Source organism: Centruroides sculpturatus, unplaced genomic scaffold (assembly GCF_000671375.1).
Source record: "Centruroides sculpturatus isolate CEXI.00-Female unplaced genomic scaffold, Cexi_2.0 scaffold266, whole genome shotgun sequence".
NCBI classification, from domain to species: domain Eukaryota; kingdom Metazoa; phylum Arthropoda; class Arachnida; order Scorpiones; family Buthidae; genus Centruroides; species Centruroides sculpturatus.
In genome coordinates this window covers 147,453-219,541 of record NW_019384421.1, presented here as the reverse complement: position 1 = coordinate 219,541, position 72,089 = coordinate 147,453, and the positions used below count along the sequence as shown (strand labels likewise).

The window sequence follows — 72,089 nt, the reverse complement described above, 5'->3', positions numbered from 1 at the left end:
TTTAGAACATTGCATATTTAGACTATATAATTCTTTAATATTTTCAACACACGTTGAAAATATTAAAAGGAATACACACGATGTAGATTCAAGACTAACATGATATAGAATAATCAAAATAATTGCCTCCTTTTTATTTACAAACAAAGTAATCGAGATCATTACATCAAAAATCATTCAGTTAAATTTACAGTCCTTAAATAAAATACAATAACGTTAAGTCTGTAGGCGAAATTCTTATCCTTTTTCTAACCGACGGTTTATGACCTTTAAAGTGTAGAGGTGCTGCCATTCGTGCATATCTAAAGACAATTAATCTTAAAGAACTCGTGTTAGAATTTCTTCTCTTTTAATGTTCCATGTTCCTTCAAATTAGGGGACATTAGGAGTTATTTGGTACAAGGCATGGCGCCCAATCTCCCTGCCTTAATAACATAGGGGTAGAGAAACGATCAAAATCATTGGTCGATGGCCATTTGCATCAGTCACGGTGTGCCAACAGCCACTAGACATTTTGACGGAAACGTTGCCAGCTGGAGTATAACTATTGGACACTTTAATCAATCAAGAGAATTTATCGAAAGAGCTAGAGTGAAAACAATGAATCTGTGTTATATCTCTGTGCTGTTATCAAATTCGTTAACTGAAGATTGTTACCAGAGGAACAAAAGAATGGTTAAATGAATTCGATTCAAAAATATAACTTTATTCTATTAATGTATAAACTAAATAATTTACTAATTCTTAATGAATTTTCGACAGCTTATAAAGATTATCATTTGCATTTAATTTAATAAATTTGTATTGCATTTTAATATGATTTAATTTATTAAGTTTAGTCTTACATGTTTACAGGCGATTATTGACTTTAATAGCTTAATACTTCGTTTATATAAATATATGAGATATATATCTGTAATTTATATTGAAGTTCGTAATACGTGAGTTTATTAAAATGTGTAATAAGTTATCTTTTATTGTTACGATTAGTATAATTGATGAATTCTTATCATGCTATAAATTTGAATATAAAATTAAACAAATTAATAAGGGATTTTATTAATTATAGTTTTAGAATGAGAACTAATGTTTAATTAGTTTTCATTCATTAATATAAATAATTTATAATGGCTGAAATTTAATTGAATTTTTATGTGCTAAATAATAATTTATTTTGTATGTTTGGATCTTTTTATTGTTATGATTATTACAAATTATACATTACTATTATTACAATAAACTGTAATTTAATAGAAATATTCTGTATAAATAAAGTATTCTTGTAGTTATGATTATAAAAAAGCTTATATTACTGACTAAATGACCAAAAGAAGAATAAAAATAAGCAAAGTAATAATACTAATACTAATAAAGAGGAAATCGAACTTGAAATCTTATGTACAAAAGCAGATTAAAGTTAACAAAAATATGCAAAGCATCTATTTAATATAATTTAATATTTTTATTTTCAAATTTTATTTAGGTATATTTCTTAAAATAATAATTAATAATAAGATGCATTAAATACAAAAATAAATATTTTATCTTAAGATTTATAGTAATATGTTTTAGAGTAATGAAGATTAAAGATGAATAGGCTGTATAACATTGTTTAATTTTAAATGATCAGCAGAAATTATCATTTTATTAATGAGCAGTTCGATATATCCAGGAGGCAGAAGTTAATATTTTATCTGTTAATGCTTGTTAGACAAATCTAAATTGTTGATAGGTTTCGAGAAGTAAATGTATTACTATCCAGATACTTAGAATAACTCTATTAGTAAGCCATCATGTTTTTTTTTTCTCTCTCACAAAGAAAAATCAGATTGATGAAGAAATAGTAAAAATGTTAGAGTGAAATAATTTGCAGTATAAAAGAAGCGAGAGAGTAGGAGAGAATAACCATATTTTATCTGCAGGAAGAATAATTACAGTTGCAGGATTTCCCACAACACAAACCTAAGTAATGGATACAGATACGAGAATAGGTAGTCTCTAATAAAATTTCTTTCATCATCCCATTATACATCCCACCGGATTAATCTTTAGCTTTTTTTAAATAATTTTCCCAGTACCGTTATGATGAGAGATTGTTTATCTTCTCACAGTTACGCATCTGGCTGTTCACTCGCCTCCAATCATTAATTCAAGAGTGTAAAATCCCTGGATAGTTACCTCGTGAGAACCCGTCTCCCTAGACGATGTCTAAAGCAATCTGGGACAACGACTTAACGACAAAGCGGCCACCAGTTCCTGCAGGAAAATTGATAACTCAATAACAGACGATTTGCTGTGATGGGAGCCCAGTCGTTACTGTCAATATGGCCGATGACGGATAGGGCTGTGGTGGCCAGCGGTAGCACACTCAGTGACGTTGATAAAGATGTATTGGGTAGCCTCTCGTTTGCCCCATGCAATGGCTAGTAACTGGGACTTATTCATACCCACCTGCCGAATATCATATGTGATTGGGCGGAAGAGAATGTCTCTCTTCTATCCATATCTGTTGATATCGGGTTTATGGGTTTTTATAAGATGATCTTCGGTCTTTAATGGGTTTACGAATTTAAACCTATTTTTAAGAGTTTTTACTGCTATAGGTAAATAATAAAAAGCAATATTTTCGATCTTTAAAGGAAATATTATTTTGCGTTTAATTCTTCCTGTTTCTCTTATCGTTTCTCTTTCCTTTAAGGATAAGGATAACCAAGAGGAATTAAATACTAAATTAAATTTTTCCTATAACTCTATAAACTTAATAAAACAATCGATATTTTAATTTTAACATTAAATTGTAATTGATTTTATTTTAAAATTTATAAATAATTAATATTCAGAAATAGAAAAATATATAAACCTTATAGAACTTATTTTTATAAAAAGAACTTTTAGAAAATGTAAAAGAATATTCGTATTTAAATATGAATTTAAAATTACACAGTATTATCATATTTCTTTAAAATACTTTAAATTTAAATTTAAAGTATTTTAATGCATTTAGAAATGTGTTAAATTTAAATTGACAGTCAATTTAAATTTAACACATTTCTAGATTCTTTATACATTTCCATAAAACCAGTTTAAGTAATTATTTATAAAAAATATAATTTTTCTTTACAATTTTTAAAAATTTTCTAGGAAGAAAGCAGAATAGCTTGCATTTTATACAAGTTGTAGAAAAATATTAACGTTATAACTTAATGAGAAATGTCGAATATTTTTGAAAAATCGAATGATAAAAGAATATAAGCGTTAAAATATTTATCATTTTCTATAGTTTAGATATATTCTCTAATATCCCTCATTATTAAAAATTTCGAACGACTATATTAATGGATTTTGATATAAACTCTTACAATAGGTTCCATTAATGTAATTGTCTGCTAATTTAACGATAATTATAAAAGGAAGTAACCTATTAATGCTGTTGGGAAAGGGTAGCAAATATTAATGTAGAAGAAGTAGATCGTTCTAAACAAAATTAGTGATTATTTTTCTTTACTCTTCCATTATATTCTCTTACACAAAAGAACAATCACCGAAACAAGATTTATCATTCACTTTATCTCTCTCACAACACGGACATATTGTAGAAACGACGAATTTAGCATCATTAACTCGTGATTACTGAAATAGAAGATAAGAAAAAAATTTATCTTAATAAATGGACTATGTATTTTCGGTTTTGGATATATATTAACCTTGGTTATATAATTTGTTCTGGTTTCGTTAATTCGTAATCGAATCGATACACGTTTCTCGTATCTATACTATTTAAATTCGCGTAAAATTTTTAATTTTATTCAGTTTATTTAATTATTTTTGAATTAAAAAGCTATACAATTATTTATATAAAAGTTTTAAATTTTGATTTTGTTAATTTAAATNCTGGTCTTTTATAATTTGAAACATAATTATTGGTATGGACTATGATGAATCGACAGAGATGCATTCTTAAGAGCAATCTAGTTTTTTAATTTGAATTGCTTAATGATAAGAACTTGAAACGTTCTTTAAAATACCTATTAGAAGAAAAAAAGACAAAAACTTAGATTGCTCCTATTTCATTTCACTACAAGACCTTGTAAAAATTAGAATTTATAAGTCAAAATTTTGGAATGCTCTTTCTTTTAATGACTTACTTTTAAAAACAGAATTTATTCTAAAACAAGAGATCAAAACTTCGATTTTAAAGTTGTATTTTTTTTTTTTTTAATCGGGAAATTTTAAACGGATCTTAATAGAAAGCTAATCGACAGTTCTCACGAATATTTTTATTCTAGAGAATGTATTAAGTTAATGGAATTGAACATAAAAAAGAGAACAATTTTTGATGTCTCCATTACGAGAATGCGAAGAACTGAATGACGCCCTTCGTGATCTGGCAAACGTATAGACCAACATTAAATAACTTAGACCATTCTGTATTGCCACTCTCAACACGATCATTAAGGATACACTCAACACAAAACGGATGTTTTTCATAGAAAAGCACACTTAAAGGGTTTTTAGTATTATTAGATGCTAAGAATAGAAATGGTTGAAACCGTTTATTTTTTTATATCATTGTTAACAATTCTTAATTTTTTCTATCGTTAATCAATATCATATCTGGGTACGTTCTCTTTTAGCTTCACTTTATAAGGATTTTTATATAATTTTACTGATATAATAAGTGAAAAATCATTCTATATCAGTATAATATAATTAGATTCCTAATTCAGATTAAAAAAAAAATACATAAATTGAGAATTAACTTAGAGATATTCAATGGATGTCTTTATACAGATCGATAAGCGTTTAAATTGAAATTAAAGAGAGAATCTATACTTCTAATCAAAATAAACTAAAATTATAGAAGAGAAATATACTTTAGTCTTCTCAAAATTTAATTGTAATTATGATTTATGTTTCTTTGTTAACTTTAACTACTTATAACTTATTATCAAACTTAGTTATCTTTTACTAATAAAAGTACAAAAGAACTAACAAAAAAAAAAAATAATAATTTACAATTAAATCTTAGTTTTGAGAACAAGTCGTCAACGCTAAAGATATCAATTACGTTTTTTTTTCTTTCTGAGAAATAAGAATAGAAAAAACTAAGCAAACCTTTGTTGTACCTATATTAACTTAAGCAAACAATCCATTTGTCGGTTGTGTACAATGCCTAATTATTCTAAAACACTTAGTTCTAATGATATGCCTACTGATCGTACTGTGTAGCCATGTTGTTTGATAGAAGAAAATGATAGGTTAGCTACAATAACGTCTTACTCAAGACATACCTCTGTTTTTCAGCAAAGCTACAACTTGCTATTACTTCATACGACTGTATACAAGACATTTAACTTGCGTGATTTAGAAAGGATGAAATGTCTTGTCAAATTAATTTGGCATTCTAATAGGTAAAATATATGTTTCTCCTTTCTAAATCATATCATTATAGATCTATATAAAGAAGGAAAAAATACATAATATTAGCTTGAATTTTCTAGACAATAACATAATTTATTATTAAAATGATAACTCTTTATTTATGGTTGTGTGTATATAAGTCACTTTAACGTTTCATGAATGTCGTTTTTGAATTTATCTGATTAATTACAGTGTTGTATGTTAAGTCTTAATTTTATGTATTGCCTAATCTAGTTTCGATTATTGTATTTAGGTATAACTATTTAAATTATTTTGAAGTTAAACTGGTCTTTTATAGTTTGAAACATAATTATTGGTATGGACTATGATGAATCGACAAAGATGCATTCTTAAGAGCAATCTAGTTTTTTAATTTGAATTGCTTAATGATAAGAACTTGAAACGTTCTTTAAAATACCTATTAGAAGAAAAAAAGACAAAAACTTAGATTGCTCCTATTTCATTTCACTACAAGACCTTGTAAAAATTAGAATTTATAAGTCAAAATTTTGGAATGCTCTTTCTTTTAATGACTTACTTTTAAAAACAGAATCAAATTTTGATATTGTATTATTATAAATTTCAGTTTTTATGGATATTTTTGTAAAGAATAGAAAAAGCTTCGACTATTTCTTACAAGAAGCTAATTTAACTTAATTGTAATATAAATGAAAATTTTTTTTGTTGTAAATGTCTTGGTAACAACTTGAATATCTCAAGTTTGATGTTTGTTTTTAAATTAAAATATTTTACGATTTAAAAATAAAAAAAATAATTAAGTTAATTCTACTTAGTCTCAATAATTTAATTTGTTATATATAAATGCCTGAATTTATTTATCGTGCACAAAGCTGGAAAGACAAAATAACGAATCCAATAAATTATTTAATTAATGCTATTACAAATCAGCAAAAATCGATTTTTATCTAACATAGCTAAAATAAAAATGATTAATTAAAGAGAAGGGAAACTAAAGTAATCTTCGAATAGATTTAATTTCCATTCTCTTAAGAGTTGTTTTGATCGAGTAAAGCTTTTGAAAACGGATGTATCTTAGCTTAAACTGCGAGACTTTTTTGTCTTTGAGAATAGGCGAACCACTTAAAAGCAATGTTTAAAAAATGCGACAGTATCAACGAGTTGCGACGTAGTCGAGAGACTATTATCCTTCTATCTTTATACCGTCCCGAATATATCCAGTTATAAACAACTCACTGTTCTGTGCGAAGTGGAATGAACATCAGCGATCTTCTCATCTCTGACTTACAGTGGGGCAATATCCATTAGCAGAAGTTAGTTCTCGAACACTTACACCGTGAGAGTACCATGTAATGGATGTTGATGGCTCCAAATCAGATTACAGCTCTCCTGGTCCTACATCATCATTCAATTACGCCCATCTTGCTGTAGGCCACGTCTTGCTCGCCAAAACTCTTCTTTGTCGGCCGTCATGGTACCCAGCAGTCTAGAGATTAAGGCAAATTAAGACCAACAGCTCTTCGACTGCAAACCGATTCCTTCTATCAAATATTTACGCCTGAATTAATGTGGTTGCCAGGCAGTCCAGGTCGTCAGGCTTAGAAGTACTCTTTCTCTTCGCCTCATTTAATTATCACAGACTGTAGGAATGCGGGGGTAGCGTATCTACTGTTTATTTTCTATCGGAGTATCCAATCGGTATTCTCGACGAGTTACGATTCCTTCTCCCCCTTTTTTCCTCGTTTTACATAAATGTTAACATATTTCACAATAAAGGTGACAGAATATCGTTTCTCCTTAAAATATGACTAGGTTGGGAAAAATTATCTGTGGCGATGCTTTTGACACAACATTGTAATCTGGCAATGGTTTTTTCCCCCTTCCTGCTCTTTTAACGAATGTTCTCCGTCCAGAAACGAAGCGGAGAGAGAAAGAACCGCAAGGAAATTACCTCCGAGACAACTGCACAAGATAAATGTTAGTTGTAGGTGGTACAAGTGGATTTGTTTTACAATGGACTACTTATATGCTCCATCGAGCGTGGTTGGTTGTTTTCTCAGCAGTTTTCACGATTAATGACTTTCTTTTCGGAACTTTTCTCTTCTTTGTACAGTAATGCAAATAGGCGTTTGAGAATTATAAATTTTTAAATGTCTTTTTTTAGCTTTACAAATTAGTCTGGCAAGAAATGATTATTTCCAAGTTTGTAAGATGTTAAATGATTTACAAGTTGAGGTATGAATGGATTCAAAATAATTTACATCCCTTCAAATTGTTTTGGAACAAGAGTAAATAAAGATATAATCTGAAAGTCTAATTTAGATAATTTCTTTTTTTTCCCCTTCTTTTTTCTGTTTGAATAAAACTTTTCTAGGGCGTTGTCGTGACTTGCTAGTTAAGTCTATACAAATCTTTATCAGAATTTTTCTTGTAGATTGAAATCAACAAACATAAATAATGAATTATATTTTAACTAAGATGTTGATAATCTCAAATTTTTTTAAATTAAGATAATATAAGATAAAGTTTTTGTTGTATAAATAAATAGGTATATAAGCTACTTTTTAATCGTAAATTAGCAAATACTTATTTTATTTTTATATTAAATATCATTTAAGTTTAGCTTTCTTGATTGTAATAAAATCTAAAAATGTGTACAGTACTTGAAGTACAGGTTCGAACCCTTGACTAGGATTCGAATCGACGATGTGAAAAACAAAGGAAAGAATTACGTTTTAGTTTAGAGAATTTATTAATAAGACTTTTTGAATTTTATAGATATATAATTTAGAAAATAGTTTTTAAAGTGATTTTTTAAATAAGATATTTGCTTATTTAAATTAATTTAACGAAAATGTTTTTCTGGAAACATTAAGATTTTTTTGTTGTTGTTTTCTGGTTATTTTCATATTTTTTAAGGTAAGAAATAGCTAAATAAATATTTTAGTTTTTAAAATCTGTTTACCAATAATATATTTTTAATCAAGTCACACAATTTTCTAATTATTAAAAGTTCCAGATTTAGATTTTAGATTTTAATTTTCGTTTAAAAAATAGTAAAAAAACAAAAAAAATCTTTTTATTTCAGTACAAACAGTGAATAATCTGAAATTTAAACGAATAAATTAATTTAAAATTATTATAAAAACTTTCGAAAGCTGAATTTATAACTTTAAAATTAACCGAAAAATTATTCTACGAAGCAATAAATAATGAAACATATAATTATAAGCGATTAATAAATTGCCTGGAGCATCAACGGAAATCATATATGTCAATTAAACTTTAAAAAAAGTATATTTCATAATATATTTAAAGAAAAAAATTAGAAAGGTATCAAATCATAGAGTTAAAGAGTTTTGGCATTAGAGGTAGTGAATTGGAAAAACGATTCTTTTAACGATAACATTATTTTTTCCATTAATGACAGCAGTTATCTGATGCATCCGTAAACTTGTCATGTCCTTCGATGCTCATACTAGTTGGAATCATCAAGAGAGATGTATGAAGACGAAACAATCATTAATTTGATTCAGACACAAACAAATGGCCAAGGGGCTCGCTCCCTAGATAAATGCGCTAAAATAGAGTGATGAGAACTAATTGAGGACATGTTGTAACTGTTACATCAGGATGAGAATAATAAGAAGAAACAAATCTTCATTCTATAAAGTCTCATAGATTTATGATATGTTACGAAATTTAAATGGAGTGTTTTATAAATTCTATCGAATTTACAACAATTATAATTTTATAATTATAATATATTAATATTTATTTTAAAAAATTGCAAGAGGAAAAAAAAATTAATAATAATAAAATAAGAGAAATTGGAAGAAAAAGCCAATTTATAACTTGCCTAGATCTAAACTGCTCAACCAAAGTGTTAAGTGAACGACTTTCAACCAGAGGGCGGGACTGTTCCAGTCTTGATCACGCTACTCCCTAGTGACATTGCAACAAAATTAATTCACGCCCTTTAATCTGTCCCCAAATCCTGTGCACTTCTCAGTCACTTAGATAATATTAATGGAAAATAATCGAAATATTCAGTTTTGATCGAGTATTAAAAGAACTTTCTTTTTATCGATATATATAAATAATTGGTCTATCACCTTTGTAATTTTTTAAAGTTAAGTTACTGACTTGTGATATTTTTATATAATCGATTAATAGAACGATTTGGAAATGATCATTTTTTATCTCGTATAAGCGATCAAATGCCATTATGTTATAGGAAACTCAATTAAAAAAAAGAACTTTTTTTATCTTAAAAATTAAGAAAATTGATTTACTTTTTATTGTATGAATTCCTGAAAGATTTTTAAAGGTCAATTTTCTTTTTAATTTTATATAATAATTTGTACATTTTGAATAAATTAAATAAAACAGACAAGCTTAAACGAAAGAACATCATCTTACATTATTAGATAACAACGAGTCGAAGTGAATGAATACTCTTTGACTCCTTTATTATCTCATAATGTATAGAAAATAACAGATAAATGCAACTTTTGCATTAAAGTATCTAAATATTAATTGTAAATTTTTGTAATGTTGTACTTGATTAAAATAATAATAATAATAAAATAAAATAAAAATTGCATGTTCATTTTTCTCTTTAGGTGAAGCCGCACCTAAAAAAATTCATGATCCATTTTAGGCACTCCTCTTCAAAGCAATAGCCTAAAATTCATCTTTTACTTTAAAAAAAATGAAAAAACAGAATATATAGTCTAATCTTTTTAAAATGGATCTACATTAAAATTGATTCGATAATGGATTCAAAAAAGTTAATTACCCAATTTTTCCATTATTTTCGTATAGGGCCTATAATGGAGAGAACAGTTAACAAATCTTACGCGTAACTTTCCCAATTTAAACGCTTGCTAAAAACTTATTTCATTTAAGCAAGCCTTTTTAAAGATAAAAAACTAAATAAATTAATATATAAATAATAAAAATTATCATTTCGTTCGAATCGATGATTTATGTACAAACACACAACATATACTTGCTTAAATATAAACATTAGACATTTACACAACAAACAATAAAAAGTAAATAACATAAATAATAAAAAAATAACACTAAAAACCATTAAATCTCGTAGAAGCTCATAAATCCTAAAAATCTCCGAAGCAAATACAAAAATCATCAAAGCACGACACAATATTAACTGCTGTTTTCACGAGAGGTAGATAATGTTTGTACACCGAGTTGTCGCCACATGAAACGTCGAAAAGTCCTATCGTGCCCCATTATAAGCCACGTGCAGCACGTGTCGTGATGGAGAAGCACCATCTGGATCCTCCCGCCTCCACCTGGTTGTTGGATTAGGGATGAAACAAAGCATGACAGTTTTGGGTGAACGGCGTACTCTACCAATAACGATGACACTAATTGCTTCTTTGAGTACCTGATCAACATTTAAACAGTAACTTCGTCATTATTAACCCTTAAAGTGCATTCTATAAATTATCTAAGCAATTGCAATTCACGTTTTAAATTTTAAAATAAAGCTATTTATTTTTATTCTCCTTACAATCTATAAATTTTTCTTTACTGGAACATATCTAGTACCGAACCAATTAATTTTTTAAAAACTTTACATGAACAATATTTTACTCCTGCACTTATCTAATTTTAAAAAATTAATAACTAAAGCTATTTACAAAATTCTAAATATATGTAAGCCCTATTAAAACATTGTATAATATGTTTTTTGCTCTTACTAAAACAATAGTTAGGATAAAGTACTATCTTATAATTCGTTCCGCTCATCTTTTAATAATTTATGATAGTTGAAATGTAAATTTACGTCAGCAAAGCAGGACGACAGTTTGAAATCTTTCAACAATTTTTAGTCGTACATTCTCAAATATTTATAAGAAATGGAAGTTGATGGATGAGAAGAGTTGACTAGAAAAAGGATATTTTTCTTGATTCATCTCTCGAATCTAAATTTCTAATTTTTTTATAATAATTCACTTATTAATTATGATTATTATATAATAAAAATCAATATTAATTAATGTAGAGTTTTTAGTAAGAGTAATTATTAATAAATAAAAATAGTTAATTTTTTTATTTTTAAAACTCGCTAGAATTTTTCTTAAAATTAAAATTTCTTAAAGTATGATATTAGTGACATTAATACGGCTTATTTTATATTTTAGCTAAAAAAGTAAGTTATTTCTATAAATAATAAATAAACGTCGATTATATTTTTTGCTTTTAACCAATTAAGATAAATAGAAAAGTTGAGATGTTCCCTTCATCAACAATAAAAAATGTCTTATAAAAATAAATTTAGAAATATAAATTGATTTATAAAATTATTAATTAAAGTTAAACTACATTCTTACATTCTACAAACATTATAAAAAATTATTTATTTACAAGAAAAATGAAATAAACAAACAAATTAAGTTTAAAACGCTGATGATTAATTTTCATTTTATTTTCCTGACAAATTCCGACCTACCTACCTAGATTAAGAGGAACCGATTATCTTTTCCCTTAACCTAAGTGTGAGTAGCCGCAGGAAAAAAGTAAAAAAAAGAAAAAGGAGACAAACAAATTTGTCGTAGTCACTTCATGACCAGTTTCGATGCCACGTTATACAAGTAAAGACGGTTCTTTCCTTATTGTAATAATCAATTGAGTAAAGCCAACGAATTCCCGGTATTCCCGCTGTACAATCACAATTTTGGGCGGAGTCAACTACTTCCTCCGTAATTGCTTACCGGATCCAGTTCAGTCGGTGTCATCCAATAGCAGCAAAGATCCGTCAGATCTATCCCAAAGCAACGGAGAGGTTCGGCAAGTCAGGTTGTTCGGCCTGTAGACGGGATTATATTACGCCACTTTGTTTTTGTCGCAAGTGTAGGAAGTTCTGGTGTGTCCTTTCGGAGATGTTGGACCACTGACGATGGACGAAACTGTTGAACAGAGACCCGTGTCGGCGTCGAGTCTCGATCTGACTGGTAGTAAGTCGCCCGACGGCACTTCTTCACCTTCTTCGCCTCAACAATGTTCGAAACCTAAGCTTTCTTTTAGCATTAGTAGATTATTAGGTAAAGACAGAGACGATAAGAAGGATGATTCTTCGTCTTCTTCGTTTGACGATTCGTGTACTCAATGTGAAACGTATAGGGGTGGTTGTTACGGGGGTCTTTCGCCTCCTATCACTACTAGCACCTCTTCTCCAGTTACTAGATTGGGACAAACGTACTTGGGGGACAAGTTTGTATTAAATGCGACCACCTACGATCCTCTTCAAGGTGGTGGAAATGGGACTGTCATTCGCGTGCCGGCCCACAGGCCTACTCCATTATCGTACGCTTCGGCTTTTCCATGGATGGGCCACGCTACTCAAGGTCTGGTAAAGGATAGAGTTCCAGGTAAGTCTAATTTTTCAAGATAATTTAAGTCAAATTTATTCTAAATATATAAGATTTTCGTAAATTTTCTCATATTAATTTTCAACAGAGTAATATTTTCATTTTCTGTATATCTTAACTAACCGGATCTAATTTAGACTTAGCCTATAGGTGTAACTTGATAAGGTCCCTGATAGAATTTTGACTTATAGAATTTTTCCCGAAATGTTGATGCAATAAAATTATCAATTAGCATTTAAAAACGATTACAGTGATGAATATTAGAGTCGCATTTTTTGCTGTTTAATTAAAGCTAAATCAACTCATCCTTACGCAAAACACGATGTATATTAATCCTAATAGCAAATTAAGAGAGAGAAATGAAGTGTAGGCGTTTAATTTCCCGAACTTAGGTCCTATTAAAAAAAGCACCATTCACTTAAAGGTGCTAAATATATTTTAATTACCAGCTTGAATACAATTAACATATCTTTGCCAGCAATTAAAAAAATAATATGAATTAATTTTCTCTTTAGTATGAAAAATATCCTCATTTTCAACAACAAAATACTTAAATCTTTATCAGCTAATTAACTTATAATAATTATTATCGATAATAATTTTGTTAAGAAGAAACTTTCGCTTAAATTTCAATTCTAATTTATTAAAGATACATAAAATTAGAAATTAAATACTTATGTAACTCATAATTCCCGTTGATGTAAAATCTTTTAGTTTATTTTTTATAAGCTTAATTCATAATTATAGACAAAATATATGATTAAAGACTTATAAAGTAACTTTATATAGAATAAATCAAGTGTAAAATATATATTTTAAACAACATTTTAAATAGTTTATATTTCGTTTTAAAATATTTATATTTAATTTATAAAAGTATTAAATAGTAGAAGAGATTAATATTAATTAATCTTATAAAAATAGAGAAATAATATTGAGTTTTAAATTATTTATAAACATTTTTACAAAATATTTACATTTTTTTTAAAGGTTTTATATCTTAAAGAGTTGAGAAAGAACCATTAAAAGATAATGTATATATAATATTTTTTTCTTAAAAAGTCAAAATTTTGAAGATATAAATAAAGAAAAACTTTAAAAAAATTGCTTTAATTATTAGCCAAATTGCACATCAATTATAAAAATAATATTCTAAGACGTTTTTATTAATTAATTTATAATAAATCGCATTTTTTTAAATATAAAAAAATTAATAATGAATAAACATATTTATGTTAATTGTTATTAATTTGTTAAGGATTTAATCCATAATTTTATCATTTCGGCATTAAAATTATTTAAGAAACTATTAAGAATATTTTTGTTCAAATATTGACTGCAGACAAGTTGGCCTTAGCTTTAGAAGATGCCTATTTAGCTGGGAGGGAGAATGTTTGAATAATCGATTCACTAACGGATAAAATAAAATATAACAGATACCTGTGGTGACACTAACAACACCATTTGCTAAAGTAAATCTTCTTGGATAAGATATGCTTCTACACCCCTCCGAGTATTTGCTTGTAAAAGCATCTCTTGTAAATTTTAGATAAGAAATTATACAAAAACACAAATCTGTAAATGCGAATGCATTTTTTATAAATGCTTATACGATTATTCTAGGGATGCCTACGAGTTTTGTGACGAATTTGTATGTTTTAAACGTGTTATTTATATACATTTTTCCTCCGTAATAATATTTTCTTTTCAGATTTCATTAAAATTTTCCAATATTTATCTTTAAAAAATAGTCATTGCACAGCCTAAAATATTTAAATTTTCAAATATTAATGCCTGAAAATCTCAGATTTAAATCTATAATTTTTGAAATAAATCTTTTTTTTTTTTTTTTTTTTTAAATCACGAAATTAAAATTTATTCAAGTATAAAATGCTACATTAATCATTGACTGTTAATAAATCCAATTTATATAATTTTTCTTTTCCTAAAGTAGATATTCAGTCTTTCNAGTAAGCTTCTTACTGATTAAATATTACTCTACAAATATATAAAAGCTTTTATAAATAAACCTTATATATTATTAATTATTAATTAAATATCAAATTTCATATATTTTTACATTTATTAAAACTAAAATTAAAGAATTAATTTCTAAATAAATTTCTAGATAATAATAGATGTTCAAATTGGATTTAAAAAATTGTCTTAGAATTATCTAAGATTCCATATTTTTACACTACATTTTAGCTGATTTTTTACCACTTTTTTTATTTAGATATCGATCAAAAAAATTAATGTCGAACAATCTCGTGAAACTTCACCTAAAACACTAAAAAAATACGTGATTAATGTCTTCCCATCATCACTCTTAATCCACTTTCTCAACACGTAATGATTTCTTGTGCTCTCTTGCTGTCTCGGTGGCAAAATATTTTTCTAAATAAAGAAGAAATTAGTTTATATTTTATACCAATAAATTTTATAAAATCAATTTTTATATTAAAATCAATATAATTATAAATCATGTTTCAAATTCTTTATATCGATTAGCGTGTTTAGTATTGAATTCGATTCAGAAGTCATGACAATTATTTAAATATGAATTATTATTTTTTATTATTTAAATTAATAAAATATGTATTACAATAAACAAGAAAAAAACTTTTAATTTATGCAATATACAATTCAATTAGTGTACTACTGTTCTAATTCTAATAAATTTCAACCACACCTAGTCGACCTGCTAAAAAACTCTTACAAATTATGAAAATTATATTATTTTAAAACATGTTTTTATAATTAATAATAACTTATCAGAATATAATAAAAGTTTTAAAAAATAATTTAAAAAAATTTATATAGATTTGTTATTATGGACCGGATACAAAATTTAGAATTTCTTAATAAAACAAGTAGAATTTAACCTATATTTTTATAAAATTATATATGATTTTTTTTTAAATTAATATAAATAATTATAAAAACAGCTTATTTACCTATTATCTATATTTTAATTTATATTAATAATTATATAAAATACTCGTAATTAAGCTGAAACAGGTCTTCTTAATTACATGTTTTAATCTAGTTTCAGATCGTGAATTATATTTAAAAAAACTTGAAAATTATTTTTTAAAATGTGTAAATTCTACATTTTAAATCAGATATTTTGAAGATTATCATTAAAATTAAAGTTTAAAAAATGAAGAATGCTTAATAAGTTAATAAAATGTTTTTGATCTATTCGTATAGTCTTTATAATATCCTATTTTATGTTGTAATTATAGTTTTTTTTACAATTAATTTACAAGATTTACATTATTGTATTGAGCAGTAGAGAAAATTGAAGTAAGTGGCGAATCGCTGCATAATACAGACCCCATAATCGATTGGCCATACCATATACAATTTTGATGTTTACGAGAGTTTGGATGCATCAGAAGTTTATTACTCTACTACACCATTATATATTACAGTCTTTTTATATCGGCAACGATCAGCGAAAGAAGCTCTGAGTTATTTTGCATTGACTGCAACCATCCACTTTCTTTGCATTTAAGTGGTTCATCTAACAGAATGGTAGCACGTAAAATATTACCGAATTGCTGAATGTGATAAAATATTGGCGTTGGAAATGCAGAGTAACCGTTATTTTTCTTAAACACATCGTTTATTTCACACCAGATGAAGAATCATGAGACATATATGGGAAGTTGATTTCCTTTTGAAGAACCATGTTATACGATCTGATGAGAAACAGATTCGCAATACTGCGCTCCTACGTCGCTTCTTTCTACTTCACATATCCCATTCAACGAATGATGGATGTGCTGTTCGTTTTTCTTTTTGCCTCCTTACAAAATTTCTAAGATATTCTATACATATTTTTTTTATTCTTAGCGTTGCCTGGATGTTTCTTTTACTGATTGATCTTTAGATGAGATATTTTAAATGGCTTCCAATTGGAAATCTGTATAAAGTCAATCTATATAAAATCTATATTGAATTCGGCTTTTGATGCAAAATTCGAAAAATTATGTAAGCTTGAAAATATTTTTCTCCATTTTTTTTAATATATACATAAAAATGAAAATTGTTTAATGGGTAGATCTATATCTTAATAACATAACCTGATAATCTGTTTTACTTTATACTATCTGCTTTTTGATGCCTGTTTCTAGACATAATGGTTATTTCTAAGATTTTTTTTCAAAGTTTATCCTTTTATTTAAACCTTTATGATAGAGAAATTTATTTTATTTTATACCCAGATTTAAATTATTCATCTGTCTCTTGCTACTAATAGTTCTGTAGATTATTTCCTAAGTTAATTGCAGTTAAACTAAAGCTATAACAACGAAAGTGAAGCAGATGTTTTTGTGTTTTTTATTTTATCGTTATTGTCATTTTACGCATGAGCTTCCGAGAGGAACAAAATTTTATTGATAATAATTAAAAATTATACTATTTGAAATTCAAGAATTTTTCACCTGTCGTTGACTGTTTACATTTCATTATTGCTTCATTTTCTGGCTGTTCTCGTTGATTAAGTTACATTTAATTTATTTTCTTTCGTGTTAAAAATTCCTAAAGATAATATTCTAATAAAGAAATAATAAAAGTAAAAAAAGTGATTTCGATAATTAAAAGGTTACAGACTACGATATTTAATTGAGTTCTTCGAGGATAATTAGTTTCATTATGATTCTTATAAGCGCAAGACTAAATCTTTAAACATAATTAAAGATATTCATAAAAGGATTTTTTCATATAAACACGATTTGTAAAATTTTTATTATTTTTTTTTAAATATTTTAATAAATTTGATTACACTTTACTTAAATACCATTAAAGTTTAAAATATAATTTTAATTTCGGATGTTTTTAAGAAATTAAACGTAAACGGAACGTTAAAATATCAGTAAAAAAATTAGAATAATAATTTAAAAACTGAATAATTAATAACTTTAAAACTAATTAAATAAATATTTAAAATTTAACTGCAACTCATTAATTTAAATATTGAATATTTAAATTTTGATTTAAATATTTAATATTGGAATAGAGAATTTAATTTTTTAATTTCGTAATTTTTCATTAAAAAATAAAGTATTATTTATTTTGTCTTTTAATTATTTGGTGAAAAATTATTAAAAATCATAAATTATTCAAAGAAAATTATTAAGAACATCTTCATAGGCCCATAAAATACATTTCAATCTAAAATATTTTGAAATTCAATATATTCAGTCGAATCCTATATATAATTTTATTATCTTTGATGTAAACAAAAAGGAATTTTAAAGATTATTTAAATAAAAATATTTATTAGTTAATTTTTTTCATATATATCGTATATTTTACGATTTACAAGAGACATTTTAACAAAGACAATCGACGCCATTTAATTGAGAGTTAGAAAATAGAAAATGCAGTTTTTGGACTTCCACATGGTCAATAACCCACAATAAGTATCTTTAAGCTCAATCTTTAGACGATTTGATTCGCTCTATTGGACAACGAAATTGTTTTAGATTTATTGTTTTACAAACAGTCAATTATTCAAGGACTGATATTCTAGTAATTCTTTTTTTTTCCTTTGAGCCTATTATTATAGTAATATTTGATGAAAAATAGTTATTTACAATAGCTTTTTATTAAGGTCTTAATATGTAAAAATTTTTCAAGGCAATTTCAGCGGAATCTCGTTTATTGTTGTGTATATACACTGAATAGGCATACGAGTTTGGTTTTCTCAGATAACCTTATAATAGGGACTTATCTAAGAAAAGGCTAAAGTTGAGATTTTACAACATCTCATAACTGTGACCTTGTGGGACAATGAGTACATTGTCTCGTGACAAACACGAGAAGGGGATTTATATGCCTCTGGGTCCATCGGATGGTTTTGTAGAGGCCCTACTATTGCTAAGGTATTAATTTACCACCAAACCTCTGTAAATGGGTCTTTTACTTTCTCATTGATCATAAATTAATTGTTGAATTATTTCCTGGTATGGACATAATTAATTTTCTTGCATGGTTGTGGAGATTTATTATGAACGAATCTATATTAATTCTATCTAGTACCTGTAAAATTGATACAGAAATAATCGAAATGTTTTTGCAAATGTTTGAGTTGGTTTATCTTAAAGACAACGAATTAATAAAGGTTAAAAGATTAACAATGAATATAATCTATGCTTATTTAGAATAATGTTTTTACGATGTATACCAAGATAAAAAGTTTAAAAAAAACTTTAATTTTGCTGTCAAATGCTTGAAATTATATAGAAATAATAATCCTCTTATATAAAAAAAGAATTAAAGAAGCGTAAAATATATTTTAGTAATTCTTAAACAAGAAAAATATTCCTTATAAATGAATCAGAGATAAAGTTTATATAACTATTTATCTATATATTATTGATAATATTATCTTCCACGATAAAAATTAGTTTTATACTTAATAATTTCTGAAATAAAATAATATTTTTTAATATTTTATTTGTTGCTTTCTTTTAATGGCGAATTTAATTAATTAATTATTATATTTAAAATAAAAATCTTATTAAATTACATTTAAAATTCTTAAAACGCTAATTTTATTTCTCGATAAACAGTTAAAAGTTCAAAATTAACAATAATCAAATGTAAGATAATTTGTTTTTGTTTAATATTTAAAAAAATCTATACAAGATTTAATATCTATAAAATTCTTCATCGTCTATCAGTTATTTAAATTAAATAAATGTTTTTTTTTTATAAATTAATTTTTTTAGTTAATTTATTCATAATTTTATCAGTTTTATCTATTTTATGTAAGCTTAAAGGTTTATAACTGAATACATTCGGAAGATAAATTAAACAACGTTATCTTTAAATAATCTAATAATTAAAATTCAATTGAATTCAGTTATTGATTAATCGCTAAATAATATAATTTTTTTTAAAATTAAATTAATATGTATAAAAAAAATAATTTAAAATCAAAATCAATCGTGAGAATTTAAAAAAGAAAAAAAAAACCTAAACAGATCCTTCATTTATGAAAATGAAAATCGGGGTGAAAATATTTAACATATTCAATAAGTGGTCCTTTTAGAAACCGGACATGTTTTTCTACTTGAAAGAGCATTGAATTATTCACCTGACATTCTATTTAAACGGTTACATAGATACTTTACTTTGGGGGTTGAGCAAAAACGAGATTGACCATGACATTATTGTTCATACAGTCAAAATCAATAGGGCCTATAAGTCTCTCAAGAATTCATTCAGCTTCAGGCTATGTGATATTTTTTTTTTCATTTATTTATTTTTTTAAAACAGAACTGTCCTATTTCTCACCTTATTTATCCTTCGATCTATCTTATTGTCTATCTTGACACCATCGGTGCCAAGTATTCTTAATTAGATGTTAGCATGATAGCCGTTTAGAAATGAGGTCACTATTTTTCCATATTTATGAAATTTTGAAAACCTATAATTAATGTTTTGAAGGTTTATTAAAATTATTTTAAATAGTTCAATGTTAAATTTTCTTCTTCTTTATATTATTGTTGTAAATAGCCGAAAGTTTAACGATCTGTAAACCATAAACAATAATATAAAAGAAAAATATTCAATGGTCTGTAACTTAAATGATAAAATTTCATTATTAATTTTAATGCTAAATAATTAAATTTAACATATATTTTAATATTTTATTTACAATTATTTCTTAATTTTTAAGAAATATTTAAAATGCTAACCGTAACTAATAACCGTAACCGATATTATTCGATATAAATCTATTATAACTTTTATAGATCTGTTTTAGAAATGTATTATAATGGATTAATGTAACGGAGAAATCTTTTAGATTTAAATTAAAATAACAGTTTAATTTAAAAAAAAAATTAAAATTATAAAATTTATTATTTCTATAAAAGTATAAATTCATAACAGTTTAGATAAGGTAGCCGTTAACTAGTTTATAAATTATTGTTCATATTTTACTATTGAATTCTTTGTAAAAACTTTTACTTTGTTCACAATAATAGAAAGATCATTTATAATAAATTTACTTTTAAAAAAGTATAAATCATATTATATATTTACAACTTATATTTCAATTTTTAAAGCTATTTGCTAATAAATTTTTGTAAAAATAACTGTTTAATTTTTTTAATTATAAGCCCAAAGTAAGTTCTAAAAATTCAAGAAATATTAAAATAGGCTATAACTAAAAGAATTTCCCGTTATACTGCTCTATGCTAATATATTCCTTATAGTCATACAAGTTATAATAGATCTAATTAAGAGTACATAACAATTAAAAGTCTGCGTAAACGTTAAGAAAAATTGTAAATAAAACATTAAATATATATTAACTAAAAAATCCCCATTAAATTATAGGCCTTTGAGAATTTTTATGACAATATTGTTTATAATTTAAATAGGCTATATTTAAACTTAATTTAAAAATTTACATTAAAGCAGATACTATTTAGTTTAAATGGTTACACAATTAAGGGTGTAAAACAATGATAATTTTTCTAATAGAACATATTATTATTCATTGCGAAATTTATTATTTAAAATCATTGAAAAAATATATAAAAATATGCGTCTTTACCTTAATTTATTGAGTTGCTTTAGAACGAAAAGCTTGAAATTGTTTGAGAGTGAAATTATAAAAGGCCTAAGTGTTATAGAGTAGCTAAATAAAAATTTATCTAGAAAGAATTAAAATCGTCATCAATTACTCAATTCTAAGACAGTATAAAATGTATATTTGATGTAGATAAATCTAGAAAACTTAAACTTAAATTTAACGTATGTTAATATCTAGAAAATTAGTGAAAGTTATTGTTGAAATCTTATTTGTCACTATAACAGAATAACCTATAGCAACATATTTTTCTTAACAGTACTGTCATGAAATAATATTTATGCTGTAAATTTGTTATTATTTTTTTAATTATAAGCCCAAAGTAAGTTCTAAAAATTCAAGAAATATTAAAATAGGCTATAACTAAAAGAATTTCCCGTTATACTGCTCTATGCTAATATATTCCTTATAGTCATACAAGTTATAATAGATCTAATTAAGAGTACATAACAATTAAAAGTCTGCGTAAACGTTAAGAAAAATTGTAAATAAAACATTAAATATATATTAACTAAAAAATCCCCATTAAATTATAGGCCTTTGAGAATTTTTATGACAATATTGTTTATAATTTAAATAGGCTATATTTAAACTTAATTTAAAAATTTACATTAAAGCAGATACTATTTAGTTTAAATGGTTACACAATTAAGGGTGTAAAACAATGATAATTTTTCTAATAGAACATATTATTATTCATTGCGAAATTTATTATTTAAAATCATTGAAAAAATATATAAAAATATGCATACTATGATTATTAAATATATAATTCTTATCAAATAGTATTTTTTTTAAAATTAAATTAATATGTATAAAAAAAATAATTTAAAATCAAAATCAATCGTGAGAATTTAAAAAAGAAAAAAAAAACCTAAACAGATCCTTCATTTATGAAAATGAAAATCGGGGTGAAAATATTTAACATATTCAATAAGTGGTCCTTTTAGAAACCGGACATGTTTTTCTACTTGAAAGAGCATTGAATTATTCACCTGACATTCTATTTAAACGGTTACATAGATACTTTACTTTGGGGGTTGAGCAAAAACGAGATTGACCATGACATTATTGTTCATACAGTCAAAATCAATAGGGCCTATAAGTCTCTCAAGAATTCATTCAGCTTCAGGCTATGTGATATTTTTTTTTTCATTTATTTATTTTTTTAAAACAGAACTGTCCTATTTCTCACCTTATTTATCCTTCGATCTATCTTATTGTCTATCTTGACACCATCGGTGCCAAGTATTCTTAATTAGATGTTAGCATGATAGCCGTTTAGAAATGAGGTCACTATTTTTCCATATTTATGAAATTTTGAAAACCTATAATTAATGTTTTGAAGGTTTATTAAAATTATTTTAAATAGTTCAATGTTAAATTTTCTTCTTCTTTATATTATTGTTGTAAATAGCCGAAAGTTTAACGATCTGTAAACCATAAACAATAATATAAAAGAAAAATATTCAATGGTCTGTAACTTAAATGATAAAATTTCATTATTAATTTTAATGCTAAATAATTAAATTTAACATATATTTTAATATTTTATTTACAATTATTTCTTAATTTTTAAGAAATATTTAAAATGCTAACCGTAACTAATAACCGTAACCGATATTATTCGATATAAATCTATTATAACTTTTATAGATCTGTTTTAGAAATGTATTATAATGGATTAATGTAACGGAGAAATCTTTTAGATTTAAATTAAAATAACAGTTTAATTTAAAAAAAAAATTAAAATTATAAAATTTATTATTTCTATAAAAGTATAAATTCATAACAGTTTAGATAAGGTAGCCGTTAACTAGTTTATAAATTATTGTTCATATTTTACTATTGAATTCTTTGTAAAAACTTTTACTTTGTTCACAATAATAGAAAGATCATTTATAATAAATTTACTTTTAAAAAAGTATAAATCATATTATATATTTACAACTTATATTTCAATTTTTAAAGCTATTTGCTAATAAATTTTTGTAAAAATAACTGTTTAATTTTTTTAATTATAAGCCCAAAGTAAGTTCTAAAAATTCAAGAAATATTAAAATAGGCTATAACTAAAAGAATTTCCCGTTATACTGCTCTATGCTAATATATTCCTTATAGTCATACAAGTTATAATAGATCTAATTAAGAGTACATAACAATTAAAAGTCTGCGTAAACGTTAAGAAAAATTGTAAATAAAACATTAAATATATATTAACTAAAAAATCCCCATTAAATTATAGGCCTTTGAGAATTTTTATGACAATATTGTTTATAATTTAAATAGGCTATATTTAAACTTAATTTAAAAATTTACATTAAAGCAGATACTATTTAGTTTAAATGGTTACACAATTAAGGGTGTAAAACAATGATAATTTTTCTAATAGAACATATTATTATTCATTGCGAAATTTATTATTTAAAATCATTGAAAAAATATATAAAAATATGCGTCTTTACCTTAATTTATTGAGTTGCTTTAGAACGAAAAGCTTGAAATTGTTTGAGAGTGAAATTATAAAAGGCCTAAGTGTTATAGAGTAGCTAAATAAAAATTTATCTAGAAAGAATTAAAATCGTCATCAATTACTCAATTCTAAGACAGTATAAAATGTATATTTGATGTAGATAAATCTAGAAAACTTAAACTTAAATTTAACGTATGTTAATATCTAGAAAATTAGTGAAAGTTATTGTTGAAATCTTATTTGTCACTATAACAGAATAACCTATAGCAACATATTTTTCTTAACAGTACTGTCATGAAATAATATTTATGCTGTAAATTTGTTATTATTTTTTTAATTATAATAATTTTATATAAAAATAGCTTAATAATAACTCTAAAAATTATAATTTAAATTATTAAATTAAGTATAAAGTAATATTTTATTATTATTTTTAGTAAATTCTTAGATTTCTATCTCTTAACATTTCTCGTAATCTTAATTTAGTTTTATCTATTTTATTTGTATTATAAATCAAAAATAAAATGAATTTCGTAAAAATTTTTAAAGATATTTATTCAAAATTCGAGTTAGAATATAACTAATTTTGATTTATTTTCATCTAAACCTAACTTGTTTATATAGAAACCTACAGTATAGATTTTGATAAGTTGCATTGAATCTTTCTTCAGGTCTTTCTAATTGCATTAATATGTAAATGAATTCTATCCGCAACGAATATTCATTGTTTATCTATTTTGCATATCTATTGAAAATAGTAGCCTAGACTCAGAGCATAGATTTTCCTTCTGTAATGATAATGTATAGAGTTGCGTTAATATTATATCTTTCGATCTTTTTATCTCGGTTTATATCCTGTGTAATGTTTATTTAGTTACAAATTATAGGTTTGTTTGTTTCTTGGTTGTTTCTTTGTTCTAAAACTCAATTGTTTCTATTTATATAATTAAAATATTTTCAATCTGAAGTCTTGATTTGGCTTGTCAGTTAAAGAGTAAGCTTTATTTTTTCTGTTTTTTTTTTAATGAATTGTGAGCTGCTTTGCCAAGTTTTTGAAGTGGTATAGATGAAAGTATATTGTTTCTAAAGAATAAAATGAATAATTTTAATATAAAATTATATTATTTTATTTTATTAAAACTATCCAATAACATTCTCGCAGTTCCGTTTTCTTTACCTACAGCTCTTCCACCCGTCGCTCCCAGAAGGATCGGGCATCCTTACCAAAACAGGACACCTCCCAAAAGAAAGAAACCCAGAACGTCGTTCACAAGAATGCAAATATGCGAATTGGAGAAACGTTTTCATAAACAGAAATATTTAGCATCTGCAGAAAGAGCAGCTTTAGCGAAACAGCTAAAAATGACAGATGCTCAGGTTAAGACGTGGTTCCAAAATAGAAGAACGAAATGGAGGTTAGTATTGTCTCAAAATAATTTACTTTTTTGCTTTAATTTTAAGTAGAGAATATCTTTTTAAGATTTAAAAATAGAATAAATTAAATCAATATACGGAAAGTTTATTTCATGGGATTTAAATGGATTTTATACGTTGCTCTCTTATACAATTCTAATACCGTAGAACGTATTGCGTGCAGGCTATTCTAGATTAATTAAATGTTACTTTAAATTTTCATTTTATCGGATTAAACCAAAATTTTAAGATAACCAAAATTATGCTAAAAGTGTTTAATTATTCTATAAAATAAAACAAAACAATTAAGAACTGAAATAAGTCAATTACATTTGGAATCCGAAAGGAAAATCAAATTACAGTAAAGAGTATTGCAGTTTCTAAGTTTATCAAAGCTAAATAAAATAAGTTGATGAAAGATCACCTCTTACTGGATTATATCTTTAAATCAGAAATGTTTCCAATCGAACGTAAGTTTACAAGTTGTGTTTGTCAGAAACGATAGTAATGCTGTCCACAAACACAAACTGTCTTTTCTCCGATGTCTACAAAACATTATTAGTGTTAGACATGTGATAAGAAACATGAGATGATAGCTCATCTTGCTGTATTTACGGAGAAAAATAATAAATTAACCTATCATATAGCCTATTCCTATAATAAGTAAGATAAATACATAGATAATCTATATTGATAAATTTCTCTTATTTTCACTATATATTTTTAGATTAATTTTGAATATTTTGAGTTAGAAATTTAGATAAACCGTAGCCTAATGTATATGTACTGTACTGTACAATTTAAAAAGTTTTAAGTTTAAAAACTGTCTGAAAATAAATTATTATAAATTAAATTATATAATATATCTAGTTTTAAATTTAGGCCTATATAAAACTACTATAAACAGAGCAAAGCGATTTATTAAAATCTAATTTTCCCGTAAATTACATTTTAAATAAGATATAACAAATTTAGATCTATTTTGCTAAAGATTTATATTCTAAATTGTGTATTTTAATATTTATAAATTTATAATTAGCCGTTATTTTCCATATATTCCATTCCGTCGGAAGGTTTTTGGCACATAAGAAAAATAGTCTAATCCTTTCATAATTCATAAAACAGACTTTTGTTTTCGTTAAGTATTACAAATTTATTATACGTGAAATGTTTTGTGGTTGTAGGAAGAGATTTAAGAGCTACATTCTAATTAATAAAATCCTTTAGATTTATACGGGACTTAACAATGTTTTAGTGCATTGGGTCTCGTTGAGTCGGCTTATAATTAATTAATATGCTCATCTGGACGTTGATTAGTGGCTTGTAATTAATAAGATGTAACACATATTAGCGGCAACCTATGTTAGTCATAAACATTGCCTAATTATATCGTGTCTAGCAATACTAGCTTCAACCTGATATCATCCGCGGCATTGAACCTATGCTGTTCATTTCTGTGCTTTCTAAATGCATCAAAGTTAAATTTTTTAAAGGTTTTTCGTTATTTTTTATTTTAATTTTTAATTTTGGAAAGCATTTGCAAGGTGAAAAGTTAATTTTTAGAGTTGTCTGGGGATCAGCGATGTTAATAAGAGCAAAACGATTTAGAGTTCGCTTGATGCGTAACATTTAAATGTTTTGATTTTGTGACAAGTTCTAGATTTAGATATGAATTAATATATCTTCATATATATTATTCAGATTTAATTTTTTAAATCCAGCTTTAAAGGCGTAGATATATCTTAATTATATGAAAACGTTTGCTCAGATCGAACTTATAGGCCTGTTAATGTATAACTTATAAATTAAAATTTATTATTATTTTATTATTTTGAATCATTTAAATTCTACCCACGATACTTTTAAAATTTAAATAGATCCTAACATTTTCTTATTTTTATGTTTAAAGATATAAAACAACTCGAATAGATCTTTATAGGCCTAAAACTAATCAGCAATCAGCGATCGTTTCAAAGGAAAATAATTTAATAAAGCTTTTAAAATATAAATTAAAATACATTATTATTTTATATCTAAGCATTTTAAAACTACATTCAAAATATCTAGAAATTTATAATTTATATTTTTAAAGATTTTTGATATACTAAATCGTTCATTTTTAAGATAATACGCTTTAAGATTAAAATTATTTTATTAAAAAAATTAAAAGGAGGAGTATAAAATAAATGATTTGAGTAGATCTATAATCTTGAATTTGTTCGACATTTATTCTAAATCTAATAAAACTAAATACAGGAATTAAACTCAGCCTAACATAAAATTTTCTATAGCTGACATAGACATATTAAATATTTAAACTTTATTAATAAACTATTAAAAATAAAGCCTACAGGCCTATTAAGAGATGAAATTATAATTTTCAAATCTAGTCACGTCTAAATTAATATACTTATCTAAAAATATTCTTTTGTAAATTAAAAAAAAAAGTGAAGAAACGAGGCAGGAGAATTTTTTTTTTCTTTTAAAAAGAGCAGTCACGATTTACGACGTATTCTCTCTTTATTTACTTAACATCTCCTAATAGCTATACATTTTAATATTAAATTCCGTAGGCAGAAGCATCTCACGTATCACGAAGTACTGTTTTTTTAATTATAGCTACGGCTAAGCTAATTGCTTTCACTTCTTCAACTAATGGAATAGCTCTGGGAGATTTTTGATATTCTGTCTTCCCCTCCTTAAAGTCATTTTAAATATTTATAGGCGGTTTTCGGTCAATTTAGGATCATGTGATTCGATTTGGTCTCTCCCTTACTGTCCCTATTTTCATTTTTTCCTTTCCCCCTTGTAAACGTCTTCAGTGAAAAACGATCGAAAATCTGCCCTTCTTTACAACTACCTTCTATTTGGTTAAATATTTGATGTAGGGAGGGAGAAAACGGTAACCTTCTTGAACCTACATCCTCTCAGGAGATATTATTTGGTAAAAAAGCGTTAAAGTGTCCACTGGTCGTCACTTATTCCTTTATTTAGAAAGCTTACTTCTGATATTTAGTCTATAGGGAATTGCACGTGTTGTTCGCTAAGATTTATCTTGACAAATTCTACAAAACAACATTCGAAATTTTTTACGAAAAATTCTTAGCAATTTAGAAAATCTAAAGATAAAAAATTGCTAAACTCTAATCTATAAAAGTGTTTGAGATCCATTCTATAAAATTAAACGTTGGCCATTTGGATCATGTGAACAGAATTTAGTGTAGCTAACGAGTCCGAGTTTTCCTCTGTCTAAATATTTTTTGCCTTAACTGTAATCGAGATTTACAGTGAATAGTATTTTTTCTTTGTTACATTTGTAGATACGAAAATCTTTCTTATATCTTAAATGGATATTTAGAACTCTATTAAGTTGCAAAATCTTAATCTTTATCAAATCGTGTGGTTTATATATGACATGCTCTTTAGAAGCTCGTTAATGATAGAACTATTAATTTAATTGTTAAAAATATTGATTATCATTTAAATTGTTGTCTACAGAGTTTCTAAATGATTGTTTAAGTACTTTTTTTTATAGGAACCTATAATAAGCAGACTTAAGTTACAATTAATCTTATTCAGACATTTCTTTATGATTATAATACTTGGAAAAGAAGGCATTATTTTTTTTAAAGTTTATATTCAAGTTTTGACTCGTCTAAATAGTATGAAGAATATTTTATGATTTAAAATTTTAATTTTTGTCTCATTTTTATCAAAATAGCNTTATGTGCATCAAATCAAACTAATAAATTATATATTACAAGTTTTATAAGCGTTAAATCAAAAATTACGAATACAATCGAATTGTACTTTTATCTGATATTATCCTTCAAGGTAATCTTATCGTGTATTACAACAAGGACGTATCATATAAAGCTCACCATTTGTCACGATATATTAAGTTAGAACAGATGTAAAATTTATATTTTTTCTAAGAAATTTACTTCATAAAAAAGCTTCACGAAAAACTCGAATTAGTTAGAAAGAAAGAAAAAAAAAATAAGGGAGGAATTCCGAGAAAATCTTTTGTTTACATAGCCGCTCAATACTACATCATCGATACCCCGGGCTAGTTTGATACTAATCATGGCCATTACATGTCGAGACATTAATTGCTTGCAACACTCTGCCGTCTACCCCATTACAGGTTGTAAAAGTTTACGACTTCAAATTGCGCGCTTCTAACTGTTACTTTTTCCTTTCTTTCAACTTGTCATGCAACTTTTGTAGAGAGCATACGTATCTCTTGACGCGTGTCCACTTTATCATTGTCAAATTTCCTTTCCTTTATCCTTTGTTTAGAAATATGTATAAAGATTTTTATAAGATAAATTAAATATATGTAATCAATATATTATATTGATTAATTATTCACATTTTTTTGTATAAAATGTTTTATTTAAAATTGTATAAAGTTCTAACTTGTAAGTGAGAAATTTTCGAGTTAAAATAATCTATAAGTTTATTATAAGATTTTAGAATATATTTCTTAAGTTAAATGACTTTTTTATTACCTTTTTATTTAACTTCTTATTGCTCAACAATGCAACTATTTCTTCTATATATAAAAAAATCTTTTAGCATAAACTACTTCAACCGCACTTCGAAATCTTTCTCTCAAAATTCACAGCAGAACAAAAGTAGATATATATAATTTCTAAAATAAAATAGCTTTAAAAACATTTTATTTTACTTCCTCGATATTAAAAACATCCTAAACATAGAAACACAGAAAGTTATTTCTACTTTTAAACTGTACTCTTCGTCAATCGAACTCTTAAGAGGTGCGATCACCCCTCTCGAATCAAGATTTATTATTTAAGAAAAATGTCATGTGACTTTATTTATGATCTAAGGATCATATTTTAGTAATGAACCCGGCTTACAAGAGTCTAACGATAAAAATTCTTACAGTTTTCTATAGTAAACATTACTTTTTGCCGAACTAAGGTATCCGCTTAAGTCTATACAATTCCGATGTATAAAGAAACAAATCCTATATTGTAATGATAAAAATTTAACACTAAAAGATCTTTAAAGTTCAAGCGATATGCCATTTACCGCGATCTTTATTATAAGTCTAAACATTTGCAAATAGATTGCGTTAACATTAAACTTACTACCGAGTTACTGTCAAGGCTACACAGATTGCTTTGTGTGTGGCCCAGCCTTGATTCTTTACTATCAAAGCCACCGTTTATTTGATGTGTTATGTATTTATACGATTGCTAATAAGACCACCCGCATAATTTGTAGAACGATGACAGCTATTTATAAACATCAAGCCAAATATCATGTTAACTGCGATGATTTGACCAATTCTTGATGCAGAAGAGGCCTACATAATTTAGTTGATGGGAAATTAGATAAGGAAATACAGTTTAGACTAAACTATCTCATTATTTTTATTTTTCTGACGTTTAAAATATAAGAATAATTAAGCTTAAGTAAGCTAATAGTAGAACATATACTGTAATTTATTTATTTAGACTGTCGAGCTTCAACTTGTTATTCTATATTGAGTAGATGCTACTCTCTTTACACGTAGATTAATATCCTTATGTAAGATATTCTAGAAAATAGAAAAGTATAATTTAAAAAAAATGATAGATTCAACAAACATTCAAACCTATAGGCGATATTAATAAATCCGTCTTTTAACCCTATATTTATGTATGACAGAGTGAGTAATAATTAAGGAGCATGAAGATCTAATATGGGAAACGATGTTTGCTTTTAAAGGATCGCACAGTAGACCTGTCACATTACCTGTCATAGGCCATTCAAGGTCAACAGAACCTGTTGTACGCCTAATAAGTTGAATGCTATCATTTCTTTTACTACTTTATTTAAACTTTTATACAGTATATCATTTTTATAAATATTATTTTTTCTATTAACAGATGTATAAATTAAAAGTTTTGTTGCGTTTTCTAAAGAAAATTGACTATTTTTCTTCTTTAAATAAATAAAAAAATTAAAAAATATGTTTGATCTTTGTAATAGGCTTATTTTACTTAAAACATTTATTTAATTTATATATTATAATGTTCAAACTGATAATTCTGTGCAAGAAGGATTCGTTAGTCTATTGTTTTACTTGTGTAATGTAACTAGCTAACCGGAAGACGTGGGTTCGGTTCTCATCCGCAGTTTGACATGATTTTGAGTTCTTTTGGGTGGTTTAGTTATTATAATATGTACTTTGAGTACTGTACTTTTTGTTTGTGATGCTGTATCAATAGCATTATTAGACCAAAGAATGGCAGTCCAATATAGATTATAAGACCTCCTTAGAATTTAAGTATCTTTATAAGAGCCAAAATATGAATGTAGTACTTTTAATAATTTAATTAATATGAAATTAAAATAACTCTACAGAATCAACGAACTTCTATCTGTAGCATAAGTAGCTTAACTATATTCCCATATCATGTTTTGCTTTTTTTCGTTAAATTATTATGCATGTATATTTTCGCTATCTTCAAGAAAGATAAAATTTATTATCTTGTCAACATAATTTAACTCCAGTATAATTTTACTGGAAAAGAACCTCCCTTCAGCGCTCCAATAATCTCTAAAAGTACTTCTATATGCGAACCTGTAAACAGAAAAAATCTCGAATGGTGAACGACAACCATGCAAAATTCATATATGTCTACATAAATCTTTCTTCAACCCATCTAAGAGAGGTTGTTGAAAACCTTTGATGAATTTTAATAGATACAGGAAGAACTTAAGAGAAACGTTCACGTGTCTAGCCCATCAAAAAAAAGGAGAAAAAAAAAATGCTCATAGGAATCGTTTACTTTGCACCAACCTCAAAGGTCACTCAGATTGGCTATTCGTAAACTATTGTTGCTATAGCAGTACTTGGGTGGTGATTTTAAAGCGGTGGTTTACTACTGTCTACGTGAAAAGAATTTATGAAAATGTCTTTTTAACTTGTAATAGCAATTAAATAAAATTTGTAGTCTACAAATTTTATTTAATTGCTATTATATTTGTAAAAATCATTCTTTTATCGTTTAACTGTAATTACGTTATGTTTAATTGCAGTATATTAAGTATTTTTGTTATACAGTAGACCTATTATTTAATGCAAACTTTAGTTAAACTAGCTGGATCTGAGTAAAATGATTCTAATAACATTTAAGCTTAATTCCATAGTTCTAATTAATGATTTTAAAGACGTCACATAATGTATTATACACGGTTCTTAATCATCGACATTTCAATAGGGGGACAAAATTTAAGATGTATTTAAATAAAAACATAGACTTTATTCTTAAAATTGGTCAGAATTTTATTAGTTATTAACATTAGATATACTGTACAGTTGTATGCTCTCCATTTCTAAAATCAGATAGGACCTTTAAACCTACAGGCTACCTACTTTAATTATCAAATATCTACTGTAGTTGAAATTAAGTGATAAGATTTTTTTATTATATCTAGTCTTATATAACTGATTTAACGAAATTTTTCAAATGAACTGAAAATGGTATTAAATAGGCAGTAACAGCAATGAATTTTATATGGCTTGTAGGCAAGTCTTTAGGCTATCAGATCGACGATTGGATCGTTGCCCCGTATCGATCTCACTAGGGAAATGAGGAGTGGCCTCGCATATTTGCCTAAAGCCATTCATTCCTTATTCATCTGCAAAAGCAAATTACTAATGAATACCTATTTAAGCCTTTAAGCTATTTTTACTAACTCCAATTGAATATCCTGAAAGATGTATCGTAAGCAGTTAAAATTTGGTATCTAAGAATCGTATTCTTTATCTTATAAAAAGTAGACTTCGTTCTCTCTAATGTTGATCTCACATAGAAACAGATTTTACATTAGAATTAGAAAACCACATGTAGATTTCAAAAATTTAATATTTATAAACATAAGACTGGATTAATTTTATTCACTCTAGACTGAAGGAAAAATTTTCGTTCATTGCAACGACCTTAGTCGATTTGCAAGTTAAAAATTATTATAAAGGCTGATATAACTCATAATTTAGTTTAAGAAAATTGTCTTTAGTTTATAGTAATTCTATATATTATAATTAATTCAATAGATTGTAGTTAATAGGCCTAAATATATTGCTCAATTAAACGACGGTTGATGGATTTATTAAGGAATTATTAAGGGAAGATGATTTGACCTTAAGTCTATAACTCCTTAATACTTAATCTGAGAGATATAATTTATGTTTTAATTAAAATATGAATTAATAGCCTACACCTAAACACGAGTAGACCAAAATTGGCACATATAGGCCTATATGCGTAGCGAATAGGGGGAAAACCCGTTAGTTTAATTAAACTTATAAAACCTTTTATTGGATATAATTAAAATAAAGTAATTTTGCTAATATATATATATATATATAAATTAATATTTTGTAAAACGACTAAAATACTTAGTGATGCGATAATCAAGCATTAGCAGCTTTGCCAGATGGGCGTATTGAAACTACACCTGAAAACTAGATTTACCGTTCTACTCATTCGTGATATGAATTGATAAATCAGAACAGTAGCCTTCTAATTTATTATACCGCATTATATACATTAGGTTCTGCCTTCTCGTTTCTTTTTATTCGCATTATCTTTATATCACTAAACAAGGCTCCGCCTCTGTTTTCAAATGTAGTTTTCGAACCTTACGTGCATTCTAAGTTGTTTATGATTTTAAAATATGTATTATATATAAATTCTGATTTATATGCACTAATTGAAAACCTGAATTGGCCAGGAATAACTCTCACTTATGATTGTGTAGGGTGCTGTGCTACTCAGGTGTTCAATTGTTTCAGAGTATGTCTCACTGTCTAAGTGGGTGTTTTTTCCTTTTGCCAATTTAGAAAAGAGAATTCTGCCAACCAGAATCTTAACGTTGCATATGGACTTCATCTCCTGAACTAGGAAACTAGGTTAGTGGATTTCTGTTCGATTTAATTTGATCTTCAAAAGTTTTCTGTTAGATTTTTAATTATAAAAGTGATCTAGTATGGTTAATATTCTTCGTTCGAGGCGTGTATAACATCTAAATTTCTAGACACCCTACGATTAGAAGGCATTAGGGCGGCAGTGCCACGCGAACCCATACGAGGCGGTGACATTTCAGCAGACAATCATTTAGTTCTAGGTGGAGTCAGGCACGAGAAAGTCCATAGTCGCCATCTTAATGTCCGCCCCACTCACATCACAGAAGACCGAAATGGTTCCTTCATAAAAAATATCAAAAGGATTAGTTGAAGCAAAATTGACTCACGCAATCTTAATGGCTCATACTCTGCTGTTGGGAGGGAGCATCGCACCTCCCACGCGAATTGTTCGTTAAGGCCTCGACCGGACTCCCCGAAGGACCATTTTGTGGCCAGATTGAGGCAACTCATAAAGAATGGAACATTAGGCCCAGAAGTTAATGTTCTCTGGTACCAATGGGTATCATTTTGTGCTAAGTAATTGGATTTTGTGATAGAATATTATTACATTGATGATATAGGTATGAGCACTCATCACATTCTCTGAGAAAGCAAGTGTGGAAATGGTTCTACAGAACTCAAATATTATTGCATATTACAACTCATTATTCACGGAAGCACCTGCTCCCCAATGGCAATTACTAATCTGCATGGTAGTCGTGCAAATCTGTTTAACAACTAGCTTTTGCCAAGTCCAGGAATGACAGTATCATTCGCATCGTTGCAGCCATTGGCTACCATGTGCCTTCGATGAAGCGATTTAATAATCGTGCATTATTAATTCTGCTTACAGCGAATACATATGTAATTTCCATTTATTATAATTTTATTGTCTCAAATTAGCACATTTTTAGTTGGAGTTGCAATAAATTTCCTTTAAGAAATAATTATTCTATTTGTATTTTTTTTTTTTAGTAAACTGATAAATAACATACATTATTGCTTTCGATAATGTCGATAAAATATACTTTTCGACTATAAAATTTAATTTTATAGAACTTTTCCAATGCTTGAGTTTAATATAGCCCATTACTTAATTAAACCAAAGCTAATTTATCAAAAATGTAATGTTTAAATTAATTAAATTTTCATTTTTTTACAACTTTTATTTAAAAAACAAATTAAAGTTTATTTTAAAGATTAACACTTTAACTTTTATTTCCGTAAGCTTTTATATTTTTTATTGTAAATATGTCACTCGTTTATAATCTACACTCCCTCATTCTATACCATAATTTTAATTTTTATATGTGAAAGTTTTGAAACTTTAGAAAATGTAAACCTAAATATTTTAGTAGATTTACAGTACGAAATTGTTTATAAAAAAACAGCAATCGGAAGGATGAAAGAGCGAGGTGAGAAAGAGAATACCGCATAATCATTTCTGTCTACACGACTTTTACTTCTTTCATACAATACAATTCGAATATCAAGTAAGAGGCTCGTGACTTTTGTGCCACTCCACCCATTCGGTCGTGTCTTTGTCGACCTCGACAACCGCCCTGACTTCATAAGGTGGATCTCACACCACCGCACAACTGTCAATACATTAGGCGGTGTCGAAGTAGCATGCTTGTCACTTGATGAATGACTTACCTATGTTATGTAAATATTTTTTATCGTGATAAAATAGCATAATTCTGAAAATTTATAATAGGCACACCTATTTTTTGATATTTAAAATATATAAAGGCGACAAAAAAGTAGGTTAACAAAGATTTTTTCTGTTCTGATTTTAACGCGTGCCTTGTTGAATGTCGATGATATCTAAACTCATATGATATGTAATGAAAATATATTTTAGTTATAGATTTATGTCTAAATTTTATGAATATNGATCTATTTTGCTAAAGATTTATATTCTAAATTGTGTATTTTAATATTTATAAATTTATAATTAGCCGTTATTTTCCATATATTCCATTCCGTCGGAAGGTTTTTGGCACATAAGAAAAATAGTCTAATCCTTTCATAATTCATAAAACAGACTTTTGTTTTCGTTAAGTATTACAAATTTATTATACGTGAAATGTTTTGTGGTTGTAGGAAGAGATTTAAGAGCTACATTCTAATTAATAAAATCCTTTAGATTTATACGGGACTTAACAATGTTTTAGTGCATTGGGTCTCGTTGAGTCGGCTTATAATTAATTAATATGCTCATCTGGACGTTGATTAGTGGCTTGTAATTAATAAGATGTAACACATATTAGCGGCAACCTATGTTAGTCATAAACATTGCCTAATTATATCGTGTCTAGCAATACTAGCTTCAACCTGATATCATCCGCGGCATTGAACCTATGCTGTTCATTTCTGTGCTTTCTAAATGCATCAAAGTTAAATTTTTTAAAGGTTTTTCGTTATTTTTTATTTTAATTTTTAATTTTGGAAAGCATTTGCAAGGTGAAAAGTTAATTTTTAGAGTTGTCTGGGGATCAGCGATGTTAATAAGAGCAAAACGATTTAGAGTTCGCTTGATGCGTAACATTTAAATGTTTTGATTTTGTGACAAGTTCTAGATTTAGATATGAATTAATATATCTTCATATATATTATTCAGATTTAATTTTTTAAATCCAGCTTTAAAGGCGTAGATATATCTTAATTATATGAAAACGTTTGCTCNTAATTTTGTATTGTTATAATGTTAAAAAATTATATTTAATAAATTTAAAGTTTTTAATGAAAGTTTTTGATTGAATTTTTAAATTTGCTTGTTAAAAAAATTGCTATGTAAGCTGTAATAGTTTTTAATAGTATATAAAATTACTTTTAAAATATGTCAAGTGTATATATACCTATAAGTGTGTGTAATGTTAATTTAAAAAACAAAAACACCCAAAGATAAGCAGAAGATTATTAGAGGTGTAAATGACATATCCGTTATGCGAAGATATGTAAGAAATTTTTAGGATTTTTAAGCATTTTTATTAATATAGCGAATTTATATATAGATTTAAATCACAAAATAGCAAAATTTCTGTTTAAATTTAATTGAAAATACTTAAAATTGTACACAATTTCTACTTTCCATCAATTAGAAATTCAAATTATATTGGATATCTTAAACTGATTATTCTATAGTAAACAATTAGGCCACATCAAATTGTTTTAAATGTGCTAAGCAGCTAAAGCATTGCAAAAATATTGTCCAAATGTAAAAAGAGGTTAATTATTATGCTATGATTAATCTAATTTAATAAATATTATAGGTTTGAACATATAAATTGTTGTAAGATATTAGCCTCATTTCGTTTTTAAACAGGCTTTTATAATCTTGTCAGATTAGTGTCGGACTTTTAAGTCTACGCCTTTATTTCTATTAAAGGAAAAGTAAAATCTCTACACTATCTTACCTCAATAGAAAAAAGTATTATTCCATTTTTGACTAGAATAAAATTGTATATTTATTAAAGTAAGGATTATAATCGAGTATATGTTTGAGAAAGTCGAAACATTGGAAATTCCGTTGTGTTTTTGTGAATAAAAAAATTGCAATTTTTTATTGTAAAAATCATAATTTATAAGTTTATGGAGATGACCGAAGCCATAAAAGCTGTCATTGTTAGCAGATAGTTTTGGTATAACGTCAGAACGACACCTTTACACAACCTGTAGTGCCTCTTGGCTCGTTTGACAGACTCAGGGTTGTAATCAGTAGGCGCCAGGGTTATTGTCTAATCTTCGCTATCTTCCGCCCTGTCGCTGAAGAGACATTCTTACACTTTTCATCCTTACTTATAAAAGTATAGAAATAATTTTTTAACATCAAAAATTTTTGTAAAATTTCTTAACGTAACACACACAGACGAATCTCAAAGTAAAGAAATTGTTTCTAATTGTTAACAAGTAGTGTTTTTTTTCATCGAAGTAAAATAAATATATTAATTAGTTTTTAACTAATAAATGTCAGACAGATATTTGGTAATAAGTTTTATTGCTGTTTTAACGTTAAAGAAGTAAGTTTTAAGTTGTGTCAGGAAGACGTTTTATAGGTAATAATCATAAGGTAGAGTAAATTGTTACCTTTTACAAAGAGAACAAGCCACATTCCTTTGACTAAAAAGATAGACAGTCTGTAGATAACAATATAATGCCAAATACCATCATTATCGAGCTTTTTTTCTTTTCTTAAAAAGATGAAAGACTTCATCTTAGATCTCTATTGATGTATCTTTGCACGAATGTGACTCTCTCTCTTATAATTATAGCTATTTCAGATTAATATTCCTAAATAGCATTTTTTACGATACTTGTTAAGAGTCTGTTTTTTTAATATCATAATAAGATATTGATATTCAATAATGTCTAGTATGCTGATACATCTTTTAACTACTGTATGTCTCTACCTACTTAATTATTAACACTATATTGCCTTAAGGAATAGAATTTGAGACTTGTAAAAATTTGTAAGATTTTTAATTAATTTTAATCAGAAATTTATTTGTAAACTTTTATATTAATATATAAAAAACAATAAAATTAACACGTAAAAAGGCCGAGTTAATAAATTCACTCAATAAAATCAAGGATGTGCTCTCAACTTCTTTATGTCTAAAGGCGTTGAGACCGCATCCTTGGTTTGGGTATAAAGTCACGAACTTCGAAGTTAAAAATTCGGTTTCTTTTGATGTCTGCCCACGCTAAAAATACTTGCTTCCTACCACTCTAAGAAGTACTTTAAAAATGTTTTTATGTACATATTTCGATTGGGCTAAATATCTTTTAAACTGTTGTTACGACATCACGACATTTCCATTAAAATTCTTTATATAATAAATATCATTAGCAGATTTCATTACATTTATATTATATTATTAGAAGTTTCCCCAAATGTTTCGTGTGTCATAGTTTATATTATTTATTTATCGGCTAAGATCAATCAAACGCAAGAGAAGTTTTCCTTTCGTATTGTCACGTTATCCATGTTATGATTCACCTTCTTGAATAAGTCAGAAATATCAAATTTTACTGATATATTCTAGCGAATTGGTGAAGTAGAAAAATATTTACTTAGTATTTTGTATATTTTACTGTCTAAATTAAACATTATAGGCCTATCTAATTATCTCTGTTCGAATTTAAAATACTATATATTGTCACTAATCAAGCTCGGTTTAGCTAATGATTTATTAAATTTGAAAGTTGTTTTTCGATATATCTTTGGAGAAAATTAATGTTAAAAACGAAAATTTTTCTTAGTAGAAGGAAATAATCTGTAGGTAGGCCTATTATTTTAAAGAGACACAATACGTTTTGAGCACAAAATAATAATACTTCTTAGAATAGTAAGATGCAAACATTGCAGGAAACATACAGAAGAATGGTTTTCTCATCCTACATTATATTATACTACAAAAGTAAAACTTGTTGAAAAAGATGTTAAACTGTTAGTTTTTAACACAAACAACAAGTTTCCGCAACTAGTCAATATATCTAACACCCTTTACAATATCAATATTAAAGCTTAATATTTACTTCGTTATCACAGGAAACTTCTGCCTTATTTTCATTTATATTGTATACACTAAATTTCCACTATATTATAGTTCAAATAGTCTAACAAACGAGGTTTAAAAATAGATCTACCTTGATTTAGGATGTTTCAAATCTGACTATCATTAAAGAAATACTCACAGAATTTATGTATAATTTATTAACAAATTTAGAAAATATCGCTTGATGTACAAATTAAATTTACAGTTTATTATTTTAAACTAAATTTAGACTTGTATAAAAACTGAAAAATACNTGTTTTTTTAATATCATAATAAGATATTGATATTCAATAATGTCTAGTATGCTGATACATCTTTTAACTACTGTATGTCTCTACCTACTTAATTATTAACACTATATTGCCTTAAGGAATAGAATTTGAGACTTGTAAAAATTTGTAAGATTTTTAATTATTTTTAATAAAACTTATTGAAAATTTACTTATAAGTTCTAAAATATATTTTTATAAAGTTGTATCGCTATAAACATAAGTTACATTGATTCGTAGACTCAAGTAAATTTGATTTATATTATTATCGAAGATTAAATTTAATGTTAAAACTATAAATATGAGTTAAAAAGTGTAAGAAATGTTGAGAAAATGAAGATTAGAAGTTTATATATGAGAAAGTAAAGAGAAATTTTAAATTTTTGCTATCGAAACATGCGAAATTTTATGCTTTTGAACATTCTCAAATATGTTAAAATAATGCAAATTACTTTTTTATTAGTTGATTACTTTATCTAAAGAAATTAGTTTAAAAAATTCCGATAGATAAGAAAACTGAATAGTGTCGAAATAAAAAATATAGACTAGAGACTAACACAAAATTAAACAAAATCCTGGCAAAAACCACACGAATAAGTGTAGGCTTTAATCATATATGCAAATCACATATGAGAACGTTATGTCTCATAGAATATCATAAGTTACCCCATTAATCTAGTGGTTTTTGATGTATTCAGTTAATGATGTTCAAAACCGTCAACTTGGGACTTAAAACAAAGTGGAACGATATTAACCTATCCTATAGAGTGTAGAGCACAATATGTTGTAATTGGATAGAATTTCACGTTATTTAATGAAAGGTGTGGCCGACCTTGAATGGATAGATTAGGTACACTTGGCACGCCGAAGGTTTATGTCAGTCGACTCCGCCCAGAATCTATCATTAACAAAATAACTTTAATAGGACAAATGTCCAATAGGACCATTGCAATTATGTTAAAATGTCAATTATATCAGTTACATAGATAACAACTTAAACTAGACTAACTTAAACTTTAAATAAATCTCTTATTTTCTAGCTATTTTGCGTTTACTGAATCGCATACAACACATAGGCCTACAATAACGATTTTACCTCTATCCCGTGGGATATAATGATTCATTATGTTTGAATTTATCCAATATTTTTAGTTTAATTTTCATTAATTATATATTTATTTTATAATTTTGTTTCGTTTTTTTAATATGCTAAATTATTTTTATATTTTGAATTTAATCTTACGCGTTAGCAGAACTGAACAGTAGACTAGGCCTATTTGTTAAGTCGTGACAAATTAAAAATAAAAACAATTAAATTTAATATTAAGAAAGGTTTTTGATTTTAAAGAATTAGTATATAATATTTTATGATCTGAGTGAGAAAGGATGCTTTCAATAGCGGTCTAATCCATTTTTATCGAAAAATTAAGATATTTAAGCTCATATTTTAATCATTATTAGTCTTATAAGAAGAGAAACATATGTTTTTGATATTTATAAAAGAATTATATGTGTAAAATCTAAATTATTTGTTACAGTTTCATTCAAATTTTGTTATAAAATAGCTTTCTTAATCAGATATTATGGGTTTAATTTAGATTATATTGCTATAAAAATTAATTTCTACCAAAATAAATGATAAATACAATTTATATTTTTAATATTATAATCAGAGTTAAGTGTTTATTATATAAAGCTTCCGGATTTTCTTGGAATAATATGAGTAGTTTAATAAGAAATTCGAGCTATAAAAACAATAGGAATTTTCTTAAAATATAATTTCAAAACCGCTGGTTTTTATTCACGATTGAATTAAGCAAAACATTGTAAAATAGTTAGGTGCTAATTCGTCGACTGCATTCATTTATCAAACGTTAGAAGCATCACACATAATAGGGAATGGTTGCTGACGTGTACATTCAAACAAATCTAGAGAGAAGTAACGTCTTACATCCCAAGAGATGAAAATTTTTAAATTTAATGCAGTCGACTAGTAAAGCAGTATAGAGAAACGACAATCCGGGACGAATGGACGCCAATGTTTCGGCCCGTTAATCTATTTAAACCACCCACTGCCCAATTTCTGCATCGGTCGCCAATCCACTTGATTGGATTTAATTTAATTGCCGCGACGGGAAAAAGGAAAGTGGAGGGGGAAAAAAATTCATGTAATCTCGATAAGTTACCATGGATACGAAGAGTAAATGAGATGTGACGTATACCAGGGCCACGTAATCGGTTAGGAAACGGTAATTTTCAGGTTGACAAAACTTGGCTGTCATTTGATAGACAAGTGACACTTCTGAAATGATTTTTTGAATTTTTTTTATTATTTTTTATGTTTAGGAGACAAACTGCAGAGGAGAGGGAAGCTGAAAGACAAGCGGCCAATCGACTGATGATGTCTCTTCAGGCAGAAGTAGTCAGCAAATCCATCTACGATTCCACTAGGGATCCATTGTGCATCAGCAACGCTTCTCTTCATGCCCTGCAGAATCTTCAACCGTGGGCTAATGACAGTGCTGCTGCGGCTGCTGCTGCTGCATCAGTTAATTCTCATCATCAGGAGAGATCGGGAACTTATCTTCCTCCACCGTCACTCACATCCCCTATTTGTTGATTCCTTTTTAATGTACATATATTATATAGACTGTAGGACTTAGATGAATAGAGGACTTGAAAGGATTCTTTACGAATGGAATCCGATTAATTTAGGATTGTTGAAGAATAGTTCATAATGAGGTGACTTCCGAAGAGTTATAAAGCTAAAAAAAACAAAAAAAAGCAAAAAAAAACTACCACCGAAATGCTGTAAATTATTGCCAGCTATGAAGATTTTTGCAATAAAAAATTTTTCGAACGAGTTTTTTTTATTTTTATTTAAAAAATTCCAAATATAATTATTAAGTAATAAGAATATATTTTACTCACCGTACAAAACGGTTCGTAACAACATTTTTTTAGCAATAAATTATATAAATTTTAAATTAATAATTTAATTTATCAACAAATTAAAATATAAACTCGATCTAGAAACAAGATAGAATTATTAAAGTCTTAAAAACAAATCAGAATTAATTAAAGTTTAAAAAGAAATAGCTAAATTATCTTCGACAATGTCGTAATGATAACTTACAAATGAAAAAAAAAATTAATATTTAACAAATAATAATCATCTTAAAACTATAATAAATCATTTTATTGTCTTTTTAATAAATCAAATCGAGAGGATTAATTTTTCTTACTATTTTTAAGTAAAGAAGAAGAGGAAGAAGAAAAAAGTCAATAGAAAAAGCACTATGATACTTAATAGGCATCCAAGCTTTGAAGGTTCATTAAACATTCATTAGAAAGATAACATCGACAGATATCTTAAGTGAGTTTAGCAGCTCAAAGCAAAGAAAACTCTCCTCTTTGTTAAAGTACAACAACATAAGTGGATTAAGACACAGCTATTTTTACATTACGTCATTAAAATCAATGAAGATAGGAGTGACATAGGCCTATGATCGCATTGTCACTCGAATCGCTTCTTTTTTCTTGATTAAATCCACAAGAAATTATTGTAAATTAGTTTAGACCTGTTTCGTCATTCTTTTACATGTTTAAATTGAGTTATTTTTACAAAATTTTCTCCACTCGTTGGGGTGTTTTTTCTTAAAAAAAAATTCTAACACACTAAAAAAAAGTTTATTACTTAAACTTTCAAAATCTCATAAAGTCTTTGTTGATTGTAAAGTTTGCTGTGATGTTTATAAGATTTAAATTTTTTTTTTGTAAGGAATTTTTTACTCACTTCAACCTTTATTAGATATAAAGGTTTTATTTAATAAATCATAAATGTTTTCTTCAGTTAGATAATGTTGTAAGAGTTTATTAAAGATAAATTTTTTAACTCGAGTATACTACTATTATTACTTTACACGTGTTTAAAATAATTTAAAAAGTTTCAATTACGTTTAATTAATAAATATTAATTAAGAATGAATGTTAAATTTATTAATTATTACTTTTTTAGAATAAATTTTTGAGTTTTTAAGTTAAAATTGAACACGAATTGAAGCTAAAATAGAGTATTCGTTCAATTAATTAGCAATTTAACGTTGATAAAATCAAAATTAAGCTAAATATAATCAAATTTTCGTTTAAAATATATATTTAATTTAGGATTTTTATATCTAAATTTATTTTAGTACCTAAATTTATACGTGTTAACGGGTCTTATTAAGAAATATTTCGGTATAAAGCAAATTATAACGATTCTAAAATACTCTTTGAAAACATGAACATTTTTTTACATGTGTTTATTTTATAGGAGAAAAAAGATAAAATTGATGTAAGACGACGTTATTTTCAATAGAATAATTGTAGGAATCATTAGGACATAATGAATCACGTATAACAGATGTAATTTTGACAATAACCAACACTCAAATGTTATGTCAATTAGACCTTATCTAACATGGCATACGGCCCGGGTCATTAAGGATAATGTTCCGAGCAAATGTCTATTAATGCTTTAATTTTTATAATTTTGAGTCAGACGTAGAAATAAAAAAAAAATTCGATAGAAAAAAAAATATTAAAAAAAAGACATTTTTTCTAATGTTTTTGTAGTGGCATCTCTCCAGATAAGTACAGAGCTTTTTCTCTTTACAATGTTCAGAAAGGCTATCTATTAATGATATTATCTAATTTGACTTCCTACTATTAAATGACTTATTTCCCTTTTTGTCAACAATAAAAAATAACTTATCTTTATTGTATTGTTATCCAGACTTTTTCTAAAAGAGGAGAAAGAACTCAAATGATTTTTGTCATTTCTTTTATTAACAAAAAAAAAATAAAAAAAAATTAATAATACAAAGTTTTTAATAATATTTTCATAAATTAATTACCTTAAAATTATTTTAATAATAATATATCGATCTTTACTTAATAACTAATTAATTATTTTAATTAATATTAATAATATCAAAGTATATTCCATGTCATGCGGTTCTCTCTTCTATATTTTGTCTGGGAACGATTCTGTATCGTTGTCATAGCAACTTTACCAAATGCTGCATCTCCCGAGTAACTTATGAAGGTCGTGCTCCATTAGACGTCAAAGGTCAAGTAAGATATGCAGAGTAATTAAGCCAGCCGTTAACTATGGTGTGGCTGTAATAATTTCACTCTTACTCATTAAGAAAAATCTTAATTTTTCTTAGCTAAAGATCGTCTTTAATAAAATTTCGGAATTATTTTGATTAATATCTTTCAAGTAGCTTATGTCTACTTAAAATTCTACAACACTTAAATATGTAATAATTTGGATAATAAATCAATAATTAATAGAAATTTATTAGATTTTTATTCTTAAAATTTTATTTTTAATTAATTAATCTAATTAAAACAATGATTTAAAAAGTAATACATTTGGAATGTTTGCTTAACATAAATATAAAGAAAGATAACAAGACATTAAATAAATTTAATTAAAATTTGTCTTAACCTTTTTAAAGATTTGTAATAAATATTTTACAATAATTAAAATAGAAATGAGAATTAATGTCGATGATGTCTCACAGTAAATTAGATTTAAATATTTTATAAAAATTAATTAATTGTTTTTCTTTAAATATTTAAGGATTAATTATTTTAAATTGGCGAAAACAATGGATAGAAAAATTAGGAAAGATTGAAATCAAACATATGATACAGAAAGTGAAATGACAACAAAAGTGAAAGCAAAACCAGTTGTACAACTCGTGGATACATTTTGAATATCTAATGTTCTTTTCTCCGAATAGATTTGATATCCTTAATAAATATAATTACATGTTACATTTGCCAAAGCGGGTCCTCTAATAATATAAAAACACATTTGAGATTTGAAGATAGATAAAAACTTCTCTTATAGCTGCGACTAGTTGAAACGGTGTAGTACCTGTTATGAGATCTTAGTTCATCGCACTTTCTATACCTTACAAATTTTTCATTGGTTATAAATACTATGTTTATAAATTCATATTTTAATGATAGATAAGACTCGGGGTTCAATTGCGATTCTTTAAGTGATAAAGACAAATTTTAACTGTTATATATACAGCTGATTGACCGTACGTTAAAAAGGAATGAAGAGAAGCAAGTTACAAAGTTTATACATGATTTTCTGATATTTAAATAAAAAAAATATACAAAATAATTATAGAAATTTCAATGTAGTTTGCTTTAAAAATTAATAAATCAAAGACATTTGTTCCTAAATTGTATTTTATGTGTTATATTTATGTGTGTGTTGTTAAAGAGGAAACAAACTCCAGGCTTCGAAAACTAAAGAAGTATTTTTTGGAAAAATCCAAATATGAAATATCATGATTGCTATTTCTAGATAAGATTTAGACATAAGTTGTTTCTTTAGATAGTGGTTATTCAATTTAATGACTATTCTCTGGTATAAAGGCAGTTAGTCAGGATTAAAGCGTAGAGTTTTACCATTTATAAAGATGCCATATGCAATTCATAAATCAACTTAAAGTAGATTTAAAGATTTTTTGATTTCTTAATATAAAAAAAGAAGTCTGAAAAACATTTTATGTCATGTATTTTTTTTAAAAATAAATAAAATAATTATTTTTAATGAGAAATATCTTTCGTTAGTGCTAACTTACGCTATTGACGATGTGTAAAAACTGATGAATTATAACGATTCTAAAATACTCTTTGAAAACATGAACATTTTTTTACATGTGTTTATTTTATAGGAGAAAAAAGATAAAATTGATGTAAGACGACGTTATTTTCAATAGAATAATTGTAGGAATCATTAGGACATAATGAATCACGTATAACAGATGTAATTTTGACAATAACCAACACTCAAATGTTATGTCAATTAGACCTTATCTAACATGGCATACGGCCCGGGTCATTAAGGATAATGTTCCGAGCAAATGTCTATTAATGCTTTAATTTTTATAATTTTGAGTCAGACGTAGAAATAAAAAAAAAATTCGATAGAAAAAAAAATATTAAAAAAAAGACATTTTTTCTAATGTTTTTGTAGTGGCATCTCTCCAGATAAGTACAGAGCTTTTTCTCTTTACAATGTTCAGAAAGGCTATCTATTAATGATATTATCTAATTTGACTTCCTACTATTAAATGACTTATTTCCCTTTTTGTCAACAATAAAAAATAACTTATCTTTATTGTATTGTTATCCAGACTTTTTCTAAAAGAGGAGAAAGAACTCAAATGATTTTTGTCATTTCTTTTATTAACAAAAAAAAAATATAAAAAAAATTAATAATACAAAGTTTTTAATAATATTTTCATAAATTAATTACCTTAAAATTATTTTAATAATAATATATCGATCTTTACTTANTTTTCCTTTTTTTTTTTAATAACTGGTAGTCATAATACTCTATATTGCTTCTATAATCACAAACGGACATTGTGCAAGGAAAAAAAATGAGCAAAAATAATATGTAACACCATTTTAGCATCATAATTTTGCTACTAATTATCTCTAAGATATCATATATCTTCATTTATGTATGTGGATGTGATAGCGTAAAGATTTCGTTGAAGAGCAATGGAGAAAAGAAGACATTTGAGCTAAAGTAAAAGAAAAAGTGTCGAGTTTACTGATGGTTTTACCGATATAATACTACACAGGACTAATTAGACTTATGTCATTAACCTCGAGCAGTGGTAGCGAGACTGGGTTTATGTTACCGCCATATATCATCTTCAGAAGTCCTTCTTTGAACGTTCCAAAAAGACATAATTATGTTTCGGGGGTGCTAAAGTGTTATTTAAATGTAATAAGTAAAAAAACTAAAGAGGGAAAAAAATTATGTAAACGTATATAACTCTAATATAAACAAACATTTTTATAAGAGAATAAATAGGAGTTGATTGAAATAAACTTAGTTTTCGGTCTATACGAAAATTGAGCCTGTCAAGTTGTCTGTCATCGCTCCTCTCTCTAAATCATTGATATAGTCATTATTTTATTACCTAACTGTGTTAAAAGATTCGGAAGCTCGTGTCACTCAAGTTAATCATTAAAAAAAAAAAAATGTTATTTTTTTCTATATTATAATGACATGTTTTTAGGAACATTTTAAAATAAATTAATTGGGATATAACACAGGCCTACATTAGTTTTATTAAGTCTAGTCAGTATTTAACTTGAATAAATATATAAATAACATTATTTTGTATTATTTATTAGTACATTTAGATTAAAAGTTAAGAAAATTAAGCATATTGTATTGAAAATAGTTATTAAAATCTCTTATATTTATCTTATAAAAAAAGAAATTTAATTATATTGATCTCTATGTAACATTAATTACTTTAACGTTATGAATATATTAGTCATAATAAGAGAGTTTTTTAACTAGTCCTACAACTAAACTTGAGTTTAATTTCTCATGTCCTATATAAGTTTACACTTGTCAGTGATTAAACCGGTTAACTAGCTTCTACTATTAACAAAATTACAGATCAAAATCGTGCAGGCGGTCATACAGACGGTCTTTCATTTATAAACATTCACAAAACTCGAAATAATTTCGCCAGAATTTGTATTTAAAAAACATTCTTAACACATTCATAAACTATAAAAAAAAAAAAAGACATTAAGCATGTCGTATTTACAACGAAAAGGGTCATATATTGATGAAAGACGAAAAAAAATCTTGAAAGCTTTTGAGTTATAGAAAATTCTAGAACTATTTATTTAATTTATAACACATAATTCCATGTTAATATATAGTGAAAGAGCGTTATCTATCGATTTATGGACAACTCTCATGCTCCTTTATATATATGTATTCTAGTTTGCGGTTTTACAATCACAAAGCACGTGGTTTGCTAACATAAAATGTATTCTCTAGGGACATAAACATATTCTTAAATAGTTGGAATGTAAAAATAAAACGATCGCAAGCAAGTGTAGACGTAAACCTTATCGCTATCATCGACTCTATTTAGTAAATTAATTTGTTGGCTTTCATATCTTTTCTTATCTCTATGATAATGCCACAGATTACGAAGAAGCGATAAAAAGCATAAATGAGAAAATTAATTGACTTTTTATATTCATTATAGATCTTCCGACTAAGACATTCACGCTAGAAAAGCTTAAAAAATAAAAAAAAATGAAGCATGTAGAACATAAATTTTTATAATAAGTCTATTGATTCTTGACTGTGTTAATTTGTTTTTAAATCTTCTAGATACTGTCTAATCAATTAATTTAATAATCATTAAAACGTTATTTAATAATGCTAAAATTATTATTATTTTTAAAACAATATTTTAAAGAAAATCTTTCTTGATAAATTAAAATAAATGTATCATTTTTAGTAAGAATCCTGTTTAAATTATTTAAAATATAGCTTAATGGAGTTGCATGCTAATTATATTAGGTTCGGCATGCATTTTTAATGTAGGTTTTGTTTATATTTTAAAATATGTTTTAAAATATGCTTTGCCGTATTTTTGAGATAATAAATTTGTCAAATATTTGTTAAATTCAAGTTAGAAAATTCGATCGACCATAAATTTGAACATACAAAAATTCTTCATAAATTTATTAAATTCAAATTTAGAATTAGTTTCACTGCATATTTGTTACATAAATTTACTATATAAGTTATATTTATGAATTTCATTTGATATTTGATCAAAAATAGCTTAAGATCCATCGTAATTATACAGGAACCTTATCAGATTTAATAAAAGAGTAACGGGTCTAAGCATCGAGATGATTTTTAAGAGTAAAACGTTGAATACCTGACTAATCCAAGCGGTAGATTCAAACAGTGAACAAGATAAGAAAAGCTCTTTCCAATCACGTAGGCATCCTCGAAACATAAAGCTGATGCACAAAGCATACTTTATTTCGTCATGTCTCAGAATATGTCATCGTCCGTTTCCGCATTGTCTTAAGTAGATAGACCTACGACCAAAAAAGAAGGAAAAAAAAAAGGTTTATTTTATCTTGTTAGCTCTGGGGATGTCCTTTTAGTGAGCCTAAAGGCCGTAGAAAATTCGTGAAATTATTTCATATATTTACTAACAAACCTGACTTATAAAACTTTCTTACCAACGATACGACATGCTTATTAATGAAGAATTTACAGCATATTTTTACTGTCACCTTATTTATTTTTTTAAGTCTGTATTTAATTTCATATTGTATGAGGATCCTATGTTATATAAATCATTCATAAGATACAATTAAGTTTATTATTATTTTTTTAAATTTATGAATAAATTAAGAAGTTCTATCACTATAATCTAATAAAAGAAAAGAATATTTTGAAGAAATATAATGGTATTTCTTAAAATATTTTATATATTTTTAATTAGAAGGCTGTAAATTATGTTAATTTGCATAGTCTCTATGACGTTATAATAATGAATTTACTCAAGTTTATAGTGATAAGCGGTGTAGAATTTAGTTAAAGGGAAGAAGTTTTCGATTCGCACGACACATTAATTCACTAAAAACGTGTTTGTAATGCGATCTGATCGTATAAGAATTAATCAAAGATACTCCATGTCGTTATCAATCTAAGAATGTTAGAATTACGTCACAACCGAGGTGATCACAAGAGGGGTGTTGGCCACCATCCTGTCACGAAGAAAGATGCATGAGCTTTCTGAACTTACTATTCCTGGGGAGGGTGAAAAGGGGATGATTTTGATCACCCCCGCCTTGTTTGATTGAGAAACGCTCAGCATGGGGCACTGACAGAAGGAGGTCAGTCAATGACGCACCTGCACTTTGGTAACGTGACAAAAACATGACGTCAGACAGGTGATCGGTATTAAATGCCTAATTTCTAATCTTTAAACTAAATTAAGGAACATTCTTTTATAATTTGATATCGGATTAGTTCCCTTTTTTTATATACATATATAATTTTCGCACGGGGATAAAGGAATGTGATTAAAATATAAAAGGTCTGTTATAATGTTTTACAACCTCCAGTTATTATTATGCTATTAAAAAAACTATTTTAAAATCATTTTTTATGTTAAAAATTCAAACAACTATCATCTCAAAATGGCTCACTTCTTGTATCAGAAATCCCGTCTAATTTTAGTTTCGGAAAGCTCATTATATACGAACAGAAACAAGATACAGAGTTATTAAGATGAAATTATCTTGGTTATTACGTGATGTTTACGTCATTAAAGGCTATTTGCGAAGATACTCCAACGACAAGACGGCATTTTGAGATAATTTAATGTCATCTTTTGTCACCTGGCTCCAAAATGACATGAAAAAAACACGATTCGGCCACTTGAGTCACGACTTGTAACGAAAAAAGTAGGCATTAATTGACTGCTCTTTTTTCTACTGCTAATCATTCCGCCACCTGTGAACAATAGAATTAACCGACAGACTACTTTCACCCCCATTCACCCTCCCTCTGAATCTTTCATTCTTCAATTCGTTTCGCTTTCACCCCCCTTCTCAGTATCTCTCTCTCTTCTCTTCTCTCCCTTTCCCTGTTTTCTAATGACCTATAGACGGTATGAGAAGTCTTTCGAGTCAAAGGTTACTTCTTTGAAAAGAAAGGTAGGTTTATCTGCATTTTCTTACACCCCAAACACATTAATTTCTCTCTACATAAATTTTTAGACCATTATTGTTAACAATAATTTATCTATGGTAAAATCTCGAAAGGAGTGTTGTTTAATATATAAAAATATTCTGGAAAAAATGTTTAAAAATTTGTGATTAAAAGTGATTTAATGGATTTCATAAGTCGATTAATTTACGAGAAATTATATTTTTTTAGACTCGACAGAGTAAAAATTATTTTGACGTTAAATTTATTAGTTATTAAGCAGAATTTTATGAAGAATTTCATAATTAGATACACGAATAAACTATAAATTAATAGTCTTATTAATAAATTGTATCAATAATCTTCTGCAGAAAAAGGCGCAGGAGTTTGAATCACGTACAAAAAAATTTTTTTAAAAGTTACTTTTAATCTATTAAAATGTTCAGAGAGATTATTAAATAAAATACAGGTTCTAATTTAAAAATAAATAAACAAAGAGGTAAGAGAACAAAGGGAAAATATTTAATATCATAAATTCCATAATTATGACGACACATTTTTATAAAAGAGCATTAATGTCGGTGTGAAGAGAAAGTGAGAGAAAAATTAAGATCCGGATAGAAGAAAAGTGTGAATGGGACACAATATAAAGAGAAAGTCGACGACAAGCGTTGAAAACATTTCCAATTCATCTAAGTCATTTGAAAAGATCAGAAAGAATCTTCAGGAATGTCTATTGACTGTCGGTGAAGTAATTTGATAAACACATTAGCGGGTATACGTACAAAGAAATTCGGTAACGCCTTCCCCATTCCTTATAAGGTTCGAAAGAAGAGTACCGACAGTCGGATCCCCCGGGCCATTTCCACTCGTGACCTACCCCCCTCGAAACACTAAGCGTGTTTTTGGTGGTTCCGAGATGGGGTCTCGCAGGTGTGACGGCAATATTTAGTGCTGCAATACTTTATTAAAGAGCGGATGAATTTAATATACGGTTACGACAGACGTCTGGGATGCTTTCAATGGCAATCTTGACACTTTGCTACAGACGGCTACCGCCAATCAAGGTTTTACTATCTACGCCAATATTGCCTGATATCTGATTATTGGATGCCTATTGATTATATCTCAAAGGAAGAAAAAATATACTTAAAAAAATTGAATTTTCCCCTTCTCCTTCATTACCTTTTAACTTATTCTAGTCTCTTTGATGTCTTTTTGAAGGTTGACAGTATTGAAAGTTTTATTTTTTCAATTGTGAGCATGCAGATTTTATTGTGTGTAATCGTATTATTTTCTTACAATTCAATTATTTTATATTTAAATATTGCAAGTTTATCAACAGTATTCTCGTTTATTACAAGTAAGATGATAATCTCTTCTATAATCGAACACTATTGATAATAATTAANCCTATAAATTAATTGATTGATTATTAAAAATTTAATTATTTCAATAGATTAAATTTTGAAACGACATTTAATTTATTCATTAATCTTTGATTAATTCGAATGAACCTCATTTGTTATATTAAAACGCATCGACTTATAATCTGATCCATATTAATGAATGACATTTATCTATACTTAATACAGAGATCACATGCTAAAATAATCGATTTATCTCTAATTAATTTTGATGTATAAAAGCAGAAAAAGTGCAGAATTCGTGCCAATATTCTGACACATTTAATGAGTATATTTTTATGCAGAAAATTAGAAAAATTACAGGGTTTAATGCGAATATTCTGGTACAAAAATTACGCAATGTTAAGTGCATATTCTAGCACAGAAAATTAGAAAAAATAGAAAATTCTGTGTAAAAAATCAGAAAAAAACAATCAAAACTTTGGTCAAATATTTTAGTATATTTAGCGATTTTATCCTAAATCACTTTTCTAAATTTTATTAAATAAAATGAAAATAATTAAAAAAAACGTATATATTTTTAAAAATTCAGATAATTTTTAATCATTTTAAACACGAAAATACTAAGTAAATCATTCAAAATTCATTAAAATAATCCCTTATAAAAGTAACAAAAATTAAGTCTAAATAACCCAAAATGTAGAATGATAGCAGAAAAAGTAATTTCTTATATGATTAAAAAAAAGAAGAGGAAAGGAAAATAAACCCCTTCAAATTATTAGAAAAGTATAACAATTTGTTTAAGAAAAGAGTAGAAAAATATTTTGATTAAAAAGTATAGAAAAGGATAAAATAGTGATGCAGACGGAGGAGAGAAGAACGAGTCAATTTGTGAGTTGTTTGGAAAGTTTGGGGGAAGAAAATATACCTCGAATTCAGTGGTTGACCACACAAATGCTTTCTTCCAATGTAGTACATTATGTGTAGCAGGAGTGACGAGGGATTAGTGACATGTTTAAGTTCTTGGTACAGTTCATTATGTCATCTGTCGGCTTCTATCAGAAGCAAATCTTTCATCCTGAACACTCGGGATTGGTACGCACAGTACCTGGAGCTCTTAAGTAACGATCATTTTATTCGCGATTTCTAAGAATGAACCATTTTTCTTTGTTTCTTTTAAGTATAATATAACCTTTTTCATTTTATTCCTAACATTTTAAATCAATATTGTATTAATTAATATATTTGTCATATAAAACAGGCTTATAGATAACACGCAAAAAATTTATGTCAAAATTTTAAAAATAAATTTAATTACTATTTATATGGAAATTGGAATAACAAATTTATAATTTATTAATTTTAGATTATTCATTTTAAAAAAAATTGATCACATCGTTAGGCTAATTAATCGAGAGAAATAAATGTTAAAACGACATCGGAAGGCCTATTCCGATCTGAGATTATACGAAGAATTTAGAAAATTTTGCTAAAATTAACGAATATTTAAGCAGAAAATCTTCAATTAATCATTTAAATGTATAATTTTGAAGCAAAGAAATTAGAAATTTGCAGGAATAAACTCAACGAAATAGAAGTTAGAAGTTACAAACACGCATTTAGTATTATTAGTTAAAGCCTAAGTAGACTCATTAAATAAAACTATTTAAATTCAATCGATAGCAATTTAATCTAAAATAAACTAGAAAGGTTTATCAGAATACAAATTTGGAAATATGCAGAACCTTGTAGGACCTATTCTTCTCACGAATCAAGATTTGGTAACGTTAAATCTCAGGAGAATCGAAGAGAATCTGGTCAAGTCTAGCGGCTATATCAATACATGGCTCATACCAGTTTAATATATAAAGCGGTAATTAAAATCACTCATTAATTAAAACCTTTCCTAGCAGTACATTAACTTAAGCGGACATCTTGGGTCGGAAATGTTTGCTGCATGGCGTTTTAATTCGTAATCTTAATTCTCCATCTGCACTAATTGTGAATTAATTTTATAAAGGATGATAAATGACCTGATTAACGAGTGGGTATTCTTCACCAAATATCACATGGACTACAGCAAAGCACTGCTGCCTGTCTAGTTGAATGAGTTTGTGCAGGATACACTCACAAATTGGCGTCGTCTTCGAACATAAATCGATATCGAGTAATTGTAGATTTTAAAGATGATAATTACGTTTTTAAAAAGCATTTTTTAAACTTAATTCAATGACTTCTTGTAATTTATAAATCTAGTCGAATCGCGGCTTTACGTAAATGTAGCTTGTCTTCAATTAAGTCATAGTCTATACGATATAATTAGACGTAATTAAGTCGTATTCTACTATCAATATCTAGTTAAGTCTTGACGAACTTAGCATGAGTCTAGAGCGTACTACGAGTCTAGTTTGAGTTTAATTGAGTCTAGTACAAATTTACTGAGTTGATATAAATTCAGTTAAGTCTCGTTGAGTCTAGTAACACTTTAGTTTATCTTAGTGTAGCCTGAGAATCTAGTGTAAGTCTAGATCTTTGCAGGATTTAATTACGTCTTATTGGGTCTAATTTAATTGGCGTTTAGGACATGAGTCTAAATTTCGTTAAGCTTACGATTTAATTTTCAATTTAGATGAATTCATGAGTCTAGTTTGATTATAAGTTTTATTTGTTTAGTAAGAATCTAGTTCTATTGAACAGTTTTTTTTATAATTTGAGCCAGATTGAACGAGTTAAATGTGAATTTAACTCTAGGCACTCTCAGAGAACTCAAACCTGCGAATGTTTTCTAATCTAAAAAGCCGAAGAAAGCCATTTAAATTCATCCAAAACACTTATAAACTATCACTATCAGAAGGATAAGATCCCTTAATAAACCATCTCAAGCCTATATTTAAATGCAAAACTGTCAGAATTAAGGACGGATAATTTTGCTAATGTATATGATACGATTTATCCAATTTATCACGTCCCTTAAAGAATAAATTAAGCTTCTGTGGGAAGATGATAAGAGCAGGTTGAGGTACCTGTTAAAAGGAAAACCAAGTCTACACGACCCAAACTTTAGATAGAGAATGAGCATTCCAACTAAAATATAACTAAATGTATAACATCAATTATATTTTAAATATTTAAAAACTCAATTCTTCAATGTTTAAATTGCCTATTGAAGTGCTAAATTTTTTTACGACTGTTTAATATGCTAATGTCATCCATACTTATCTTTACACTTGTTTAAATTTAGTGAGCATTTAAGATAAAACATTGAGAGCTATTTTAATCATTTATAAATAAATAAATAAACATATATATATACATACACATATATATTTTTTTTNTTTGTTTTTTTTGACTTTCTCAAAAAGTAAATGATCAAACAGTTGTCACGAACTTTCTGTATGGTCGGTAGACCAAGAAATTTGCAATAATTTAGTGTACAGTTACTCACAATAACTACTACATATAATAGTTATTTATATACTAAACATACCATAAATTTAATTGATATATTTGGTTTCTACACGTTTAAAACATAATAAATATGCGGAATAAAGCGCATATTTATGAGCTCATTAAATAATAAAACGCATAGTCTAATAGTGAAGTCGGTTCGTGAAACACTTTAATTATTTATAAAATAATTGCACGAACATTGTAGCGAGAAAGAGAAGTGTTTACAGTCAAAAGTCAGCAAAAGTCACTAAATAATAATCGTCAGATGGTCTATAATTATGCCCTTGTCAATTTTCTGCACCATTGCTCCAAAAAGTCAACCTATAGTTTGTGGCAATCAAAATAATTGCATCGATAAGCTAAGGGAGGGTGGACAAAAAACAATGCTTCATTGTTTAGCTTGAACAGAAATTAAAAAAAAAACGATACGGTACGTAACACCAGGTGTTATTTGATCGTTACACAACGGATTATCATCATAAAAAAACTATCTCCCTATGGAAATCATGGGAAGAAGTGAGGAGGATTAATTTGTAATTTCTTCTCATATGGTTCATAGCTAATTGTTTAGCTTGATTAGCGAGTTACAGTTCGAAAATTTACACATTTTAACGTGTAAAATATTCATAAAAAATAGAATTAAAGATGTAAATTGAATTTATGGATATGAATTGAAAATTAAATTTAAAAATTGTCAATAAAATTATCTAAAAATGATAGTTTAATGCGTAGATAAAATTTGAACTGATAGATATTAGAAAAGTAAGATTTGTAAGTAAAATTATTCAAAATAAATGTTTTAAAAAATTATAACGAAAAAAATAATTCAAAAGTTTATAAATTAATAATTGAATTTAGAACTTAAAAACCTTAAAAATATCAATAGGAAATTTGTAACTTATAATTATAAGTATCATTTAATTGACTGGATATCAGGAAGTAATTATATGCCATTTGAAAATATTTAGACATTGGGCGCGTGGATATATCAAATTGTTAGACAAAAAAGACGTGGTCTAATCATTATTTATAAACAATTTGAGGCAAACTTTTTCCATCTTATGGGACGTTGAAAGCTAAGTGATGTTAGAGCTTTAAAAGACTTTTTATCTTCCTGCAGCAACTCACTTGGCCTATAGGTATTAGTTATCAACCTTGACCATTATTTACGACATCCAGAAAGGGACTTTATCGATTTTTAGAGGCCGATCGATCGTCGATATTCGCTATTAAATGTGCTGAAGAAGTTGCCATGTTTAGACAACGATATATATATAAAAGACCTAAGTTAGGCCACCCACATCTAGCTGCGGTAGAGCAAAACACACCGCCTGTTGTCCAATCCTGAAGCCTTTAGACCACACAAGCCGCAGGGGTGTTGATGGGTCAAAGAGATCTCTGATAAGAAAGGTGTTAGAATCGATGAGTTTTCCTCTTTTTTCTAACTTGGAGTTGTTTATGTTGAGATATTATCATCATTTTTTGAACGCTTATTAGCACTCAATTGCATACTTATAACACATAATTTCTTCGATTTACTGACGTATTATTATATATTTTCATAAATGTGACGTCTCTATAACTTATATTAAGCTATATTTTAACATTTAATGTGTTAAATTGTCCTGTTTAAGCTCAGGAATAACATATAAAGCATACTGTTCCATTAACGCCTAATGTCCCATTTGCCTAAAGGATATTATTGTCCTAAATGAAGTAATAAGTTTTCAACATAACACATTGCTGAAATATAATTACAACGACTATGATTAACGTTTTCTATGTTTATTTTTCTTATCCTAAAATTTGACGTCATTTAAAAAGATAACAAATTAGCTTCGATGTGAAAAATGATCTTTCTCCATTCACACGAGTTTCGAAATTAATCTTTTAATATTTTCTATAGACGTATAATTAATTTATAGACATGTTTACATATCATAATCTCTTAAACAATAATAATAATTAAAGATGATGATGGTGACAGATGGAAAAAGATACTCGAAATCACTCGCAATAGATATGACCTTAAATTTCTAATGATGATAATCGAATCTGATATTAAAAAAAAACATCTAAATTATGAATGAAATATGTCAGATAAATTATCAATTCTTCAATTTAATTGATTAAAACGTTTCAATGCTTCATAATTATGTGTAATATAAGCAGTTTATCTCCTCTTTTTAACACCAATTCATCAATTTATATCGGTTCCGTGCATCAGAAATTAAAATTTTGACAGAAAAATTGATGTTTTTAATCGAAATTAAACGTATATCTTAATTACTGAAAATTAAAGTTAATTCTTTACTTACTTAATTAATTTTGTATATTTATAGGGCGTCGTAATGAATAATTGTGTGTATAAGTGTAGGGTCAAAGGTTAAGTATACTCCGAAGACATTTTACACAAGATATGGAGTTATATCGGTTTTAGATTTTAAAATAGATTCAAAAGTGTGATGAAAAAGTTAAATTGCGATTAGCAACTGGTGAAGAAAATTGTTATATTAAAGAAAAGAAAACAAGGAAAAAGATGCCGGTTGCAATTTACCTACATGCGGCTTGTAACCTGTCATCCCTACTGTAGATATATACTGTCTGTAGTTTGTACTTTTACCGACAGTCACTTATAACTATAAGGTGCATGCCCAACCGAAGAGGTAGTCCCAATAATGAGACAGTTCAGTAACCTCCGGCACTCTACTACGGAAATTGTCAGAGTAAATGCAGACGTATAATTGTCGTTAAATTCGTCTGTGTACTGTCGGGACCACACCTAGAAAGTCTTTCTAAAAATAGGCATATCGATGTACAGAAGTAAGCCTTTAGGCATTTAGCCTTAAGCTAGTTTTTGTATTTATCGACAACCATCATTTTCTTGAAAGTTTGAATGGACATTTTTTGAAAAATTCTATAAAATACGACTTTCTTTTGTAAAAAATATAAATTATATATTATATTTTAAGACATTTTTATATTTTTTCCAAGAAATATTAAGATTTTTTTCAAGATAAATTGCTTAAATGCATATAAATTTTGAGTAGTATCTTAAGATTTGAGTAAAGATTATATCGATAAATTAAAAATTAAATTTTTATGCTTTTTAATTAATTTAAAATTTATAAACCCATTCTCTATATATGCTTTTATGTAAAAATTCTTATAAAGTAAGGCTAATTTGTGAGTGTGTAATAATACAATTCTATATAATCTAAAAATCTAAACGTTATTTTTCTAGAAGAATCTTTATTCCTTTAAACTGTGATAGAATTATGAGAACTTTAAACGTAGACCTACATCAAATAACCTACATCGAGGCGTTTCTGCTGCGATCAATCATCGACGAAATGCTACTACGATTAATCCAAAACAGTTCCATTTTTTTTTGTTTTTTTTTTTTTGTTTTTTTTTACTTTCTCAAAAAGTAAATGATCAAACAGTTGTCACGAACTTTCTGTATGGTCGGTAGACCAAGAAATTTGCAATAATTTAGTGTACACTCAAACCTCCCATCATCTGTGCCACATGATATAAAACAGTGTCACCTCATCTAATTAACCAGGTGATTCATTTGCACGGTGTCTCGCTCATTGATTGTCGCCATTTGCTCATAAAAGATTATCACGATCATCTATAACGGTTCTGCATCAATTCGATTGTTATATATGGCCCATAGGCCTTAAATTTCATTCAAATCTGTCGATAAGTTAATCTCGCTTAATAGAAAATAGCAAATAGAAACCATACTTTTTTTTTATAATTTCTTCAAAAAAGTAGGTTTTTTTGGAAAAATTTTCCTCCAAATTTTCAAGGAAACAGTTGAAATTAAACAGAATCAACAGAATTTGTGCATTTCATGCCCTTTTCAGTCCATTTCTAGCACAATGAGACTGAAAGATTCGTATTGTTTCATGTAAATTTTTACTTTTATCTCACAATATTTTTAAGACAAAACTTGTCTATAGGATGTATTTACGCTTATTTTATGCCAATAAATTGTAAATTTTATTCATAATTTTAATTATGAACTCCTAAAAGTCAAATATTTCGAGCTTAAATTCGTTTCATTATTGTGAGAAATTGTACATTTTATTGTAAACAATAGTTACTTTACGATCTATGACATTAAAAAAACGAACGTTTCCCGTTAAATTTGTTGTAGGAAGCGGTTTACAACATAGCAGAAGAGAGAATAACAGACGGTAAAACGTCTGTAAACAGTCTTGCTTTAACGACTATCTTAAAACCTGATAGCTCGTTGACGTGTTTGCAAGAAGACACTCAGGTCAAGTTTGACTCCCTTGGGGCAGAGAAATTAAGAAACATGACCCCAGAATTAACATAGTTTTGCTTGATAACAAATGTAAGAAAGAAGAAAAAAAACAGCCTATAGGCTATATTAATTCAATGCTTTATTATAAAGTTAAAAATCAATACAGAAAATTAACGGTTTGGAAGATTATGTTAATCAGCGAAGTGCATCTCGTTATGCCCACTTAACTAGGCATAAATTATTATGTTTTTTAATTTGAATTTTAAGAATTATTATACAGTTTGAATGCATAAATAATTTAAGCATAATTAGTTTAAAATTCAAGCTTTCAAGACTGTAAAAAGCTTAAGGAAATGTAAAGAAATTCGTGTAAACTAAGGCCTTACATCGTTTAAAAATACAGTGTTAATTTAGAAAATTCAGACAACTTCACGAACTAAGTTTAAGGTTTTTAAATAAGGCCAAGGCCTCATTTATTTATATTTTAAGAATGTAATTTATGAAAAATCTTTGAAAATATTTACATACTTTAAAGGTAAACTATGAAGTTTTAAGGTTAGGAAATGTATTTTTTTTTTGTTTCTTTTTTAAAAAGGGAAATAGCTTTATTCTGTTACATTACTTACGTTTGAAGTAATTCACGTCTTCATTACTAACACCTTAATGTCAGCAGTAAATATAAAATAAAGTCAGAAAGTAGAAAAAATAGCCCAATTTCCTACAACTCACCTGTCGACTTGAGGCAGTTAAGCAGCGGCAAATGTCCTGATAATTACAGAGCTGCGGTGTCATCTGTGCTGATTGAAACTAAATACATGTCGAAGTGTTGCAGTTAGTAGTTTCAAATGCTTGTAGCATAGCTTCGGGCGACAATCGGGGGTGTAGTTAACGCAGTTTTTCCCGCGTAAAATTATACCGTAGCTCAGTAAAGTTACCGACTTCTGTAGAAAATTCATGTTTGTTTTCTCCATTTCTTTTTAACTTTTGCTCGGGAGATTAGCTTTTTTTATGTATATATTTACCTTAATTGTATTGATTGAAATCGTAAAAAAATATCACAATTTTTGTCATTTTTTCCCCTTAAAAATCCTTATAGAAAAATGTGAAGGAATTGCTTCAGAAAATGATAAATTTTAACTTTGGAGGCCTCTTGGGTGGGATCTCTACACACTTACTTGGAATTGAAAATAAATGTAAAATCTCTGTTCTTCCTTCAAGGACTCATTTTTTTTTTTTAGAAGTATTAAAAAATCTCGAGGTTAGTTTTAGATTTAATTTACATAGTTATAGCTTGCTCTATTGAACGTAATAAACTTTAAAATAATTATGAACAAAAGAGAAAATAGTTTTTGAGACTGCAAAAAAGTTATAAAAGCCTTAATAAAGGAGTTATATATTCAAACATTCAATAACTTACTTATCACAATCATGAATCATGTTTAAATAAATAATCATTTTATAGACATATAAAATAGTTTTATAGTATTTCAACAGAGAAAGAGGAGGATCCAATTGTGTATTAAAATAATATACAGCCTAATTTATATATTTAGATCTACGTTTACACATTAATAACGTTTGCACTTCAGTGACGCCGCTGCATGCAAAAAATTTCGACTTCATTGTTGTCAAATGTATAGAAGTCTTTGTTCAATATAATTTGCTTTGGGAAGAGGCAAGACTGAAATTATAATCTGTGCACATAAAATCGTAGGCCATTCACTTTGCTTACTAACTTTATGTACGTTAAATATTGTATAAGCAAAATGTTTCCATTCTTTTCTTAGGAGTCACAAGCATGTCTCTGTTGTGAAAACAGATGGTTCCTTGACTTATTCTGTGAGAAACTTTTGTCCATTTGAAATTGTCATTGTGTGAGGTCGGCAATACAAAGATAAAATACTGAGAAATTAACTGGAAGATATAAAAAAAAATGTATTTCTATTGTCTTGTTTTGGACTTTTCCAACTTGTTATTATGCTTGGGGAATCTTGTTAGGTTAGATATTAATGATCTATTTTGTTTATATTTTAAATAAAATTTTTAAAAAATCAATTAGACATTATTTAATATGATATGTAATTCTATTCTCTTGCTTAATTGTACTTTTTATTAGATGAAAAACAAATCGAATAGTAGTAAACTTTAGTATTTTGCTTGAGATATGTTCAATTTGTTTAAACTTCTGACATTTTTACAAGGAATAATTAATTCTAAGCTATAGTTTTTCATTAAAAAGTTTAGCAAGTTTTAAATATTTTATAACTTATTATGTCTTTAAAAATGGTTTCATCCGTTTATTTTCTCCTGGAAGTGAAAGTAAGAAATATTTTTATTCATTTAGATTGTTATTTTAACAAACTAATAATTATTTAATTTAGTTTAATAAAATAATAATTAATTCAAATTTTTAAAAGATTTATATCATTTTACAGTTTCTTAAGTTAGAGAATTAATATCAAAGAATTTTTGATAGTAATTATGTTATATATGGTAAAGTGCCTATCAAATGTATGTTAACCATCAGAAATATAGCATATTTTCATAATTTATTAGTAAAATTCTTTTATATTTTGCATATTTATTTATTAAGATTTTTATTTTGATTTTTAATAACCTACTAACAAAGAAATTATTAAAAAAAAAAAAAAACAATTATTTACTTTATATTTTTAAAAATCTAGTAATAAAATATTTCTTAATATTTTAATACATATTTTAATTTTGTAACAGTTTATAAAATAATCATAAATAAGTTTATTAAATAATTGTAAAAGTTAATTCTCATAATTATTCTTCTCTTAAATTGATTATCTTTATATAAATAATTTTAAAATTTTAAATTAGTTTTTAATACATATTTAATTTATAATTAAAAATAAATAAATTATATTGCCTATTTTTTCCTGTTTTTTTTATTTATTATATTTTTTATACTTAAACTGTTACATTGTACACCGTTTAAGATAGGCGACGCTTATCTATTTTTATAATTGAAAATATTTGACAGATTATAAAATTGATAAAATATAAAGTATGTTTTCACATCACGTATTGATGACAGGAAGCTTTTCTATCACGAAAATGTGTGACGTCACGAAAGGAGAAGAAGAAAAGCGTTAGATTGGTTAGGACCATGCAAGAGGACACATCACGATATCCAGCAATAGATAGCATCTCGACATCTTCTTGATAGATGACTTGAAAATGACGTAATTAAATACAGGTATCACTGTCACGCTCTTTTCTGCTTCTTTACAAAAAAAAAAGACAAGAAAAAAAATTTTTTTGGTACATCCTTGGTCACGTGATTGAATTTTCACTTCAAAATGAAACAGTTTTAATAACAGTTAGATTGAGTTTCGCTAAAATAATTGACAGAGTGATTAATCATGTCGACCTTTTTTTCTTTTTTTAATTTAGAAATAAGATTAAAAAAATAATCAGGAAATATCTTAAAATATATATTATGAAAATAAACATTGGCAAAGTGTTTATTTTTATAAAAAAATCGTTTTTCTTTTCTTTTTTTTAGATGAATTGGATTTTTTAAACGGTTTTTCCGTCAAGTTTGTACGGAAGGAAAACAATTTACATTCGTTTTTTATTTAACAATATCTTAAACCTTTATATATTAATTTTTAAAAGAAATTTATTTATTAGTAATATTTTATATAACATATATAATTATAAATTTGTTTTAGATAACAAAAAAATAAAAAAAAGAGAAAGGATTTGAACAGAATTCATTCTTCAATCCTCTTGAGGGATGCTTTTTTCTAAAGATGTTAAACTCGATTTCTTTCTACTGAAGAATGAAAGAACTTGTATAAGAAAAGAAGGTGTCGCAGTTTTAAAAACTATACGTCAGCATTTAAAAAGTATGAGAAATGATAAGCACTGAAAGAAACAATTATTGTACCACCTGTATGACGTCATTGTGTCTCCAGGGGTGCAGCACCGACGAGTAACAAACCCATCCCTAGAACGAAGGTGGGAAGTAGGCAATTAAAGTGCCATTATGGAGGTTATCATCGATCTTAATTCTAATTCTCAAACTTGGGAATCCGATACAATCATTTATCAAGTAATGTGTGATGGCTTGATTACCCACTGCTCTTTTAATCATACTAACCAGACATCGTTCTTTCTTTCATTTCATAAATGCCTTACACAATATGAGGCTTTATTTTTTTTATTTTATTTTTTTGGGGTACCATTCTGATTAATACTTTCTTAAAAATTATACTTAAACAGATATTATCTAATTTTTTATATATATAGGCTATATATACACTTGCATAATGCATCGTAGAATCTTTTGCATTACTAAGTCATTATCTGTAATTTAATCTATGGAAAATTTTAATATTTATATCGATATATATTTTGAGGTTATCCTTTTTGAAATTTAATGTTTGCGCCTTGCAGGAATAATGTAGTTTATGTTCTTTTTAAGATTTTTTCCTTTTTTTTTTTTNTTAATAACCTACTAACAAAGAAATTATAAAAAAAAAAAAAAACAATTATTTACTTTATATTTTTAAAAATCTAGTAATAAAATATTTCTTAATATTTTAATACATATTTTAATTTTGTAACAGTTTATAAAATAATCATAAATAAGTTTATTAAATAATTGTAAAAGTTAATTCTCATAATTATTCTTCTCTTAAATTGATTATCTTTATATAAATAATTTTAAAATTTTAAATTAGTTTTTAATACATATTTAATTTATAATTAAAAATAAATAAATTATATTGCCTATTTTTTCCTGTTTTTTTTATTTATTATATTTTTTATACTTAAACTGTTACATTGTACACCGTTTAAGATAGGCGACGCTTATCTATTTTTATAATTGAAAATATTTGACAGATTATAAAATTGATAAAATATAAAGTATGTTTTCACATCACGTATTGATGACAGGAAGCTTTTCTATCACGAAAATGTGTGACGTCACGAAAGGAGAAGAAGAAAAGCGTTAGATTGGTTAGGACCATGCAAGAGGACACATCACGATATCCAGCAATAGATAGCATCTCGACATCTTCTTGATAGATGACTTGAAAATGACGTAATTAAATACAGGTATCACTGTCACGCTCTTTTCTGCTTCTTTACAAAAAAAAAAGACAAGAAAAAAAATTTTTTTGGTACATCCTTGGTCACGTGATTGAATTTTCACTTCAAAATGAAACAGTTTTAATAACAGTTAGATTGAGTTTCGCTAAAATAATTGACAGAGTGATTAATCATGTCGACCTTTTTTTCTTTTTTTAATTTAGAAATAAGATTAAAAAAATAATCAGGAAATATCTTAAAATATATATTATGAAAATAAACATTGGCAAAGTGTTTATTTTTATAAAAAAATCGTTTTTCTTTTCTTTTTTTTAGATGAATTGGATTTTTTAAACGGTTTTTCCGTCAAGTTTGTACGGAAGGAAAACAATTTACATTCGTTTTTTATTTAACAATATCTTAAACCTTTATATATTAATTTTTAAAAGAAATTTATTTATTAGTAATATTTTATATAACATATATAATTATAAATTTGTTTTAGATAACAAAAAAATAAAAAAAAGAGAAAGGATTTGAACAGAATTCATTCTTCAATCCTCTTGAGGGATGCTTTTTTCTAAAGATGTTAAACTCGATTTCTTTCTACTGAAGAATGAAAGAACTTGTATAAGAAAAGAAGGTGTCGCAGTTTTAAAAACTATACGTCAGCATTTAAAAAGTATGAGAAATGATAAGCACTGAAAGAAACAATTATTGTACCACCTGTATGACGTCATTGTGTCTCCAGGGGTGCAGCACCGACGAGTAACAAACCCATCCCTAGAACGAAGGTGGGAAGTAGGCAATTAAAGTGCCATTATGGAGGTTATCATCGATCTTAATTCTAATTCTCAAACTTGGGAATCCGATACAATCATTTATCAAGTAATGTGTGATGGCTTGATTACCCACTGCTCTTTTAATCATACTAACCAGACATCGTTCTTTCTTTCATTTCATAAATGCCTTACACAATATGAGGCTTTATTTTTTTTATTTTATTTTTTTGGGGTACCATTCTGATTAATACTTTCTTAAAAATTATACTTAAACAGATATTATCTAATTTTTTATATATATAGGCTATATATACACTTGCATAATGCATCGTAGAATCTTTTGCATTACTAAGTCATTATCTGTAATTTAATCTATGGAAAATTTTAATATTTATATCGATATATATTTTGAGGTTATCCTTTTTGAAATTTAATGTTTGCGCCTTGCAGGAATAATGTAGTTTATGTTCTTTTTAAGATTTTTTCCTTTTTTTTTTTTTGTTTTGTAATTTATAGAACGACTCGTTATCTGATTGAAATTTAGCTAGAAAACTGTTTAGTAAATTTATGAAAATCTCAAATTTTTTTTATCTATATTTAATGATTTATTTTCTTTTAGATAGATGTTCTCGTGTTCTCTTCCTCATCTTTCGTGTTCATCTTAAATAAGGAAAATTGAAACCACTCGATCAAACTTTTTCTTTTTTTTTTCAGATATTCTGCATACATATTTACTTTGATTAGAACTATAAATATAAAATGGAATTAATATAATATATATATATATAATTGAATTGTATTTTACAGTTTGATCTAGTCTATACTTGATCTGCAACTCGAAGAGGCAATTTTATCACAAAAAATCAATCATATAATAAGCTTTTTTGAATAATAAACAACTTATATAACATGTATCTACATTTTACAAACATCATTGTTTACTGTCTAGAAATTTTCCCCTGAATGAAAAAATCCCCTGTTTTTAATGATATAAATTATCATTAAAAACAGGGGATTTCTTCATTTACGATACAGATCTACAGTCTGTAATAAATACATAAAGCAAATGAATAGCTGATTTTTATAGTAAATAAATAATATTTAAAGTATATAAACAATATATGCTTTTTTTCACCAAAAGGAACAAAGAAATTAATTAAACCAAACTTATTTTTTTGATGAAATGGCAAATTCTATAATCACTAAATCAGTAATAATACACTCTTAATCTGGATAACTTAATTGGATAATTTGAATATAATTAATTTAATTCACGTTTTTTTTAAAAAAAAAAGGTTTAAAATTTGTTAATTAGGTATACAAATTCTTATATAACATATTCCATTATTTAAATGTTACAGATCAGCATTTATTACATTAACAGAATGCTCTCTGTGACGTCAAAATTTAATTAATTTCTAACGACAATTAATGAATGTTCAATTGTCTAAGATACGCCAAATATTATTATTTGTTTAGAGTTTGGCATATGGTATAACATTATTTAAAATAGTAATAATAATGACTGTTATTTTGAGCTTAAAATCTATACATAATAAAGAAAAAAAGTATAAATATTAGTCACAAAACCTGAGTAGAGAGCAGATGTGATTGATAAATCGTTATTTTACTGTCATTAGGAAGATTAAAAAAATATATTAAAGTAAATTTCTTTTATCTTTATATCTTATTTTAAAATTTCTTTTATTTTAAAACTTAATGTTATTGTTTTTCAGAGCAGCCATTTAACAATTTAGTTTTATATGCATTAATTTTTAATGAATAGTTTATATAAATTATAAAATTTCAATATTAAAATAATAATATGCAATAATAATGATTTATAAAAATTTTAATTATCTGCATTTATTATTGAAAAGTTAATTATTAAAGTTATTATTTATTAAGTTATTTTTTTTAAAATCACTATGAACTTATATTTATTTCGATTGACAGATTTTATATAGAAGGAATTAAAAAATTCTATTCTCAGAATTTAATATACATATTTTAATTAAAATTACCAATTTTTATTAGTATTTCAATATAGTTCAATAGAAATGAAAGTTTTTATTAAAAAAAAATAACAGTTTATAATTAAAGGCATACAGGTACTTATAAATTAGTTTAATGTATTTATGAACTTGCAAAAATAAAGTTCATAAATACATTAAACTAATTTATAAGTATGCCTTTATAAACTGTATAGGCCTACAGATAATATATTGTTTAAAAAATAGAATATATTTTTCTACTAGAGAAAAAATTTATTTGTATTCTTCTAATATAGCGGATCTACATTATTATATATATTTATTATTAATAATTATGAATAAGTTCAAATCTAATAGAAGATAATCTCCCTCTTTCTCCTCTCAATTACTGTACTAATCACATATAGTGTATGATAAAAACATTCATTATTATTCATCATAAAAAAGTAATTTTAAATAAATCGAAGATGTTTATTTAATTTCTTAAAAGAGCATTTTTCCCCTTTTAATCTAATTTGTTGTACATCAGATAATCACAAAAAACCTTTTCGAAAATGCGGTAAAATAATTAAAACCAAACTTATTAAAACATATAAATTTTATAATACGTTTACTATGTAAATGTTTTTTAATCTATAATTATAATTAAAATAAAATTTTATTTAAAAATCATTTGATAACTTTCAATTTATCAACGGATTAATCTGCAAATACATTCAAATTTTATACAGGATGGAATTCATTTATTCTTCAAACACACCGCGAATTAAATTCACTCTTATAAGAATAAAAAAAAATCAATAAGAAATACATAAATATATTTTATGTCTAATTGATTTTTAGTAGAAAATAAATTATTATTAATTACAAGCTTAGTAACAAGAAATTACAACATTGGCACTAACATCACTCTTATTTAAACACTTTAAATTAATATTCACATTCGTTATAATTACAACTTTAATATTTACAAGTGATTAAAATTGAAAGCAATTAAAGTTTTTTTTAATGTACTTTACACTTAAATACATCCTTTCAGACGTTGGTTATTTTATATCTTATCCATATTGTTCCACTACTGAATCCCAAGGAGAGGTCCACTTACCTTTGTAAATAGATAAATAAATAATCAAACAAGTATAGGAAAAAGGTTTGAATGTGACAAATTCACTTATACATATGTATATCCGATATCTAAAAGTTTACGCTTTATCTATAGTGCTAGTGGCCATATCTACAGTGATACCAGGGGTGAATTTAAATTTTGACGTTCCTTAACATCGATTCTAGTTACGCTACTAAATCTGAATTATTAATAAATAATAATGAATTACTATTTCCATAAATTTATATAGTTATGTGCAATGCTTCGTAATATTTGACCATAAACATTTTCTCTAAACAGTAACAACCATTTACAACGCATACAAAACATCTACATTCATAGTAAGATTAAAATCTTGATCTACAGAATAAAACAAGTTGTGAAAGCTTGTAAAAAATTCCTAAATTCAGTTGAGATTTTGCAAAATTATAGCTTAGCTAAGCTTAAAATTGATTAAAACTATAATTCCGTACAGTTATTGATTCACAATGAGTGAGCTTGTATCTTATTGTCGTAGGAAAAAATTTTTGAAATGCGAACGACAATAAAGCTATAAATAATAATTAACAACTGATAATATAAAAGAATTGTAAATAGGATAAGTGAGATTGAATTCCGGATTCCCTAGATGATAAACAGTAATTTTAAACATTCCGTGCTAGCTACGTATGCATGGTAAAATGGAGATTAACTAAACGATCCACATGCTTCATTTCTCTCGTTAAAACTCATTCCGTTGATATAATTCTAGAATCTCACTTAAAATGAACGATTCGAGAGCAGTTTATGATTTAAACAAATCTATTTTTTAAACATAATTTACTTATTAGATATTATAATTTGATTTCGATTCTGAACATGAAAATTCTTAATACTTTAAATGACATAATACAGGCCTAAAATATTAACAATTTTTAAAGTAAATGCCTATTTGAAATTTAAACTTCCATTTACATAAATTTTAATATGAGTATTATAGAAACGAAACAGGAAAAATATATATATAGGCCTATATATATAATCTTTCCGAAAAAATAAAAAGGTAGTGTTTTTTTTATGAAAAAATAAATTTATATTCTTGTGACGTGTTTAAAGGTATTTTATAAAGCTTTACTTTAATGGTACTGTACATAGTTAGCTAGCTTTAAAACATATAATTTTCCTATATTTTTTAAAGAAAAAATTAGTTATAGGTCTACTAAATTAGCCTACATAATTTTAGAATAACCGCCCTAAAAATTAGTCTTTATTATATAAATCTATAGTTTATAAATAGTTTTTACACAATTGCAGTTTAAAAACGTGTATAAAAATTTTATATTTCGTATTATCTAAATTAGTTTAAAACTCTAATCTAATGAATTTTAATATAATTTAATTGCTTTTAATAACGAAAAAAGTTAGTTAATTACACTTATAATAATCTGTAGGAAACAATATCTTTTAGCTTTAGATAAAGAATAAATAATGTATTAACTACTATCATTACTAAACCCATAGGCAGATATATTATAAATTCTCATAATTTAGCATTAATATAAAGTAATTTCAAAGAAAAAAAAAATATTAAATTTATGTTTAAATAAACCTGTATACGGTTTTTAAACATCAATGAAGTTGGATGTAAATACATATATTTACAGCATTATTATAAATTATTTTTAAAACTTAATACATAATGTTAAAATGGCATGAAAATTTTAAAAGTAGACTCGTGTTTCTAGTAAAAGAATATCAAAAAGTATAAATAAAACACCTTATTACAAAAAAAAACCACTCAAAGTCTAGTAACCTTTATCATATAAAATAAATACTTAGTTAATCTTGTAATATATATATTTTTATTGTAATAGATATGTCTAAATTATAAAAATATAAACGTTTTAAGATCTAGAATATAAAGTTTGATAACCTTTTTTTTCTGTATTCCTGTCATGAAAACATGAATTTGATTCATCCTCGAAGGGTAGATCCTTGTCTTTATTGCGTATTAAGATGGTGGGAGGTTATATTTTAAGATCTGGAGATACTCAACTTAAGATATATAGTTCATTTTTATAAATTTATGTATATGATTCTTTTACATGATTTACGGTTTAATTTATAAAAAAGAAGGAATTTTTCTTATATAAAAGAAAGTTATTTTTGATACGATAAGTAACAAATTTATATAAAAAAATGAAGAAGACAAAAATGTTGGTATGTTGAATAATTTTTTAGACTAACTTATGATGTTTCGAGTAAAAGTATGCTACTGTATAAACGAGTAACATAATAATACCTCATTATTTTCTTATTTTTTTTTAATATAAAACATTCAAAGATGATACTGAAGATTATGCAAATTTAAATGTCTCTTCTCTACTTAGTAAGATGACATATCGTGT

The 72,089-nt window shown here is 26.4% G+C and overlaps 1 protein-coding gene and 1 long non-coding RNA gene across 3 annotated transcripts; one reads left to right on the top strand and one right to left on the bottom strand.

Annotated features, from left to right (window-relative positions):
• The first annotated feature begins 12,254 nt into the window (after positions 1–12,254).
• LOC111619409 (T-cell leukemia homeobox protein 3-like) lies at positions 12,255–42,904 on the top strand. 2 transcript variants are annotated; one of them, XM_023361112.1, is made up of 3 exons: positions 12,255–12,806; positions 25,080–25,311; positions 42,415–42,904. In XM_023361112.1, exons 1-3 carry the CDS (start codon positions 12,335–12,337, stop codon positions 42,686–42,688), a joined length of 978 nt encoding a protein of 325 aa, XP_023216880.1. In that variant the 5' UTR covers positions 12,255–12,334; the 3' UTR covers positions 42,689–42,904. The 2 variants fall into 2 exon arrangements, with proteins under 2 accessions (XP_023216880.1, XP_023216879.1); XM_023361111.1 differs by having other exon boundaries at positions 25,059–25,311.
• Positions 42,905–67,184: 24,280 nt separating this feature from the next.
• On the bottom strand, positions 67,185–68,295 carry LOC111619414. Its single transcript, XR_002755748.1, has 2 exons — positions 68,194–68,295; positions 67,185–67,349 (listed from the first exon to the last, which is right to left on the bottom strand). It is a non-coding gene; the product is annotated as an uncharacterized LOC111619414 (long non-coding RNA).
• Positions 68,296–72,089: the final 3,794 nt, after the last annotated feature.

Bases quoted from the DNA above. Each gene is read 5' to 3' on its own strand.
- LOC111619409 (XM_023361111.1), top strand. From the start codon at position 12,335: ATGGACGAAACTGTTGAACAGAGACCCGTGTCGGCGTCGAGTCTCGAT. The intron at 12,807-25,058 runs GTAAGTCTAATT...ACATTCTCGCAG, and splicing joins GGTAAAGGATAGAGTTCCAG to TTCCGTTTTCTTTACCTACA. The intron at 25,312-42,414 runs GTTAGTATTGTC...TTTTATGTTTAG, and splicing joins AATAGAAGAACGAAATGGAG to GAGACAAACTGCAGAGGAGA.